The 72,089-nt window shown below is 26.8% G+C and overlaps 4 protein-coding genes across 5 annotated transcripts; 2 read left to right on the forward strand and 2 right to left on the reverse strand.

Annotated features, from left to right (window-relative positions):
- Positions 1 to 475: 475 nt before the first annotated feature.
- On the reverse strand, positions 476 to 31,539 carry LOC112598875. Its single transcript, XM_025345528.1, has 41 exons — positions 31,485 to 31,539; positions 31,124 to 31,306; positions 30,648 to 30,891; positions 29,826 to 30,120; positions 29,559 to 29,746; positions 29,338 to 29,451; positions 29,006 to 29,101; positions 28,140 to 28,269; positions 27,908 to 28,063; positions 27,626 to 27,816; positions 27,455 to 27,568; positions 26,101 to 26,242; positions 23,990 to 24,169; positions 23,708 to 23,898; positions 20,877 to 20,987; positions 20,667 to 20,814; positions 20,451 to 20,612; positions 20,183 to 20,373; positions 19,996 to 20,109; positions 19,733 to 19,877; positions 17,841 to 18,047; positions 17,575 to 17,771; positions 16,293 to 16,406; positions 15,848 to 15,992; positions 15,606 to 15,779; positions 15,340 to 15,533; positions 11,074 to 11,184; positions 10,885 to 10,996; positions 10,569 to 10,721; positions 9,747 to 9,934; positions 9,535 to 9,651; positions 9,322 to 9,457; positions 9,194 to 9,261; positions 8,946 to 9,115; positions 8,748 to 8,883; positions 3,033 to 3,110; positions 2,058 to 2,123; positions 1,856 to 1,951; positions 1,479 to 1,755; positions 1,173 to 1,358; positions 476 to 763 (listed from the first exon to the last, which is right to left on the reverse strand). Exons 1-41 carry the CDS (start codon positions 31,496 to 31,498, stop codon positions 603 to 605), a joined length of 6,195 nt encoding a protein of 2,064 aa, XP_025201313.1. The 5' UTR covers positions 31,499 to 31,539; the 3' UTR covers positions 476 to 602.
- A 4,069-nt stretch (positions 31,540 to 35,608) lies between these two features.
- On the reverse strand, positions 35,609 to 38,460 carry LOC112599023 (methionine adenosyltransferase 2 subunit beta-like). Its single transcript, XM_025345725.1, has 5 exons — positions 37,915 to 38,460; positions 37,653 to 37,840; positions 37,273 to 37,425; positions 35,957 to 36,162; positions 35,609 to 35,896 (listed from the first exon to the last, which is right to left on the reverse strand). The coding sequence occupies exons 1-5, from the start codon at positions 38,016 to 38,018 to the stop codon at positions 35,645 to 35,647; spliced, it is 903 nt and encodes a 300-aa protein (XP_025201510.1). The 5' UTR covers positions 38,019 to 38,460; the 3' UTR covers positions 35,609 to 35,644.
- A 3,378-nt stretch (positions 38,461 to 41,838) lies between these two features.
- Positions 41,839 to 45,903, forward strand: LOC112599021 (tRNA methyltransferase 10 homolog A). Of its 2 annotated transcripts, XM_025345724.1 has the most exons (7): positions 41,860 to 41,877; positions 41,951 to 42,300; positions 42,378 to 42,540; positions 43,449 to 43,592; positions 44,233 to 44,379; positions 44,440 to 44,545; positions 45,689 to 45,903. In XM_025345724.1, exons 2-7 carry the CDS (start codon positions 42,050 to 42,052, stop codon positions 45,901 to 45,903), a joined length of 1,026 nt encoding a protein of 341 aa, XP_025201509.1. In that variant the 5' UTR covers positions 41,860 to 41,877; positions 41,951 to 42,049. The 2 variants fall into 2 exon arrangements, with proteins under 2 accessions (XP_025201508.1, XP_025201509.1); XM_025345723.1 differs by having other exon boundaries at positions 41,839 to 42,300.
- A 7,987-nt stretch (positions 45,904 to 53,890) lies between these two features.
- LOC112599210 lies at positions 53,891 to 55,711 on the forward strand. Its single transcript, XM_025346025.1, has 4 exons — positions 53,891 to 54,147; positions 54,648 to 54,921; positions 55,302 to 55,406; positions 55,541 to 55,711. Exons 1-4 carry the CDS (start codon positions 53,891 to 53,893, stop codon positions 55,709 to 55,711), a joined length of 807 nt encoding a protein of 268 aa, XP_025201810.1.
- Positions 55,712 to 72,089: the final 16,378 nt, after the last annotated feature.

The following is a 72,089-nucleotide window of genomic DNA, read 5'->3' on the forward strand; positions in this document are numbered from 1 at the left end:
CCGATAAAACGCACAGTATGATCGATCGTCCCGATTGCGGTTAATCGGGATAGTATTTTTTGGTTGCCGACAAAACGCATAGTGTGATCCTAGCCTAATAGCGGTAGTATTTATTCGTAATCAATATCTTATCCATCATCATTGAGAGCGCAACCGTTAATGCCACAGTGAAAGTGTTTACATAGAAAGGTTACTACTAAAGGTGTTATAAATTACTTATCGATAAACAACAAAAATATGTTAAATTTCTTTTTTAACTTCTTCGTTTTTTTAATATACAAAGGATTTTATAGTAAATTTTATAAAATTAATAAAATGTTTCTTAATATGAAAAAGTATCAAAAACCTATGTAATAATTGACACAATGAAAAAAATTATTTATCACTCGATCGAAAAATATAAAACAAAACAAAAATTAAACAGTAAACATTTTAGAAGCACAACTGTTATTTTGTGTTTAAATATTGCAAAACAATTAATAAAACACTTTAAGTACTATTTTTAAGAATATAAAATAATTAAGTATCAAAATTTTTATTCACTATAATTAGGGACGAATCGAATGCAATTTTATGTGTAGATTACTTCACATTTCGGCTACTCACTGCGGATTCGTGTCGAATATGTCTTTGATGGAAGCACAGGATATTATGTAACTGTCATTTGATAGTTTATCGTCGATCGTACATAGCAACTGTTGTAGACCGAGCTCAGAGGATACCACGTGCATTGTGTTGGCACTCCACTTCGATAAAGGAGCATCTGAAATTCGCATAGAAACACAAGGTGTAGTTTCATTATTGTCGTTACAGAACGTATCAATATTATTAATATTGTATCAATCTTGTACACTACTCTTATTATTTTTTCACAATAAAAAATACAAATCAAAAGTTTAAAAGTTAACTTTTTTTATTATTATATTTATCTAAAAACCATTACTATCCAAAAAGAAAATAACAGACTAATACACAGTGTATAAATTATTATAACTGAATACTAAGCTGTTTACTAGAAAAATAGTACCCGTTAAAACGTACTATCATAATTGAGATACCTATACAATTTTCAGACTTTAATATCAGCAAAACACTTATTAGGAAAGAAACTTACACAACCACTAAATGTTATAAGAAGGTAGGTACTATATTTTTATAATATAATCACATACCTTTTACGTAACACTTGTGTGCTGCCGCTGGAAGATAGATAAAGTCCTTGGGTATTTTACAAATGTCTTTGACATTAGTTAAATACTCTAATCCCCAGTCCAAGAAATAGATCATGTAATTATTGTCATTTTTGTCCACATCGTTGGGAGTTTTCACACATATAGCTCTATACCACAACTCGTCGACTAAAACAAAAAAACATTATTTTTTCTTCAAAATATCAATACCACAATAATAACGCAATAATAAGATGGAAGGGGAGTGGGTAATTTTTAGACGTTGGTCCACGATTATCTACTACTCACCATACTTGGCCAGACAAAGTTCGTTTTCGGCCGGTGTGTAAAGCGGATCGATAGCAGTCACACAGTACTCTTGAATTTTAGATTCCAAATCCGTCAGTGTATCGTCAATCAGATGGTCCCTCATCATCAAACAGTCACCGTTAACACACAAGAACGTCAAAGTTTTCACAGCGCCCTTTAACCATTTTGCGTACTGTACGTCTTTGATTGTTAACATGTTAGAAAATCGCTCGCTGTGCTCGGTGGCATCAGTAGTTTCTCGACAAAGTGTCGTACACTGAAAACGGGAGTATCAACAAATTTTATACAAGATTTCGAATTAAAAAATGTGTATCAAAACATCAGTTTAATTTGGGTACGGTGCAATGACCACTTACTAGTAAGTTTGGTTCGTTGCGGCTGTTGTCGAACTGAAACTGCCCGGAATCTTCAGGAATGGGGGTTGAAGAAAATGACGGTAGCCCGACATTATCCTGAAACAACAAATTTAGAGACATATAAACATATATTTTAGATCGATCAAAAACATATTATTGTTATTAATAAGGCGTTATTTACTATGACGTGTACACTACGAACCAGATCGTCGTAAGATTGATCTACTGTAGATCCCAGCAATACTTCTACCTCTGTAACATTGTCCAACTGCGAAAATACAATTTATTTTGATTCGATTAGACGTAGATAAAAAAAGTAGATATTCTATCATAATCAGTATTTTTTAATTTAGAAAATATGAAAAAATGAATAGCAAGGTCGTTTCAGCGATAATTTAAGAACACAAATATAAATTTGTAATTATGCACTATGTTAACATGATATTTTTCCACGTGTATACTGTGAAAAGTGGAATTTTTTTACGAGTATACAATCGAAAATCTAAATTATTACAAGTCTCGATAAATATTTTAAAAATACTATTTCTCCACCTATTGTAAATACTTGTATTAAAATCCAAAACAAATATCAGATTTTCTAAAAACTGAAATTTTTATAGCAAAAATATTTACATTACATGCAAATACATCAGTACATTATATGTCTTGTTTCTACTGAATACAGTTAATATAAAAATTAAAAGTTATTTTTATCGTCAAGACAATTGTTATACAACGGGCTATACCTAATGATGTTACTACTACTTAATAGATCACACGCCTTAGCGATTCCGATAACGTTCGTATAATCGCTGATTTCTGGTAACCGATCACGAACGGTCGACGCACACACATTACAATAAAATATAATGATACAAACGTCATGGTAACATTCTGGATGTCGCTTAAATTAACAGAATGACCTCCAGCCATAAGACATATACATATCAAAAAATATAATCAGTTCAATATTTTATATTCCATTTATCATCATAGTTTAATAAAAAAATATTATATACTAGTATTTAAATAAATTACCATATAACATATAAAGCAAACATTTAGTACTTAGCTATTTAGATTTAAGATGAGATTTTATAAACATAAAAAAATAGATTGTATGACTTTTATCTAAAATAAACATATTATTGAATTTCAATTAATTAAAAAACCTTACGTGTCTTTTAGCAACGATTCTGAACGTCGTGATTGATAATTTTTCTTGCGGTTCTGGTTGTATCTCAATATTCACTAACTGAAACAATTTGTAATAAATATAGTTTGTTAACATATTTTACTTTAATTTCAGATATCAATGGTATATTTAATAAGCCAAATTGTTTTACCAGATTAATTAAATACTGAGCATTTGTGGAAAATTGATTTAAGATGATCTATCTGTTCAGAAAATATATAATTACAGAAATTATCTTTTCTTCTTTTAATTTGAATGAATTTGATTTTAAATAAGTATATAAATTAATTTAAATCAATATACATTAATAATTATTATCGCAAAAAAATACACATAAAGCCTGATGTTCATTGAACATGCCCTTTGTCCATCATTTGAAGTTTTGTTAAATTGATATACTTAACATAAAATAAAAATATGGACAAAAAAAATGTGGCAATATAAATAAAACGGCTTTTGCTAATAAAATATTTTGTAGATAAAATAAAATAAAATCGAAAAATATGCAATATCACTAACAAAATCTTACTCAAAATGTTAAAACCATAAAAAGTATACACATTAAAAACTATGTAATATTTAATAAACTAAGATGAAAATATTATTTTAAAAATATAATCATTAGGTACCTACCTATTAAATATTTAGCTGTGGGTACAACTTATACAAATTTATTTTCAAGCTAATATAATACAAATAAGTTTTTGACACTAACGGTCGAGCTATTCATTTTTACTTGATTCAATAATCTCATGATAACAGACCTTTGAATAATTAATGTTACAAACTTTTCTCGTTTATTCAAGTCATTTAAGGTATAAGATTTAAATTAAAATAACTATGGTTAGCATAAAATATATTTTAATGAACTAACCATTAACATTATATTAAGCAAGAAATTCAAGTCTCGTAATAATATTTAATAATTAATGAATAAAATTGGTTATTATGTATATAATATAATATAGATATACATAATTTACTATTAAAACTGAAAGTTACTACGTATCAAGAATGATTTAAATAACGAACTTGTATTTTTGATTTATTGAGAATATAAATAAATTAACATCTTAATTGAAAAAAAGTATGTAAAATATATTATACACGATCATTGAACAAAAATATGAGTAGAAATTCGAATAAATATGTAAATTATAAGAACTGAGATAGAATACTTTACTAACTATAAATGAAAAAACTAAATGAGGTATGCCCAAACAGTAATCTTCCGTTCACTATTTCACATAACAAAACCTATAAAAGATGTATATAAATGTAAATTTAAATTTACATGTTCTATATGTAGATCTAAACTGATCGTAAAATACTAAAATATGTATTTACAAATTAATTTTAAACAGTATAATAACGTGAAAACACATTATGATAATTGCATTCATTGGTTGAAGTATTCAAATATATAATATGTAAATATAATTTACTTAATATATAGCAGTTTGTGGCTTGGCGTGGTGCGTTGGCTGCTATCAGTCGCGGAATGCGACTGAGAGTAAGTAACGAACACAGCTACTAGCTCCCGGATGGGTGACCACTCGGGATCATAGTGGTTAAAAACCTTGCCACACATACACGTGTTTGTTATCAACCGTAACAATCGTAAAAATACAACCTACCGTACCAACCTTACCCCTTACCATAGTTCATAACCCTTACAAACAGCTAATGGCCCTAGTTGCCGGGCTTAAGTTCAATTAAAAAAAAAAAAAAAATATATATAGCAGTTTATACTATTTATAAAACAAAAAAACCAAACACCACAATCTCAGACATTAAATTATTTAGCAAAAATTGATTAAATTACCATTGAAACCATATAATATAATATTATAATACAGTAGAAGAAAACACTAAATTTGATGTTTATATAGTTATAAAATATAATAATACTACACCACACAATAGGAAAATATTCTAGCATAGAATAGAGCTGAAATTTATTAATTTTTTTTTTTTCAAAAACGCATTATACTTGGTAGATAGGTAATAACTAATAAAACATTTAATTAAATTGAATCACGAAAACGTAAACATCGCCGTTAAATCGATGAAACGCGCACAATGTACAATACATAGTACACAATACACACCGTATAGGTTATAAAAACAGCAAATTTTGAGTTAAAAAAAATATATAAAACACACCCGTCGTATGACAAAAAATCTGAACGGGAGATTTATTTCGTACACTGATAAAAAAGGCTAGTACTAAATCAACTACGGCCAGTACTATCACAATGGTCCAGTTTCCGAAAAATTTGGAGATGTATTTTTGAAACGAAATATGATTTGTCGACCGCAGTTTCACACGTATTTATTATCGCACGAATCACAACCACGACAATTAAAATAATACGTTTAATGTGGAGTATACCCCAATAAATAGGTTAAACCAAAACCCAACTTAACAGCGACTTTTATTATTCATCTCGCAAAGTTTTTATCGTTATTATTAGTAGAGCTAAAAACAGTGATGCGCAACACCTTATGCCAAACAAAATTATTCAATAATTATATTTATTTAATCTACAATATAATATTACTTATACATAAACGGTCAACTAATAACGGTAATTTGGTATTTATTATTATTATAACTTATAATTTATTTTATTTTGTTGATGAAACAACTATAAAAAAAACACTTAACAAATCAAGGACCTCTCCTTTAAAAATATTCTAAAACTGTTACTGATTTGAACTTTTGTAATATTGTTATATTTAAAGATTTTTTAAATTCATGGTACATATTTTATGATAATACCGTTTTCCTTATAGTTATAAAATTATAATTAAAAAAATCGAAGACATTGATTTTTTCATCATATGCCGTATTATGAATTAATTATAAGTTATAACTATCAGTATATTTTATAATACTACCACATCTATTATTAATTGGTTATATTTTAATATTTAATATAATAAAAACTAAAATAAACACTTTGGAGCTCTACATTTTTTTTTTCATTTTTTTCGTTTCTAAATTAACAACGATATTATGTATGTAAGTAATTGTGTAAGCATGCAAATCGCGATATGAACATTATGTAGTAATAGGTTATTATTATCTTTTCAAATATTTCACGAGGGATGACGAAAACATTACAAGTATACGACACAGTCATCTAAGATTCTCACACATAATGTATCATATTAATTACGAAATTAACAAACACTTTATAGCGCATAATAATACTAATATATAATGGTATAAGACCGTTTTTAATTCATAATTTAAGTAAACGGTAATCATTTACTTGAAAGTACAAAACGTTCGTAAACCCCATCGCCTTGTTAACAACGCACCCTTTCATGATAAAACCAAAAAGTCCCGAGAATAATACAGCCCTTAACATGATAGTATGATAAAGCGGCTTCAAAGATATAACGACATGGAAAAACCGTGAATTCTAGAGGATAATTTGTAATTACTTACTTCAATAATATCACATGATATCGATAATATTTTATAGGATTCATAATTAATTATCTATTATATTTGATTTAAAAAAATATATAAAGCAGTTGCAACACATATTATGATAATAAGTTAATGTTATCACTTATCATACAATATAAACACCACTCCGAATTTAACGCGAGCAAAATAATTTATAAATAGTGTTGTAAATTTGTAATACCGCATTACATAACTAAGCGTCATTGTTCTTTTCTTTAAGGTAACCCCAATTATTAAAAACATATTTTACAAAAGCATAAGTGTCCTGAACTCAAAAATAATCACCTTCCTACAGCCCTATCAAACCACTATATACAAGAAAATACATTATATAATATGTAATATTGCACTAGTAAGTAATTTATACTGCAGCTTTACTTTAAAATTTTAAAGAATTTCAACAAATGCAAACTACGATTTTTCATAGATATAATTTTAACAGCTGCAGTAAATCTACGTGCATCATTATATATAAGCTGTTATTAAAGTTAATAACAACTAGTATATTTAATGCAAGATAGCATATTTTGTGTCTTAAAATAATAAAACACACCTTTTAGATACATTTTTAAAATCAGCATCTTTATTTCAATATACAAATAATAACTTCCATTTTGTATGTAAAATAAAACCTAAATCTATAATCACGTAATTAATTACATACTGATACAGGTAAACACTTCCCATAAAATCAGAATAAAATTAGTTAGACCCTTCGTAGCATACTACTTTTAGGAATTATTAAGTTATGAAATTTGTCACAACCTAACCTAACCTATCTTGCATAGATCTATTTCTGTAACAATTAGTATACACAACTAGTCTAAAGCAGAATAGTTTAATTACTCCATCTTAAAATTTGTTATAAATTTTTATATTTATTAAAAATGTATTTAAAATAAATTTATTTAATTTAATTAAAAAATTGTGTCCATTCCATATTATCCATTATTGTCCTTTCGTCAAAGACAGACTAGGTCTTAAAATAACAGTACCTATATACCTTTAAATACGTTGTGTCCTGCAAACACAGTCACTACACTGCTTATACTTGGAACTAACATATAAGAATACTATATTATATTTACTTGAAACGTCAGATCTCCTAGGAACACATAGCAAGTATCAACATTATTTTTTATAAATAACATTATACACACAATATACATATAAATGCATGATCGCGTGTGTACAGCGTATCAATGTTTAAAAACTTAATGGATCGATTTTAAAAGAATAAAAAATTTCGTCAACTATAGTTCATTATTATGAATAATATGCCTTTGATTGTACACGTAAGTATACTATAAATAGTGATAATGATAATAATAATATATAAGCAACATTTAAGTCAGTTATAAACTTGGATCGAATTTTAAACATGTTTTTAGGTAAATTTTCGAGGTTGCGGGAGTATTATGCCACTGCACGGTTAAGTGCACGCTCTACGACTCTTAAAAAAAACGAATTTAAAAAAATTTTTAAATCTTCTTGAATAATTAATTACATATTCAAAATAACGTAATAAAAATAATAACAATCTTGGAAATAAATATTGAAGAATATCCAATAGAATTCAAGTTTAAAGGTAAAAAATTGAATCAAACATTAGATAATAATGACATTAGTTTTTTTTAAGCTACTAATAAATTTTATATGTTAATAATAATAAAATACAAAATAGTAATTAAACAACTGCAAGTTTTTTTAAAAGAAGAATCTATTTTTAATTTTTATTGTTGTTACATATTTGATTAATGGAGCCTATGAACGCCCATATTTTATATTATAATGCAATGCAGATGTTCTTGGTAAGAACCCCTACTGTTGGGATGATCACACCAACCTAACCTATAGATATACTGAATATTGAATTACTTACTAAGAACCGATTTTTGTAATAGTGTAATAAATTTAAGTCAATTTTAAATTAATAAGAATAAACAGCCAACATTAATAATAAAAAGTATCTATTTATAAACACACACATTATAATATATATGATAAAATCGTATAATATATTACATAAAAAGCATGATTCGTCAATTATGAGTTGAAAACTAATTTTAAATGACCCCTTTAACTCCAATATTTTGAAGAAATGGCCGCGTAACATGTATGTATTTAAAGTGTTTAAAGTGTTTAAACTATATTGGTTTGAGCGAAAATATTTTCAAAATAATAACTAACATATGCGGCATTCATTTACTTACCAGTGATTTTCCTTTGTATTTCGACGGCATGTGGAAAATTTCTTTGACGCTGCGAACCACACTGAAATTTCCAACGTCCACGAGACCAACTTTTGCTGTGGTTTTATCAATTACTTCTAGCACTTCTCCACGATACCTATGAATATGAATTTTTGTAGCACAAATGTTAAACAAGTCTCTCGATCTTATTTATTTTACCAACTAGGACTGAAATACACGATGCACGGCATATGAACACTGATGGATTTAACAGATTCGAATGATTTACTGTCTTCAAAGATTTGATTCTCTAATTGTATGAATTCAAGACGACTTTCATACGTGTGCACAGAATACCTCGAAGATGATATTTTTTCGGCGACCCAAACCTAGAAATTATTTATCAAAATAAATGAGTTTAATGATAGTAATAATTATAATGTATAAAATATGTGGAGATAGCAAACCTGAGTGGGAACATCCAAAGGCAGTTTGTGATACTTGATTACGCATTTTTCAGTATCTATATTAATATCTAAAAATAAAACACAGCATAAATTTATATCGATTATACTAAAATCTCAGAATAGCATACCAGATTTGGCATATACATCGTTTTGAATGTGTTGCTCAATATGTCTGTTGTCTAAAAGTTTCTTTACTTCTTTATTTATATTGCGTTGTGTGTTAACTGATATCAATACGACTTGGTTTTGTTCAGTGATAGAGTCCTAAAAAAAAATGTATAGTTAAAATTGTGTCTAAATTTTTACAATCAAATAAATAATGAGTAAAGCAAAACACCTACAATTATAAATGTATCTGTTTGACTGATATTTTTTAAATAGTGCAATATTGTGGTATTGGCATGTTCTGCGTCTAGTCCATGCAAACTGACCATAAACGTAGGCGGACAATTTTGAAGCTACGAAATTACAAGTTTAGATAAAACGACTCATACTTCCAACATTTTTATTCCTGTATGTATTTTACAAGAAAAAAAAATAGTATTGGTATTACCTGCGATTCGGATGGCTGTACTATATTACTCTTGTGTATAGTATCCCAGGATCCAAAATCAATAAAACAGACATAAAAATTGTTATTGTCTACTCTAGAAATAACTTCAGCCCTGTAAAATTTAGTTCCATTTTGTTCTCTTGCCGCAATTATTTCACCAACTTTAGGATCGTTTTCAATAGGATTTTCTATAAATGACAACGATTATGAATTACAGTAAATAAGTAAACGCAAATTTATGTAGAAACTACATATAAAAAGAAGATTTAATTTGGCGATAAATAAATGAGAAATATTTATTTTTATGATAACTGATAGGTACACTAAATGGACAGAGCATTTATACTTTTTGATTAAAAACGCAAAATAATATTATTAAGAATTATTAGTCCATATTTCTTTAATACGTTACTACTTATTATCTATTTTTCTTACATTTATTAGAATTAATAAAATTATAACTGATATATGGTCTCAGAATAAATACAGCACTAAATTGGATGTTATTAATTTTGTTACTAAGAAAATATAATATTTTTTTAAATACATTTTTAATTGCTTGAACTTTTTAAAGAGTAGTAAAAAGTTTAATATTTCAAAAAACTCTGTCAAAAACATTTTTATTCAATTCCACGGTGTTTTAGCTTCAGAATAATTTTTAACTTATTTGTACAGTTTCACACGAACAAATTTATTTGATTATTTAACATGTTAAAGCAGCAGTTATTATAGACAAAGATAATCAAATTATATTCCTAGAGTCCTCTTAAAGAATAAAATTTTATAAAAACTTGTTTAAAGGTAAGTACACTTTTTATTTACCTAACGCGCAGCTAGATGAAAAATTCTCCAAGAATGATTTAAATTTATCCGTGCCGTTATTAATACGTCTAACGTAAATAGCATGTAGATCCACAAACGTTGAAATATAGACTATATCTCCTTTACTTAACATCTGTACTGTTTCTGGCGAATCTAAATAACAAATGTTTTATTTTAAAAACTTAACAGCTATAATAGCAAATGTATAAGCATATAAACACAGAGGTCGCCTTATTTTACATGTTTCAACTGTTAAATGATATGTATTTATTATTTATATTTATTAGTTTTAATGATAATCTTTATGTGATTTAACCTCTTTCTTTTTGAGCCAAAAGCTTTATCAGATGATTGTTAACATTTTGTTGAGTTTTAATAGTAGTTAACGTCACAGCATTTAATCCATTTGGACTTTTCTCGTCAAATTCCTAAAATAATATATATAATATGAAACAATGTTCAATAAAAATAAACTACCGCATTCGTATAATAGAAGAACACATACAATAATTAAAGGCAGGTTTTCACAGAGCATATTCACATAAGACATTGCTTGAGCGTTGAGAATTCCAGAATCGATACCTTTGAGACGTATCGAATAAATAGTACGTGGAACCTAAAAGAAAACGACGTTTAATGATAATGATTACAACGAATTAGTAGGTATAAGGTAGGTAAGCAATAATATCATGATTATGACATTATTACATATTAATAGAGACAAGATTGAAACACAATAAGTAAATTTTCACACATACCTAACAAAGCGAAATAAACACCGTCAAATGTTATACATAGTTATTTCAAATTATAAAAATATTTTTATAGGCTTATATTCACACCTTAAACGCTCACGATAACAATAATTCTTATAAATATTCTATATTCGGATATTAAAAATTCAAAAAGTCAACATTACCACCATTATACCATGAATCATAATAATTTTTAATATTTTTTATAATGAATCGTATTTAATTTTACATAACAATACGAGATGTATAAAAATTAAATTAAATATTGCAGATCGTATTGAATTTGTAGTTATTTTTGGTATAACAGTGGGCAATGAGTTACATAAAAAATATAAAATTCATATACTATCACAACTCACGAGCATATAATATAATATACGCTAGAAGTACTTCTATTCAAAAAACGTTTAGGTTGTAGCAAAATTTTTACAGAAGAAAATAATCACTAAAATATATTATTTACAATCATTAAAACTATACACGCAAATTATTTCCTACGAAAGCAATTCACGGGCGGCTACCCTCCCCCTCACCATTCTAACAAAGCTGTAAAGTATTTTTTTTACTATTCAAAAACATAAAAAAAACCTACAGCAAATCCTGTATTTTTTTTTATATATATACGTTGTTAACGATTTAAAAAAAAAAACAGAGGTTCATTGTTTATATTTTCTTCGAATACACAAGGCGCCAACAAGAAGTTGTAGAAACTGCCGACGAATTTTCAATTTAAAACTAGCTATAGAATGAAAAAAAATTAAAGATTGTAATTAAAAATTAACAACAAAAAAAACTGTTAGATGATTTTATTTTAATCGTTCAAACCCTCAGCTTTTAGTACATTTTATTACTCGCGGTTATTTTAGTTTTTTTTAAACACAAATACATTTTCATAACGTTATACCTAAAATCTGAAGACTTCATAATCGAAATTAAATTTCTTTTTCGTTATATAAAACTAGATAACAGAACACCACACTACATATAAAACAAACGGTGCCTCAAGAAATATCATTATATTAAATATACAATCATTAACTGTGCCAACTATAAGCAAACATATATTTTAAAAATAAAAAAATTGTCTATTAACGAGAAAACTATTGTTGATGAAACCGGTGATAGATTTTGTTCCTCGTGTATAGATATTATAAGTAATGATATCAACAAAAAAAAAAAAAATTTAAGAAAAAAAAATAAAGAATAAAAAGTAGGCACCATTCTATACATTAGGTGTCAAGTTGGTCACTATTATAGATGTGTTGAATTTTATTTAATTCAGTGATAATTGCACAAAAAACGATTCTGAGCGGAGACGGTTTGTCAACATATTCGGCATTATCACTATAAGTGTATTTCATGATATGTTTTTTGATATAGTTATTTAATTTTACTAGTAGTATTTAATTATTATATAGGGTGTTTCTGAACTAAATATGGTCACTAATACTAGTTTACATGCGTATTCACTGTGATGGCCCGATAAAGATTTTTTTGAAATTTTTATTCTATTTTCAAAATCTGAGTTTTTTTATAATCATTTTAGAATATCACTTAAATGTAAAAATAAACACCCTAGCTATATTTCTTGCGAAATTCTCATACAAATCGAGACGTCACACTATTTTTAAACTTATCATACGTTTTCCGCATCGAATCGCCGACTAAAAAAAAGTGGAGTGATACATCAATTTGCATAAGAACACTACAAGATTAACACTGAAGATAGTTATTTGTTAACATTTGACATACTTAATTAATTAAACACATTAAATTACTTTATTTACAATTTTTATCTATGAAAGATGTTCAATGTGACCCCCATTAACTTCGATGCACTTTTGTATACAACGATGTAATTAATACCATGTTTTTTCCAACTAATTTGGTATTTGATAAATAATATCAGCTACATTATTAATTCTTATTAAAATTTCATCTCTAATTCACTTTTTTAGCATAAACTTGTTCTTTCATAAAATCCCTTTTTAAAAAGTCACATGGGTTAAAATCAGGGTTATGCTATGTCTGAGCAATATTATTGAGCATTGTTTCCAGCTTTTCTGCCAATCAGTTTGTTAGAGAAAAGATAATGCAATTATTTTTGGACTAAATTTGTATGATAAGCAAGTGCACCATCTAACATGAACCACATTATTTCTTTTACTTCCAATAGTACGTTCTCTAAAAGTACCAAAAGATTATACATAATAAAATGTAAAAATCCTTAACCATTTAATATAACCGATAATTCTTGTGGGCTTAATTAAGTATTTTCGACTAATTCACACAAAATATATATACCTACTAAACTTGTACCGGGAACCCCTTATACGAACAGCTTACGAATTTTCTTCAAACCACAAAATATGTGAGTAATGTTGGTTAAAAACCCCATCTTTTGTAAATACAGCCTCGTCAGTAAACGAAACATTTTTTAAAAATTTGGATTAATTGTAATTGTATCAAAAATTGTTTGTGAAAAAAATCAATGTTAAAGGTGTTAATTAATCATGTATGTTGAATGACAACAAATAATTATCACCAGTATAAATCTTGTAGTGTTCTCATACAAATCGATGTGTGACACCACTTTTTTTTAGTCGGTGATTTGAGCGTGAAAAACGCGCGACAAGCTCAAAAACAATGTGACGTTTAGATAAATATGAGAATTTTGCAAAAAATACAACTAGAATGTTTATTTTTACATTTCAAATAATATGAAAAAACCCAGATTTTGAAGATAGAAAAAAACTTCATCAGACCATTACAAGTGAGTACGAGTACACTAGTGACCTCATTTATTTCAGAAACACCTTGTATATTGATATAATGTAAAAATTAATATATATTTTTACATATTTAAAAACATATTACATATTATATAAATCTATACTATAGAACTTATTATTACGTTATGCGTTAAGACTTTAAGTGCATTGCACTTATACGTATAACGTGGAGTGTTGGCTAGTGAACAAGTAGCAATATAGTACTTAAAGTATAGTATATTGGTATAATTTACGTTTTCCAAGATTTTGAGACGGATACAATGCGTCCCAATTTATATCAAATAATACCATTTATAGACGTAAATGGAGCCAAATTAATATAGATTAGAGGAAAACAAGTTGTAGGCAGTGTTCAGGCACGTATACAGGGGGGGTCACCCCCCCCCAAATAATTTCTTTGAAAATTAAGTCAAATTATACACCTATTATTATAAAATATTTTTATTACTATCTATTGGTTAGTTTTTTTTTTGTTTATATTAGTCGGGTATGAAATACAAATTTATAATCTAATATTATAGTCCAAAGAAGTGATAACTGATTACTGAGAATTACGCATGTGTGAGAACTGAACATTGCGATATAAGTCACATACCTAGAAAACTCACATTTTGTCAATAATCTTATCTTATATCTCAATCATAAACAAAAATTCCTATTAAATTGCTAATTTATGTATTATTAAATCAATACTATAAGGTACATTTTGGCCACATTATCTGTTACAACTGTTACTGCGATCGCCATTCTCAACTCTACGAAGACTTAAAACGTACTTATGAAACAATATAAGAGAAATTAGACTTACTGGATTGGCACTACTAAACATATACCGAAATTTTAATTTTAATGTGGTAGAAATTATTGATAGATTTGCTAAGTTACCACGAAAATGAGATTTTATACTTTAATTTGTAATTTTTTAATGTATTATATATAAATTGTTTGATTTTTTTTCTTCTATCTAGGTAGTACTTAATAGTATAATATACTTAGGTAATTTTATATGCATAAGTACTAATAAAATAAACGTCTGTTCTGTTCATAATATTTAAAATTTTATTTATTATTATTATAATTGTTCTTATAAACTTACTTCTGAACAAATGACATACATAAAATTTAGATACTTAGCATAATAATTGTCATATTAAAAAATAATGAGTAACGAGGAAGAAATTGTTTTATTATGTTGTGGTACTATTTTTATAATAAATAATTTACCTGTTTTAAGTGTTCTGGAATTTCCACAAAACTATTTGCCGATACAATATCTTTAGTACCTAAATCAAAGAGGACCACTTTGTATTGATTTTCATTCAACTTTTCTTCAACAGCACCCCTGTTAAATGAATTATCAGTAGACGATCTAATTCCAAAAACTTCTCCTACAACTGGATTTTTGGTAATAGGTTGAGCTATAAAAAACAATAAATATTATTCATATATGCCACAGCAATTTATTTTATTTATTGATTTAAAATACATACAAGTCAAACAATAAACCGAAAAGTCTTTTAAAAATTTATCAACTTCAGTTTTATCAAAAGGCAAAGTGATATAAATATCCTTCAGACTAATAAATGCATGAATAGTAACTATGCTTTTATTAGTCAATGGTGGTATTAGCGGAACACTGATGTCATTAGATATATACTTCATACCTAAAGTCCAAATTATATAAACTATAAATATTTCAAAAAATATTTAATTTTTTTTAATTTTAACTAACCAGAATTGAGTTTCAAAGAATTATTAATAATAGTATTATCCATTGTGATGTAGTCTTCATCTTCATGTAATTGGTTTAAATGATCAATGACATTTAAGTTTTGGCTAATGACAGTTAACTCTACTTTACTTAAATCTTCAAACTCCTATATAAAACAATAATTCATAAAAAATTATATGACAAATAAATATATTAATCTAGACGGTAATTGTCTACAAAATAAAGCTGCAACTAGTGATTGTTAATAGACACAATATCAACAACAATTATTTAGATAGATGCAAAACTTTTAAATATCAAATTTTCTTTTTGTTAAAAATTTAATATCTCTTCAAATAGATAATAGAATAAATTATGTACCCGTAAATAAAATAGAGAAATCACAAGATTTGCTAAATCCTTTCTGAATCAATAAACAGTAAAAAATGAATAGCTTTTTACTTACAATTTTCATTAATTCACTCAGTAACATCAAACTTTCTAAATAATCATGACCTCTTGAATTAAGTTCTTCAAAACATGCACCTTTGAGCCCAACTTGAGTAAGAGTAGACGTTACCTTCAAAAATATAGTACAATAGCATTAATTATAATGAAACACAATGTATAATTAAATTCATAAGATGACTTAATTACTGAGCTTTCAATAAATAAAATACTTAAATACATCAAATAAGAGAGAAATTTCATAATTTGAACTAAAACAGGCTAATAATTTAAGTGTTTCTAACTACGCAATGATAACTCGATAAAAAAAAAAACATCAATTATTTCAAAAACTATTGTTATTAAAATTGTTTTTAATTTATTAATAGTGATAATGGACAACAATAAAATTTCAAACATTAATATAGTTCAAAATTTACCAATATAAAAATCTTTTTTTCATTTTCACTCAACCAAATTAATATCACATTAAAGAGTTTACCTCATTTACTTTATAAATGCTATATTTTAATACCTAAATATTATTGTAAACAACATCGTACATATTTGTATTACAACACAATTTAATTTATTATAGCTTAGATGCCTTAGAATCTGCAAATAAAATATGATTCCTAAAAAATAATATAATAATATAAATTTTCTATATCGTGATATATCAGGAAATTATTAATTGATATCGATATCGAATATTAGCCACAATATTGATATGGTATCATATTATTGATATTGTTGCCCATTACTATTTATTAATAAACAATATTTCTTAAGTATATGTTGTTGTGTAGAAAAACATATTTTTAATCTCATATTTTGAAGGTAAATATTACTAAGAATATCTTGATTTATAAAAGCATAGTTAAGTATTGAATCATGTAACTGTAATCCCTGTGCTACACCAACCAAACCATTGAATTAAAATTTAAAAATTTAAAATTCAATATTTATAAATTTTAAGTACAATAAAAAATATTATACTTTAAAATTTTGAAAGAAATATTTTTTTTTCAAAAATGTAGTTTTTTAACAACATAGATTTAATCTAAAAATTAATTATTTGAATACATCAATAATTTATAAAATAAACAACAATCTTTAACATAAAAAAATCACTCAGTTAAAAAAAATTGAATTTTAAAACCAAAACTGAATACCAAATTAATATTTCTAATCAGTAACAAGACAGTATGATTTTAACGATCAACATCACTTAACTTTTTTGAGATTAATATTAAATATTGTAAACAATACTATAAATTATATTTTTAGCTCAATTTAACCTGTTGTAGATGTATAGGTAGCGGAACAATATTAGCAACATTCACGCTTTCTTCAAAACCAAAATCAATAAAAATTACTCCATACATTTTTTCATTAATTGTATGAATAATCTTTGCACGATAAAAAGATCCATCGACTGAACTTTTTGCGCCTACAATTTCATTTAACTCTGGAGATTTATTTATGTAAGCCTTTCCTATAAACAAATTAGACATAAAATTATACAATTTACCAACAATTTTTTTCCTAGGATAAAAGTACTGACCTGAAGCACAACAAGTGTTGACGCTTTCAACAAGATTTTGCAATTCAGTATTATCCTCAAATTTACGCACATAAATGTTATGCACGTCTATATATGCCGTAATATAGACAATATCTTCATTTTTCAGAATATTAGTTACATCATTAAACTTAGAATCCTTAACAATAACATCAAATGCTGAAGGTAGATCTGGTAATTCTATTTCTTCTAATAAAAAATTATATTTTAATTTTTAAAAGTGATTAAATATAATTTATAAAGAAAGTATAGATATAAGAATTAAAACATTTGACAATACAAAACAATATGTTTAGTTAGAATATTTTTAACATTCATTCCATATATAACATACTAATTTATAAAATAAAAAGGTGAGGAAATTCTAATATTTCTAAATAGCCATAATGAAAACTTATATTATTAAAGATTCTAGTTAATTAAGTGCATTAGATTCAATGACACTAACAGGAAAACAATATACAGATTAAAAAAGAAAAATTGTAAGAGAAAATTCTACAATGAGAAAAAGGGACATCTTAGACCATATATTTCAAGAACCCTAAAAAAACTTTTTTTAAACTATCAATAATATAAATATTTAACCTGATCCTTAAATCTACTTGAAGTTATAATGGAAAAAATACTATGGAGCCAGAGCTAAAAGCCAGATTATGGAAAGAATTTACTTTAAAATATACTTAATTTTACTTATTAATTGGCCAAATAATAGAGAAAAAGTATGAATACAAACATATGACAGTTGTTTGTAGACTTCAATTAAGTTTATGACAATTATATTACACTAAAAAACCTCTATAATATCAAAGATGAATTTGAAATATGTTAATACTTAATATAATTTAATAGGGTTAACTAAAATGTACACAGAAAATAATACACAATATCAAACAAGAGTGGAGAACATGTCTGAAACTTTCAAAGATAAAACCTGTTTCAAACAAAAGGATACACTATATCCAATTCCATTTAACCCAATGAAAGAAAAATAAATTAAAGAAATGCAAAGGAAAATGAAAGAAACTTTATTAAATGCTATTAAAAGAAATCAGAGAACTATAATTTATTATGCAGCTTATTAATCAACACCAAAAGAGCAATACATGCCCAAAACCAAGTTACCGATAAAAAAATAAGACTAAAAATTCAGAGAAAAAACAAAGGTAATAGAACTGTGAACTGTGAAGAAAATAAAGATAGTATGGATAATGTGACAATAACGAAGATATAGGTTTAATAAAGTAAACAAGTTTCAGTACTTAGGAGTTATGTTGAATGTAAAGAATGATTGAAATAACAATAAAAAAGAATGTCAGTCACCTAAATAAATTTATTCACTGCAATGATAAGATCCACTCACATACCCAAGTCTGAAAAACTACTAGTAACATAGAAAGGAAGTTAAGATAATTTGAAAATAAAGTATAGTAAGCGACTTGTTAACAATAACAAAACGTAGATAGAGAAGAAAATATCAGGAATAACACAAAAAAATGGCGTTAGCATTAGTCACCAACAGATTAAAAAATTCAACGGTTTGATCATAACATACACAGAAATGAAAAGGAGACTCTAGAGCAATTCTGGAATGGAAACCTACAAAGAAAAATTGTGGGAAGCTTAAAAAAAAGATGGCTAGATAAAATAGAAGACAATCACAATAAATTAAAAATTTAATAATAGAAGATTGAGTTAAGCACGCACAAAGTAGAGGTTAATAGTGATGATTAAAATTTGAAATGTATAAGAGTTTAAAGAGATTGAAATCCATTCCTAATTTTGTTATAAATACTTTTTAGCCAAGTTTTAATCATATATAAATCTTAATATTTATTATGCTAAAAAGCAATAAAAAAAATGTATGATGTTTATACCTTTTATAAGTTCATCTTCAACAATACTAATAGGTTTAGCATTATCATCATCCTTGAGAAGTTTATTAAAGCTTTCAACAACATTTTCATTATTTTTAAGTATTACTAAAGTTACATCTTTAATAGGAATTGTATTGTCAAAATCCTAAAAATAAAATAAAATACTAAATAATATCTATAATAAAATTACCTATTTCTGTATTGCAGGATAAATTATTTCTATATTTATATTTGAAGTTACAAAATATTCATGTAAAACTTACTATTAACAATGGCTCATATGTTGATAATAAATTAGTAATATAGTTTGATGCTTCAATGCTTAATGAATGAGACTTAATACCTTTAAGATTAATTCTAACAATAGTTGAAGAAACCTAAAAAACAATAAATTGAGTAATATTATTAATATTAGCATTTAATTAACTTTAATAGTTAAAGTATTATTACCATAAAATCTGTAGGGATTTCAAATATTTTTGACATAGGTACATTATCCTTATCACCAAAGTCAATAAATTGTATTGAATAAGTGACATCATCCATTTTTTTTAGAACTTTACCTCTATAAAAACTATCATCTAAGGTTGACTGAGCTCCAACAATTTGACCAATTACTAGAGGCCTATCAATGGGTTTAGCTAGAACAAAAATTTTAAATCAAGTAAATTTTTGTTGTTAAAAAATTCTAATTTATTATTTAATATTTGTTATTTACCAGATAAACAGAATTCATTAACTTTTTCTAATAAATTATGAAATTCATCATCATAATCATCTAACTTTCTAATATACATTTCATCCATACTAATAAAAGCTGTCAAATAAACTATACTACCCGGTTGCAAAACAGGAACAACACGTTCTAATAAAGATTTATCTAAAATGTAAGCAATATAATAATAGCTAAAACAATAATTTATTTAATTTAAACCTGATTTGAACTCTTCTTCATTTTCAATCAAATCATTTATGTTTATTTCCTTATTATCTTCAAACATTAATTCCTTTAAACGACTATTGACATTTTCATTATTTTCAGTCTTTAGTATTACTTCATTTGTGTTGTTGTCTATCATGTCCTATTTTTAACTAACTTGTTGAAAAATTATGATACAATAATTATTAATTAAAATCAACTTACTATTATCAAAGCATCATTTTCAGAAATAAAAGATATATATTTATGAGCTGCTTCATTTAATTTAATGAATGGAACATCTTTTAGTTTAACCAAAATAGTGGTAGGAATTAACTAAAAACAATGAGACAACACAGACATAATATTACTTTATCAATGTAATCATTTTCTATATAAAATACATTAATAAAAAAAAACTTATGAAATATTCATATTTAAAGCAAATTTATAATAAGAAAAATTATAAAATAATGATTTCTTGATTTTAAAATTCTAACAAATAATTTAATTATTTTTATAACATATTTGTTTCATTTCACCCAATATGAACAAATCTAATAAAAATTTTAAAACTACAAAAAAATTAATTTCAATTTATTTTTTCTTTTAATAACAATCTCAAAGAAATTCAGAAAACAAATGAAACAGCCAAAAATTGTGGATTTCCTGGATTAAAAAGTTTAATAAATAAAATAGCCAATACGGCACCAGATTGATAAGTTATTAGTGTTATTACCCAAGTATAAAGGTTCCCAAACTTTATGGCACGACCCATTATAGATAATGATTTAAATTTTGGCAACCCACAATAACATGATGGGTGTAGCTAGTTTTTTTACCTAATGACTTTTATTTATTATTGCTTTTTTGATTTCAATAACAATATCACAATATTTACATCTAAAAAAAATGTATTATATAAAAATATGACGTGACCAACTAAAAATATGATTGCGATCTATAGTTTGGGAATCTCTACCCTAGAGTTTTAAGATTTCTAATGTTTGATTACACTTGCTACTTTACGATTTAATTAAATTATATTATATTTTCTACTAACATTTGTGCTAATTTATCATTATAAAAAAAAATGTATGACCATACATTCATTATCAACCCATATTTTGAGACTCACAGAGTTATACTTGATAACTCGCTAGGCCACCAATCCAGCATTGGTCATCTTTAAAAAATTTTTATATAGAGCTATAAACTAAAAATTATTAAGTTTAAAATTGCAATATTGTATAAATGTACACCAATTCAAAAACTAGGGATAGGATTTATAACAGTGTTCATTTTAGGGTTGGCCGGGGGGAAGTAACCCCCCCCCCCACCAACAGAAAAAATAAGACAAACTATGTCAACCAACAACAAAATAAAATAAATATTATAATAGAGGTTATAGGTTGTATTCACCACTCCATAAGGCTATTTCTTATACGAACAAAAACTACAAAAATAATTATGCCCTTATGCAATTCTGATTTATTTTTATTTCTCTCCATTATTTTCTATGATCTTATTGTAGCCTTTTAACGATACCCCCTCGGGATAGGTCTGAAGTAAACACTGATAAAACTATAACTATAACTATAACTGATACACTATAAAAAAGGCTAAGTATACATTTTATTAATAAAAACATTCAAAATATGTAATTTTTTTTTTATGATTAAATTATTAACTAATTTTTACAGAAACTCAAAAATTAATCATACGATACAAAATGGATAAACCTTAGTAGTTTATAAAAAACATATAATTTATAACAAATTGTCATATAAAACAAATATAGACATCCCTTAAATAAATACAAGTTTTCTCTATTAAGTTATTAAAAAAGCATCATCAAAAAATAAGAATTATTCAATTAAATTGAAAATGGACCAAACCGTGGGCATAAGATAACAATCAATTCGGACTAAGGAAAAAATATACAAATGCAGTTTTTTTTTTAGTTAAAAGGTTTAATTTCAAAAATTTATGTAATAAACATTTAAATTTATCATGTTACATATTTAGAAATAAAACGCAAAATAAAATAAAATTTATCTATATACATTAAATACATAATTTAATGTATGTTTGGAATGGGCTTATAAACTTGAAACTACTAAATCCACAAATCAATTTAGTTCATCAATTTTTATAAAGATAAAGACCATAATATGGGCTCAAATACAGCATGTATGAAAATTAAGATATGACATGATTAAATTTATAACATTTCTTTAGCTATAATTATGTATGAATACTAAACATAAATAAAATTTTTATATTTTAAAAAACTATACTTTGGTTCAAAAAAAAAAGAGCCTAACCAACCAATTTTCATTTGGTAGTGCACATTTCCAAAATACAACTTAGGTAAAGAGTTTAAGTGTGCAGAACTGATAAATTATCTTTTAAAAAAGAGTAAATTCAACAAAATTTCTGAATGCTAACTAATAATAGAATAAGTCCAATCTGAACTCATTTCACAGATTCACTAATTCTCTCAAAAAAAATAATTTTTATATGAAAAGAGAAATTTTCTGGAATTATACTCAGGCTTAAGTGTAAAGGAATATATTCTAAAAGTGGAAAATAAATTATTAAACCATTAAAGTAAGTAAAAAAGGAAATATCCACATTTTTTCTACAGGTTTATAAAAGAATTAAGATAGATACTGTTTTAAATATCGCTTAAATCAAGGGTTTTCATCCTACAGTCCCCCTAATGTCCGCCAAGCTAATTATTGTTTTTTATATAAAATATTAGATTTCAATGTTTTAATTTTTTTTTTTCAACAATTAGTTTACAAAACACCAATTTGCTTATAAACTAATGTATACTATAACTAAAATACATCAATAAAGCGCAATATTTATTTTATTGATTTTTTCATGAACAAAGTTGAGTTTAAGAGTAACTAATAATTAATAAAAATTAGATATAGTCCATAAAAATTTTCTAATATCACAAATCTTAGCACTTAAAAAGTGAATCTTGAGCACCTCTTTTTAATACATATTATTATTCTAATTTTAGATTGAAATGAATTATATACCTGTTTTAATTCAGTGGAAAGATTAACAATATCAGATAAACTAACATTCTCCTCAATTCCATAATCAATAAATTTTACATCATAACTATTATCATTAATTTTTTTGATAACTTTTGCTCGATAGAAAGATCCATCTATTGATTTTGCTCCAATTAAATCATTTAATTTTGGTAATTTTCCAATAGGGGTTTCTTTAAAATATAAAAAAAAAAAAAAACCATTATATTTTGAACATATATAATCATATTTTATGAATGATAAATTAAAGATAATAATAATTACCAGCTGAACAGTACAAATTTACAGTTTCTATAAAATTAGTAAATTCATCAGTATCGTCTTCAACTTTACGAACATAACAATTATATACATTAATGAACGTTGTAATGTATACTGAATCTCCTTTTTTTAATACAGGTACATTTATATTACTACTTGTATTTTCGTCTATGTGAACATTATCTAAAACATTAAACATTAAATAAATAATTTTATAATATACAAGTTCAATTAATCAGTTACTGCCAACCATGAAACATTGCATGCTACTATTAAACTTCATCTTTTTAGTTTAACAGCAAGAATAAATTTTACCATACTTTTTCAATAATTAAAAAACAGTTGGATCAAAAAGTATTTACTCTCAGTGAATCTAAACAACTTAAAATTCCATTTTCATCACCATCATTGCCATCATAAAAGTATTCAACCAATGTTTAGCATAATTATTATTTACCATTTCCTATATATAACAGACAACCTGAAAATTTGGTTAACGATATGGACACAAAGCATATCAAGTCTACTATCAATAAAAACAAAATCTACACCTCTAAAATTTTTAAAGATGTTGTTACTAATTGCGATTGTTCCACAATTCATATGCAAAAATTAAATAAATAATATGAAATCTGCATAAATACTTCAAATGCAAATTACTATCACTCAATTATTAAAATTTTTTAACATTAAACTTATGTTTAACCATCAAGTTACCCATTGCAGCTTTGCCCGCAAAATTTTAATAGGTATATAATAAAAAATAGTAATTTATGACCATTTTATTCAATTTTTTCTATAAACCACAAATTGATGTATTTCCATTTGATACCAAAATTGTGGAATTACTAAATCTGAAGTATACCACATAAAATTTTCCATGTGAAAGATAGCTTAAAAATATGATTTAAAGCAATGGTTCCCAACTAAGAATTAACTTAAAGGTGGCTCAGGGAGAGGGGAATATAATAATACAATAATTACAAAAATAATTGTTATTTTAAATTTACAATGTGTAAAATTGAAATCACTATATACATTTTCAGATTATCACGCATCGAAAACAATTATATTTTATAATGATAGTGGATAAACCTTTCACACTTAATCTAATATTAATAGGTACAAAGTTTACAAAATAAAAAATGTAATTTAACAACTTTGCAATGTTTGAAGAACTTTCTCATTATATCAACTTAAATATAAATAAATATATATTTTTATATTCTATAATTTTTTCAATAAATATACTTAATATTATTACTTCCCAAGTTGATTTATAATATATTTTTAAAATGATGAAAATAATAAAAATAATAACAAAAGCAAATAGTTGTATAATACAGTTTTTTTGTATAATTTACTTTTACAGCTCATAAAAAAAAAAAAAAAAACATAACCTTAACTCTAATTTAAAAGGAAATGAAATTTTAGAAAATTTTTAAGAGGGGGCAAGAATAAAAAAGGTAGGAAACCACTGAGCTAGAGGCTCATGGTTTAGAAGAACTTTCACATCAATTGATAGGTATACAATTTACAAGTAATATTTAATTTTTGCTGATTTCAACCCCTTAAAATTAATATTTTGAAAAATCTTTTCTTAGTGCATGGTGAACTTATATTAATATATCCTCAAAATTTCAAATTGATAATTCAAATAGATTCAGCTTTTCAGCTCTTCATTAACTATCAATCAATCATTCAAGAGTCTGATATACAAATTGTACTGAAATCTCTAATAAGTAGATTAATTTTTACAAGTTATTATATGAGAAAAAAATCAGAAATGGATTAAGATTTAAACAAGATATATTTTAGAGTTTTTGCTAACATTATTTTCTGTAAAAATATCAAACTTCTTTAACACAACAAATTCCAAATGTATTTTTAAATTGTCTAAGAAATAAGATGAAAAAATGGCTACTTTAAAAAAAGTATTTATATTTGTATATTTTTTTTTTTTTATTCATGCTAATAAATTAGTGTTTTCTTATCTATACCAAGAACTTAAGTGTTAAATAATATTAAATACATTTATTTTATATGATACTTTAGATAATATAAACATTTTAAATATAAGTTGTATTTATAACTTACAACTTTGAATAGCTTACCTAACTTAAGTTGATTTGTTACATCTGCCATTGATGTTCTGTCATTTTTACCCAGTAATTCATTTAATCTTTCATTCACATTCTCATTGCCATTCACTAATCTTAAAGAAACATCAGTAAGGGGTTGTGCTGAAGAAAATTCCTGAATGTAAACAATACAAAATAAATACTAAAGAAGGATAAAATAAATACTAAAGAAGGATAAAATAATTTTTAAATAACTTATTGTCTATGGATATAAAAAAATGTTTTAACATGAATTATGATAAGTAACAATACTAATGAGTAAATTTAAATAATGGTTAGAACTAAAATTATTAACATTTATTGTTTCTACCCGTCTCAGACGTCATATAGCAACTAAGGTATTGTATACTCCCACTTCCAAGCAGAGGCACCAATAAAAGGAAAGCGTAGGCACCCATAAAAATAATATAATATAATACATGTGTACTATTTAAAAAAAGTTAAATTCACTAATATATTTTAGAAAAAAACAGATATATATGATTACTTTGAAATATATCTGTTTATTTAAATAAATGGATAATGTTAAATTATGTTGCTACTTTGAGAACAAATTATTATAAGTTTTTTTTTTTTTTTAATGGAATGAATCTATTAATGTATTAAGAAAATATTTGGAAATTTATAATATTTATACTTATGTTAAAAATGTTTACTATATACAATAGGTATTTAGAAGTCCAGAATTGAAGGAATATAGATATCCTTAAAACTGTGTACCTACCATATGTATAGTTAGGATTTGAAAAATAGCCCTCCTTCCACAAATACAGATGAAGCCCTCCACGAATCTTTACTCGTCAACCCCTAAAAAACCTACAGCCCCAAAAAATTTTTATCATACCACGCCTATGATACTTACATATTATATTGAAAGTCTTGGGGCTTGAATCCCCCTAAACATTTTTCCTATTTGCGCTATATGCTTTCAGGAATAGATTGTTTTTTAATATTTTCATTTTTATCAAAATAAACATATTTTAATTAAACTTAATTATTCTGAATCAATAAAATGAATGCTTTTTTTCTTATAAAACCGAATTCATAATCATGAAAGCACAGAATACTTTGCTATATTATACTGACAAAAAAAAAAAAAAAATACAAGTATTGTAACTTAATACGAACTCCCAAGATTAATATCTATTTAAACTATTTAAAATAAAACCTCAACATAACATTTCTACTAAAAATAAGCAGGTAATTTATAATTAATTATAAATAATGATAAAAATTAAACATAAATAAAAACAATAAATTAATTTTAAATTCTAGTTCCTAATACAAATAATACAATGTATGAAGAGATTTTAATTAAACCACTTACGATTATCATTGGTTCATAAGTTGACAATAAATTGGAAATATAGTTTAAGGCATCTACATTCAATGGAACATCATTTACTCCTTTTAAAGTAATTTTAAACACATTTGAAGGAGTCTATAAATAGAAAAACATATGAGAAAAAATATTTAAGTTAGACTATCAATAGATTACCATAAAATGTTTGGGAATTTCAAATATTTTTGACAAAGGCACACTATCCTTATCACCAAAATCAATAAACTGCAATGAATAAGTAACATCGTCGATTTTTTTTAAAACTTTACCTCTATAAAAATTATCATCAATAATTGACTGAGCTCCAACAATTTCCCCAATTATCAAAGGCCTATTAATTGGTAGCGCTAAAACAAATAATTAACAATTAATTGAATTTATTTTAAGATCAATAAATTTTGTTTATATATAAATTATAAAACTTTAGCTTATATTTACCTGATGAACAAAATTCATTAACCATATCCAAGAATTTTTCATGATCGTCATCGTGATCTTCTAATTTCCTAACATATATTTCTTTAAGATCTACAACACCAGTCATGTAAACTGTACTGCCAGACGGCAAAAAATATTCCAATTGTTCTGGCATAGCTAGAGAATATAAATTTCAATTTATATTAACTTTACTTCAATTAAAAATTAATATACATAAAAAAACAAAATAAACCTGAATTCACCCTAGAGTTTACTTTCACAGGAATAACTTGATTGGATTTTAAATTTATAAAATTATTGGAATCATGTACACAGTTTAAACTGGCATGATCATTGTCACTTGATGGATTTTCCACAAATTTCTAATTAACAAACAAATAATATTTATTTACTAGACATAAGCTACAATTTCTTTAATATATTAAAGCTGCAATAACTAAGAACATTAATTTTCATGAATTTAAAATTATAAATTAATGGTAATATATACTTATGATAAATGTTAGTTAATAATCATTTACATTTACAAATAATTTAACTGAAACGACACCTTAGTGTTCAGTAATTTACTAATACTAATTCAAGCAATAAAATCAAAATGACTTTGAATAAAAACAAGTATGTGAAAGGTATACATCTCTATACAAACTAAAATATAATAATAAATTAACCATAGTAAAACAATAAAGTTTTAACCTTTTTCTAAAATATTATGTATTTTTGAAAAACAATTGTGCACCTTACTAGGACTTACAAATATAATAAAAAAAAATTCATATTTTATCAATTTGAATCTAATCAAATTAATCGTACTAATCAAAAGAACTTAATTAAAAAAAAAACCACATATCAATAACAAATTTAAAATTTTATAATTGATATTAAAGTATGTACACACATGTACCATACAGAAATTTCAAAACCATTTTGTTATTAACTAATAATGTTCACCAACTACATAAGAATAAAAGCTCAACATTTAAATTAATTTAAATATAGCTGGCATGATTACATAATGTAATCTTGATATTTAAATAAATTAGATACATAGTTTCAATATTAATGTACAAGGAATACAATACTTTGAATTTATCTTACTAGAAGTTCTTTAATATGTTCATTAACATCTTCATTATTATTAATAATAGTTAGGGTTACATAATCCAAACCAAAAGGATCATAGTCAGTGTATTCCTAAAATACCATAAGAAAAATAATGAATAAATAAAATTAAAAAAAAAAAAAGAAAAAGAAAAATGGTAATACAATTATATACTAATTCCTTACGAATTAATAATAATCTGATATAACTGACATGCAAGGATGCTACCCAAACAAGTAATGAGTAAATTACAAAAAAAATATTTAGTACAATATGAAAATTCTATTTAACTTAATTTATTTTAATTAAATTGACATGATTCCCTTACCAATACCATAACTGTAGAATTTTCAAATAACTGTTTAATATACAAAAATACTTCAGGTGTCCAAGGCTTTAAAGTTATATCTTTTAATCCAACTAAACATACAGTCGGTGGAATCTAAAATAGACAAAGAGCCATGTACTATACATATTTCAACAAGTATCAATAACATATAATTAATTCTACCTATTAAAATTATATATTAAATCAAAATTAGTCCATACCTTTTTTAAAGTGTCGGGTAAATCAACTATGCAATCAATAGAAGCAGATATCACATAACCACTATCAATTAAATATAAAGAAAAACAGGAATTTTCTAATATGTCGATGACTTTGCCTCTGTAAAATTTATCTGTGCATTTAACAGCAACAATATCTCCTGCTATGGGGTTTCTTAAAATATTTGAGGCTGAAAAATAAAAAGAACTTAAAATAATATCAATACTATGCACTACAATTACTAATTATTTAATTCGAACTAAAATTACCATTTTCACAATGTATTTGTAATTCTTTACAGACATTAACAAAATGATCAACACTCCTAACAAATATATGCCTCCAATCAAAAATTTCTACTTTAGCTACAACAACAGAACTACCATTTTTAAACATAAGTGAATTATAATTTGATTCTTCAGCATGTATATATTTCTCTAGATCCCAGTTTTTTATAATAAAATCAATAGATGTATTCTTAAAAAAAAGTTTCATGGTTTTATACATTTCTTTATTTAGTTTCATTATAAATGATTCAAATGTTGCACTATAATCTTTGAAATTCTGAAAATTAAATTACAATTAAATTAAAATATAATAGTAGTTTTGAGATTGGAATATTGTGTTTGAAATCAATTAAATTCAAAATTTAAAGAATTGATATCATGTATAATTTTATTAGGGTAATACATATTAGATACATCTCTATATTTAGAAAACACAAAATTATTAGATATTATCTTATTAATATTAATTATTTATATTTTAAAATTTACTTAAATGTATCTAATTAAAACATTTTTGTAAATAATTTTTGAATTAGTAAGAAAATACCCATGATGTTTGTTAATAAACTTGATCCATTTATTTGTAAATGTGTATTTACTTGAATGTTATTAAATTGGTATTGCCTACACATTTACATCATCTTTATCAATACAACTATTTGGATATTAGAATTTTTAATAGAAAAAATTGATTTATTTTACTAAAATATATTTAGCTCATTTAGTTAATTGAAAATTCTTAAAACAATTCAACATGTAATTAAATCTAGAAACAGAAACAAAATTATTCAATATTTAATTTACCTCCATTAAATGTTGTAACTTTCCATAAGGACAAATACATTTGACCTCAGCTTCAAATGTAATAACAGGTATATATTTATACTTTTCTGGAATATCTTTAAGTTTTTTTGTTTTTGTTATTTCACCAGTTTCACAAAATGCAACATTAGCCTGATTATGCAAAATAGATATAACATAACACCGCATCCAAATTTTATTTTGTGGATGAAGACAAGCCAGTAATGAGCCAGGTTGTACATTAGACCTAAATTTAAATTTAAAAATGAATACAAATATCTAAATATATGTACAAAATGTGAAAAATAATAAAAAAAAAAGTAAAAAATTAATTTAATTTATAAAATAAAAAGATAGATTTAAGTGTATAACTTGTTTCTAAAATTTTCTTTGATAGTAATTTAAGTCATATAATAGACAAAACACTGGTTTAAAAAATAAACAAATAAAATAATAATCAAATACAGTATAGAACTTACAAAGGTACAATTGGTTCATTTAATAAGGCTAAATTAATATCCTCATCATTAATATGTTCACATTCTTGCAACAACAAGTGAAAAATAAACAAATTGTATTTTTTTCTTACAATATGTTTAATTTTTCCAGTTATTCCAACATTCAAGTAGTTTAAAGTATCATTAAGTAATGGAAATTGTAATCTAAAAATAATCAAGTGATCATCTAGTGTTATTATTATTTAAAGTGTATATAGTGCCATTTGAAATTGTATAATATATAAATAAAAATAAAAATTACTAAGTACATATTTATAAGTAATTAATATTATTAATTTTAAATAAATAAATCATAATAATTTTAACAGTAATTTATATCTACCTTTCCAATTCCATGTTAACTTTTGAAATCAAACACTTAATTATTACTTAAATTAAATGTGCTGAAAACAAAAAAAAAAAATTACTTAATTATCACATTTTTTTTAACTACTTAATTACTATAAAATAGTAAATACAAAAACAGAAAAATACTAAATAAAATATTAAAATATAAACAAAATATTGTAACATAAATTAAATATTCATCACGAAATGTATAGATTATCAATAATATAACTTTGTAAACTCACCTTAAAATAATTTTAATTACCATTATTTTTGGGATATAATCCTTTCCAGTAAGGCACTCAGTATGATTATCTAATTTATATTTAGTTAAATGAAATGACAGGGGTGTGGAATTATGAAGAACGCCCCCAATCAATTCTTATTACTTATCTATTTTGTGATGAATGATGATATTAAGACCTTCAAAACTGTTCAATTCAACAACACATAAAAATAATTATTCTTAACTGAAAACTCCAACAAAAAAATGTATTATAATTTAAAAAATTTACCTACATACAAAATTAATCATTTTTAAGGGCATATTACAATAAACTAAAAAAAATAAAAAATTTTTGAAGTTGTTAAAGCTTTATATCAGTGGTTTTCAATCTTTTAACAACAAAGCGGCATACTTCACCTCCTGTGTGTCGTAACACACCAGTTAAAAATCACTGCTCTGACTAAAGAACATGCCGGTTTTACACATGTAGACTAATAGCAGAGCGCTTATTAAAGCCTCATTTTCCCCTTCAAACAACATAGTCACTGCAGCAGCTGATTCAGATTCAAATAAGGCATTAATCAAGGCAGTATTGGTGAAAACACCATGGCTAGGTGATATCTGGGAATTTGCTGAACAAACTAAATTTTGTTAAGCAGTGATATATTCTCTCACTAGATAGAGTATAGGTATATATTACAAATATCTTTGTAAATAATCTTCCTAAAAATGAATAAATATCCTAACATAGAAATACCAAGATTACATAAAAACCATAAATACCTAATAAATTATTTCTATTCAAAGTCATTTTAATTTATATCAATGGCTAACAATATAACCAAAAATCAATTGCTATGGATATACAAACTTAATTATTCAAAAACTATATTATAATTAGTAAAAAGCTGTATCTAAATTAATTATCATTATTTTAAATTACAAATTGATATAGTTAATAAAATGAACATACACACATAACACACATTTTATTACATAGCATTAAATTGTAATTTAAATAATGAAAAAGATGGGCGACTTCTAATAAAAAATTGATACTTACAACTTATGACAATAATTATTAATTTTACATTTTTACACTATACATTAATAGTAATCAAAATAGAATAAAATCAAAATTAAGTAAAAATTAAGTTGTAAAAACATTTATAAAACAATAATACAGTAGATATATGTAGGTAACTATTAACAATTGAATACTGATGTCGGCACATACACTAACGTTTTGTAAATACTATTTTATAGTACCTAGATATAAAAATTTTCTTAATTGTTGGACATCCCGATGCTATACACTGAACAGATATAGCAAACACTAACTAGTTTTGCTAGTAAAATATTAATATAAACACGCTATTAAATGAAAAAACTACAAGAAATCTTGTAATTAAACACAGAGTTGAGTAATAAACAAATACTTACTTGAAAGCAATAGCCAACAGGATCTATTCGAAATTCGAATAAACAAACATACAAGTAATACTTGATATTTATTCAAACATTAACGTACTTTTTATTAATCAAGTACCTGAGAAAATTTTTTTGATTTGTGAATTATGTTAGGCTATTAAGCTAGATAAATTTATAATTTTATTAGTAAATTAACAACACACGTCACACACAACACATTAGGATCTTCAACAAAGTTCTAAAATAGAAATGAACGAAATGATTTTGGGTTATGGTCGAATGGCGAATATTAATTTCAAGAAAAAAACTAACCTATAATTTATAAATTGTGAGAACAGATAAACGTCTATATTTATGCTATAATTAAATTTATGTAATTTTAAAAATATTTTATTTTTGACCATAGAAATAGAATTAAACAAAAATTTAAAACAATCACATCGTTGATTTTAAATTTACGGTTGGTAAAATCGTTGGTCAAAATTTGAAATAAAATTCATAATTATATAAATTTAAAAAAATGAATTTTTTATTGTTTTGGATACACTGTAATTTATTTTGTCAATTGTCATTTAGTAATACAAGTCAAGTATTGAGTTAAAATTCTATTTTTACCATTAAATAGAAGTATAGTACACAGTCCTTAAATGTGATACAATCGATACTCCATAGTCCATAATCGATAATTGATTAAGAACAATAACAAACATTTTCTATTAAATCTACATCTATTTTTACTTATTAAAGTACAAAATTCAAATAATAAAAACGAAATACGCATTTCCCCAAAACCTAATTTTATTATAATTACTAATTATTATTTAATGTATATTGTATTTTGTATTACTTATCATAACTAATGTTATTAAAATAAAAATAATAAAATTTGCATTTTATCATAGGCTTTGATCACATCGCAATTTAAGATATTAGTATATTACATAATATATTTCAAATCGTATTTAGATTTTAAAATGTTTGATTAATAGATTGCGAGACTGGTCCTTTAAAACAATCTTTAAGTCCCCTGTACAAAAAAAATAAATTATTCTGAAGTAATAAATTTAATATAACAATAACGAACAAATTTAGCAAATGGTTAACCATTCTGCTGTACAAAAAGTAATGAGTGTACTTCAACATCAAGTCATTAAATGGATGTGTTAAAATTTAAATCAATAATGAATCTTTGTAAGTTCACGATAAAAAATGATTCTAAAATGAAGACATTTTACTCGGATCACCAAGGAAATAAATAATAATATTAAAATTTTAATAAATTCTTAAAGTATTTTTTCCCAATTATTTTGAAAAGTATTGATCATTTTTAAACTACTAACTGGATCCAATTTGCTAGCGAAGTAAAAAAACTTCCCTATAATTTGAATTTGATGATAAAAACATCTTTTATGTAAGAAAAAGTGTCTTCATGCACAAAAAAAAAAAACGTTAGTATAAAACTATTAACCAATATATTAAATAACATTCGGAGTAGGTAGCTCAGAATCCATTTCCTATTTGTACCATATCAGAGCTAATAGATACCATGACGTATCTTTCCTACTATATAAACCAATTTCAATAAACAATATGGTACCTATCACTGGCGTAAATTCAAAATTTGGGCCTGGAAGTGAAATTTTCAACGCCCTCCCTTTATCTAAGCTTTATACAGAGATCTAAAAGACATTTATCTTACTAAAATTATTGAATGTTTTATTAGGTAACTCAAAATTGTATGATAATTTTGAATTATTAAAAAAAAATTAATAGTTTATTAAAAATTATTGTTACTTTAGACAAATGGGCCCCGATGCGTATGCACCCTCTGAATCCTTACTCCTTAGTTATACCACTGGTACCTATCAATCCTAGTTCTCATAATAATCAATCATTTCCTCAAATTATAAATAAATTCAGTATTATATTATTATGTATTTGTATCCTAAAACAATGATTTTATTTGCTATTTATATTACATTAATGATGTATATAAAAAAAAAAGTGTACATGATTAATCCATCCATAAATTTACTTTTTTTTCTTCTTCCAAATTACACTTACTCATGAATCAACCGCATTATACTACTTTTTCGTGACTGAATTAGTGTCTTTTTTTTTTTTTTTTATTCAAATTTAAGTCAATATTATTTAATTATCCTGTTGATTATTGATTAGATACTAACATAGTGGCGTCTTAAGTTTATTCATCAGCATGAAGATTAGACAATTCTAGAGAATGACTTCATATTATCAACTGATCAAACATCAAACAAATATATTGTAGGAATAAAATATAGACTATCAGGAGATAAACAGTACCATAATAAAGGTCTCTTTATTTGATATAAAATGAATGAATATTGTTTTCATATGTTTAACTTTAAAAGTACATTCTTTTTTTAAAAATCAATGATACAAAAATAAAAAAATATTTATGAAATTGTTAATAAATTTAGCAGTTTATTTTATTTCATATTTAATCATTTTAAAAACAACTATTTATCAATCCAACTGGTTAATACAATTTTTATTCCATCTTCAAAATTAGTATGTGTTCCAATTCCTAATTTATTTATACGTGAAACATCTAATAGAGTATTAAATGGGCGTTTCACTCCACCTTGTCCATTTACTGGAACCACTTGTTCCATACTCATGTTAAAAATTTTAGCCATTTTAGCCACCATATCATACTTTGTAAACATTTCTTTTCCACACCACTGATAAATTCCACTGATGTCATTACTCTGTAAAAATCATAATTTCACAATATGTTAGCAACTTTTGATTAAGAGACATTAACTTACAGATACAATTTTTTTTTCTACTAAATTAAACACAATCTGTGCTATATCATCAACACTTGATGGATTACGAAGTTCATAATTAGAGACTTTAAATAATTCATTATTATGTTGACACTTTTTTAATCCAGTGAACAAATATGTAACTGCACTTTCTTCTAAACTTTCGACAGGTCCATAAAGTACTGGAATGCGAAGAATGATATTATCTGTAAATTAGTTTTTTTAAATTACTAATTTAATTTACAACATAGGATTTATAAAAAAAAATATTACCACATATCATTGATTATAAATACTATAACATAATATTTATAGTATACTATATAAACAGTTCCAGCATTATTTAGATACCATATTTAATCTTTTCTAGATAATGCTTTATTGTAATGTCTATATTATATATCGAACCCATATTCCAAATGGGATAATGCATATTTAAATCACTTATGAATAATACATTTCAAATTAATTATAAATAGGTATTAAATTGATGACAAAGTTTGGATTATTCAACACAATGTGCATGTAGCATTCAAATACATTTGTATACTTCCATGCACATACTTCCATATATTTTCAAAATATCAAGTTGTAAAAGCTAAACTTACATTTTCAATATGCCAATAATATCTAGATCATTTAAATTGTTAGTTTGTTAAAGAAGATATTTCATCATTCAATTTATAAACAAATATGAAATTATTAATTTATATTAAATCTTCAGCAATAAATTAAAAAAACTATTATTTTATTAAACAAATATTTCTAAAATATGATACTACTCTGCCATTCTCAACCCCTGTGAAGAAATTGTTTAGTACAGCTCTCAAATTGTTTTGAAGAAATTGTCTATATCATAATGCATTTGAAAAATAATTATACATGCTTAAAAAAAAAAAAAATTCTGAAGATTATTGAATTATATTGCTGATATAATGGTAAATAGTATTTATTATTTATATTAAATATTTTGTTATTATTTAGTACATATTTATATGAATTTTTTTATTTAATATTTAATAAGTATATCGTGAATAATAAACTTAAATAATATTGTACAAATGATGTAACAAAATATAAAATATTAATTATACATCATTTTAACTTAAATGTGTTATCATTTTATGTATAATCAATTAAAACTACTTTTTTTAATGTTCCAAATATTATTTAAATAATATTATGAATTTATTTAAATTTACATATAATCTCATTTAGTTTATTATACTGAAAAATATTTACTACCTTATGTCCTTATTTATATAACTATTTAATTATCATTATTATACATGCCATACATTATATATAAATCATACTTTGATTAGCAGCAAAGACGGCTTTTTCACCTAGCAACTTCAACTTTCCATATTCATTTATAGGTGTAGGTTCGTCAATTTCTTTATAAGGACTTTTGTCTCCATCAAACACATAATCTGTACTGATATACAACAATGGTACATTAAGCTTATCTAAGAGGAAAAAAATTATAAAATATAAAGATATTGACATCAACAATATAATATAGGTAATATAATTATTTTTTGAATATTTGTCATATTGTAAAATGGTACCTACCCCCACCTTTAATATTTTTGAGAAATCAATGATTTATTTTATTTTATTCAGATACCTTTTAGAGGTCGTTCAATTTAATTTTACTTATGCTATATAACTAGGTATATTGTAAAACATTTACTTGCTACATCAGCTAAATGAGCCGATACTCCAACATTCAGATCATAAGCAGTTTGCGGGTCATTTTCTACCTTATCTGGAAACCGTTCTGCAGCACAGTGAACAATAATGTCAGGGCAAATGGTATTAAGAAGATTAGTGACTGCATCTTTATCTAATAGATCCAGTTTTGTCAACCCAGGACTTGTCCTATAAATATATTAAATTTTAATCATCCATTTGACTGTTATACCATAAGTGTAGCGAATTGTTATCGTACTTGCCTTTTGAACGAAATCCCGCACACAGTCCAATCCGGTTCGTTCAGAAAATGTTTGTAAATAGCCCTACCCAACAAGCCAGATGCGCCGGTTAAAAAGAGTTTCATTGTTGAAAAAGAGTTAGAACAGACTTGTGGAAGATCACTCAAATTAAAAATATTATCTTAATACTGATGTTCAACTTCGAGCTAGCGTTTAAGATTTGGAAATTGGACCACCTTGGAGTGTGCGGAAAGACGAGAAACCAATTAACACTAATGTTACATTAGTAATATTTAATATTTACGTTCAACATTGACCGGCGAATAGCGACCGTGAAGTGTGAACGTCATAAATAATAGATATGATTAAATTAATAATTTATTATCGTAAAACTCAATTTACTATTTTGCTCATGTAATCAATGTATCAAGGTCCACGATTCTGTTTTAGTTTAATACATTCTAGTGAAAGTATTTATATTTTATAATAATCACTTATATAGTAATTAGTAAAGACGTATAGAGGAAAACATGAATGTCTAAGACTCCAGGCAGTTCTATCTCCTAATAGTCCTAATCTATACTATTACTATATATGATTTTATGATATCATTATGATTACCTATATTATGTTGCTGTTAAAAAACAGCTGACATGTTATATTCGTATACTTATAGTAGTGTAAACGCTATTCTCCATTGCTGCCGCTATACTTACTACTTAGCACTTTAGTAGTGACACATCTATATGATGATTGATGACTATAGTCTGCAAGTTTCCAATTTTTCTTACCAAAAACATGCTTTCGTACTTGTACTACTTGTAGTGATCACTGTGTAGGACACTGCGATCTTAAGACGTATTGAGGAAGGTTGGTATAATTAAAATAAAAGAACATTTTACTTTACAAGTTACAAATAAAATGTATATTTTATTTGTACAATTTTAAAACAATTAAAATAAAATCTAAAACTCACTGTCGTAAGCACGTTGTGCACAGTGCCATATTTATACAAGGACAAATGGGGCAATTGTACTGGGCCCACCGATTTCAAACAAATACAATTAATTGTATTCCTTTTTATCATACTTTAGGAAAACAAAATAGACATGAATTTTACTTAAGTATTTTGGTAGGATATTAAGTATAATGACTTTTTCCCGAAAACGATGGCCTTAAAGCTAAAATTAAATTTGACTTAAACATTAAAAATTTAGTTTGATATATACGTGTAAAAAATAATAATCAAAATACTAATTTTTATTTTTTTTAAATAAAACGTTGATTTTTAAATTTGTTTTGTTTGTTTTTAACTTGAATAAATGTTAAACATTAATTAGACACATTTAAGGTGTAATGTTCTTGCATATTAAATAATCATATTTTTGACAATTAAATGTTATTCTATGATCCAACTACTCATTTATAAACAGCTAATTACATATAACATTAATTAATTTATTTTTTTTATACCTATTAGATAAAAGTGATTAACAAGTCATAATTTTTAATAGGATTCGCAACAACACAATGATCTGATTGTTGAGAAATGCTTGGTGCACTAACAGTTTTATGTTAAGCTAAAAATAATTTTTTTCGTGCATTTTCATAAAATAGAGAACGATTATCTATATGACATCAACCATATTGTTATGTGTAGATGTTGATAGACTTATAAAAGGCAATAATAATATAATAAACAATTTAGAATTTTTAAAAGAGTTAGGAATTAATATTTTTATTAGTTATTATTTATTGCCATTTTTATTGAAATTAAATGGTACTGCTTCTTTTATTAATTGTTTAGTATAATTTAAGCTGGTACATGATACTTACATCGTAATCTTCATTTCTAAAATGAAGCTCTCAAATAGTTATGATGACTGTTATTTTGCTTTTTAAGTTATAGTGAGACGGTGGATTTGGTGTATTGTTGAATGACTGGTTCTAAAACCAAATTGTGAGTGAGGTATTATATTCTGTGATTTTATTATCGGTCTTATTCTTTTCAAGATAATTTTTTCAAATATTTTTCCCAAAGTAGGAAGAAGACTGATTGGCCTGTAAGAAGATGTTAAATGTTTTGGTTTATGAGGTTTGTGTATGAGAATAACAATGAAAAACTTCCATGTTAAAGGGAAGTAGGAGAGCCTCAACATGGAGTTGTAAATGAATGTGAGTAAGATTATTGTTTTATTTGGTATATGTTTGAGCATTTTGTTTGTAATTAAATCATATCCGGGTGATTTTCCTATTTTTAGTTTGTTAATTATTTGTTTAACTTCATTCGGAGAGGTGTGCTTTGCTGGAAGATTCATAGGTAGTGGACTATTTAAAAAGTTTTTTATTATGTTTAATTGTTCAGGATCTGGATTTATGTTTGGGTTAGGAGTGAAAATTTTTGAGAGGTGGTTCCCAAAAAGATTGGCCTTATCAATATCTGAAACCGCTAGTACACCGTTCGGATAAAATTGTATCCAAGATACTGCCCAATCTTGATTATTGCTGTATTTTCTCCATTGTTGATCCAATATTATCAAAAATAATTAAATAACTCTCTATATAATAACCAGTTTTTGTTTTAAAAAGGTAATTAAATATTAACTAAATGTATTTATAAACAGTAAATTTTTATAGTATAACAATGGAGTAAGGCTGTATTTAGTCTCCATAGGATATGGGGACCACTTTCGGGTATGGATATCTAATATGGGTACAGACCACGGACACACGGTAAAGACGTAAAGTCTCGTTCAACGTATATGTGTGGTGTGTCACAGTCCACAGATATAACTAAATATGGTTAATGGGTTGAAAAATAATTTCATACAAGTTGTAGGCTACGGCTACAGCCTACAGGAAATCACCTATAATTACTCAATTGTAATTGTATTCGCAAAATAAATATTAAATATGAAATTAAAAATCAAAATTTCAATTTATTTGAAATTAATTAATACTGCAATTAAATTATGGTATTTATAAATTTAAATGTGCTGTGCCTTTTACACATATTATAGTATTATACATTTATACTAAAACATAGTTGAACAGTCGCGGTTAGTAGGTTAAAAAATAATCGTAAAATTTAATTTTTCAAAGTATCGCATTAATGTATCGCGATACAAGATACTCGATACTTCATATAATTGTGTCGAGATACAAGATACAATTGTATCGAAGATACTGCTCAACCCTGACTGTAACAGTAGTGAAGAGAAAGACGGCCTTTAACGGTACTTTTTTTTATACATTATTATTATTATTATTATTTTAATAATAGACGATTTTATTGTGTACAGTAAATTGTATTCATTTTTTTTTTTTTTATAGATACCATTAAATACATAAAATACATAATTTTTTAACTTTAAATTACGAATTCTTATAGCGGATTTTAATTCTGGCGCGAAACAGTTTACCACCACCAATAAGAAATAGTTACTGCGTGCTACAGTCATTCGCTCTGTACATGATTTGTATATATATAAAAATGAATTTTGTATTAAATGATGTAATGATTATATTTTTATCAAAGTTTTTTTTATAAAATTTAAATAGGTTTAAAATACGCGCGCTTTTTTTTCATTATTTTTGGAAGCTATTATAGAAATTCACCATCGGGAGCATTCCGCCGTTCATTCTTCCAATTATATAAGTTATATCTACAAATATATAAAAATATAAATTAATTATAATATCATAGAACAATATTATTCGGTGATTATAATATAATAAATAAATTTTTATAAATCTGTGATCTGAACAAAGTATGATAAGTAATAATAGTTATTATGATAGTAACACAGTCAAGGTTTATAGATAATAGATAATAACGTTGATAACGCGCAACGTGTGTAGTACAACACACTACATACTACATAGTACATTTTTTAAGTATAGATTGATATTATAATTATAGCAATGTATAAAAAAATGTCATAGAACACTATTAATAATCATTGCTGTATAAGTTAAATATAAGTATAGTATCATAATTTAAATTTTTAGTTCTAACTACTCATTATTAACTTCTTGTTTTATTCTACTACTACAGAACATTAGGACAACTACTGTAGTACTATTGTATGATGTATTAATAACGATATTTCAACTTTCTGATTTCAATACATTTTGTGATTAATGTTATGACAAAATGAAAGAGTCACCAGAAACCGTAGTTATAAACCAGATTCATGAAAATGACGGTGGCGCTGCGGAAGAATCTGTTCTAAATGACATTGGAAAACGATCATTAGATAAATCAGAGGATATCTGTGAAAGAAATCTTAAAATATGTAAGGTTGAAAACGAAAATGATGCTGACCAGTCTACCCGTCTATCTAAAAGGCAGCTTAAAAAGATCCAAAAGCAACAGTTATGGATGGAAAAAAAGGCACAACGAAAGTAATATTCAATTTTAAATTACTGCAGATCTTGTAAAATTAATGTAATCTGTAATCTAAACTTTTACTTATTCTTAGGGAATTAAATAAAGAAAAAAAAGCAGAAAAGAAAAAATTGAAAGCCCAAATGCGAGAGTCTGGAGTAGAAGTGTCAAAAGTAAAGACCAACAAAATGGCAGATAGTACATGTAAACAACGTATTGTATTAGACATGTCTTACGATGACTTGATGTCTGATAAGGTAATAAGTAATAACTATTGACCTTATGTTTGTATTAAGTATTTTTTATTACTTTTTATTTTTTTAAATTGTGATTTTCTATGTCAAAAATCAAATATTTTACCTTGCCATTGTCAGTTTTATTCACAATTTAAAAAATATAATCTTTTACATGGAGGATTTTTTATTATTTGATTTTAATTAAAATATAAGACAAGTTTTACTTAATATCATAAATAATATTATTCAACTTATTTTAACAAATGAGAACAAATGTAAAATGTACATTGGTATGTTTTATTTTGAAACATCTTTAAAAATGAATAAGTTATATCTTAAAATCTCCTAATATTAATATAAATCAGGGGTTTTTAACCTGTGGTCCACGGTCCCCTAAGGGTCCGTGATACTCAAGTCGGGTTTGTCAATATATAACGTATTGTAAAAGAAAGGGAATCTAAAAAAAAAGTAGTAAAAGGGTCATGATTTCTAAAAATCTTGATCAAGTGTCCATAATCTACTAAAGGTTAAAAACCGCTGTTATAAATGATCTATTTATTTTTATTTTTTATAATATTGAATATTTTGTGACATATTTTCAAAATTAGTATAAAAGCATTGATGCTACATCATTTTATTCTTTTAGATTTAATTTCATAAAAGTTTAATAATATATTAGGTGAGACTAAATTAAAAGATTAAGCTTATATTATACCATAAATTAATTTTGTTCAATTTATTTCAAAATTATGAAATGCTTCTCTTTAACTTAATAATATTATGAAAATTATTGGTAAATTAATTTTATATCTCCATATTTTAGCTTATTTTCGCATAATAAAATTCTTATTTTACTTTTTTATACTGCTTATAAAACCAAATCTTACAAATAAAATTGGTATTAATATTTAAATATTTTATGTTCTTAGGATTTATGCAAGTGTTCAAATCAAATATTGAGGTGTTATGGTCTGAACCGTAGAATGGATAATCCTATGCAATTATATATATGCAGTTATGAAGGAAAAATTAAAGAAATCATGGCTAAACACAATGGCTCTGAATTTTGGGATGTATGTTCATTTATTTATAGTTACATTAAAAAAAAAAAAAATCATCAAAAACTTATCATTAAAAATCAATTTAAATGCCTAAAAATTGGCACTTGTATTATGTAAAAATATTAAATTTCTCGTGATTATCTTTTTCTTTTTAATAATATATCATTTTTAATAAATATTCTATAATTTATCTGGCTTTTATAGAATATTTTAAACTCCACAATTTTAGTGGCTGTTATTATTATCTAAATATAACTTAACTCATGATAGTAAACAACCATATTATATATACATTATTTAAATTAAGTATTTCATGAACTTTTATTATTGGTTGGATTCAAAGTTTAAGACTACAGTCTATAGCCATTACCATCCCTTTATATTGCTTATACTTATTGTAAAAAAACACATTAATAGATTGTATAATACATATTTGAAGAACAAAAAAAATAAAAATATTTTAGTATTTAACTTAAATGTGTACATTTGAATAATACAATTTGATTTCATTTAAAATACCGAAAATTATAATTATTAAAATACCTATTGAACTTAATTATTTTTTCATTTAAATTAGTTTATTTATTTTTTTATTTTTGTTCAAAAATCAAAAATTTAAATATTTTATATTATTTATTTATTCTATTTTCAGATAAAATACTTAGAGGATTCATTTGATAAAGTATTCCAGAAAGAAGAAATTGTGTATTTGACCAGTGACAGTATGAATGTCTTAGAAAGTATAGATGAAAACAAAGTGTTTATAATTGGTGGTCTAGTTGATCATAATTCTTGCAAAGTATAATTGCTTAAAATTCTGTTATCTTTGTATCAATATTAAAATATTTATTTTTATTAGGGAGCAAGTTTAAAAATAGCAAATGATCTTGGTATAGCTCATGCTCGATTGCCTATTGACGAACATATCAACATGCAAACTAGAAAAATCTTAACTATTAATCATGGTAATTTTATAAGATATTTTAATTGAAAAGTCTATTTTACAAATCACATTTTACTTTATTAGCACCAATTATTGTCTTCCTTTTAAGAATATATACATTTTTATATTTAAATATGCTCTAAGAATATATCAAAACTAAAATCAATATAAATTATAGTAAAAAATTCCTGGAAAATCGCTCTGCTTTTTATAAAATTTTAAGTGCAACTCACTATTGTAATGGATATTTTAAATTTAAGTGCAATAATAAATCATTACTTAAAAAAAAAAAAAAATTCCGAGCAGAAATTCTATGTCTTTAATCTTTATATTACTATTGTATGTTAGTACTTTATTTTTCTATTGGTAATACAGTATATTAAATTTGTTTTTATCAAAAACGTTGCATATATCATAAAAAAATTATCATAATATATACTATTGTTAGTATCAATAGTCTGTATATCTTATCATTGTACTAAAGAATGGTATAAATAGGAAGATAGTAATTGTTGCTTAGTATTAATTTAAATTTTTTTATTTTTTTATTTCTTTGTAGTTAAATAATATATATATATGTATGTATGTATAAGTACTCAAATCTTAGGTATTCAAATAAATAATTGGATACATTTTTTACTATAACATAATTTACAAATTTTTGTTATTTTATTTTAATTAATTTTAAACTGAAAACATTTATAAAGAATATGACTTTAATTTCTATATTTTAAAAATTTGCTAAGATTTTATTAGAAATTTCAAGAAGATGTGGTTGCTAAGTTCAATTCTTTATCATAAACCCCCTTAAATAATCTATTATTATTAAAAAAAATTATTGTATTGCATTGCATTGTAGCATGCTACTTGAAATTTTTCTACTTTGCGAGAAAATGAAGAAATTATAGATATTGTTAAAACTGAGAAAATACAAATAAAAAATTATCATAATAATAGTAGGAACAATGATTAAGGTTATTATAAGGAGTTATAAATAGCATCAATTGAAAATAGTTACTTAATATCGATCAGAAAAAAAGTTGTATTCAGTCCAAAAACATATCATTATTAAAAATAATACACATTTTTGTATAACTAATAAATTCATCTCTTAGAATTTAAATTAGAGTCTACAAATTGTCTAATAAAAGTTAATCTTTTTCAGTTTTTGAAATAATATCAAAAGTGGTGTCCGGTAAATCTTGGAAAGAAGCATTAATTAGTACATTGCCAAAAAGAAAAATGTTCTCAGTCATAGATGAAGAAGATCTTCTGGAATTTAATAATTGTTTAGATTATAAATCAAAAATAGAAATTGAATGTCTAGAGGCAGTAAAAAATGAAAATTTAGCGGAAGAAAATGTTTCACTTGAAAATTAAATAAATATTTAATTTTAAATGAAGTTATTACCTAATAATTAAAAAAAAAAAAAACAATTGTAATCATTTATAACTTTATAAGTTGTAGGTACCTGGTCATTAAGCAATTCACTATAATGAATATGTTGGGTTTTATTGCAATGATAAATTGTTGTATAATATGAAAAACATTTTTGAGAGAAGGCAGTCAGCCTTTGTTTCTAATAATATTTTATAGTTTACTGGTTGACCCGTCACAGCTTTGCTATGTGATTGGTTGTTTATTTTGCCTTTGGACGATGATATGTAAAATCTTTTGTTTGAATTTGATCATTTAAAGAGATCGGCAAAACGGTTAATAAAAACATATTAAATTGTTTTTACTGATATTAATGATAAATATATTTTTATTAAAAATGAATACAGATACAAATGAAATGCTAATTATTCTGTTGTTGATGAAGAATTTAATAAAAATTCTGAATATATAACATTTTTTTGTTTTATTTCCTATTGAAATCAAAATAATTTGTTTAAACTATCATATTAATTTGTAGCTTATAATTTTGGCAAGTGTTTATAAATGACAAGAGTGTGTAAACACTAAACGATTGTAACTGTCATGACAAATACAATTAAATTGTGAATAATATAATATAGATCATCATAGGAATATTTGGTATAACCTTGAGAAAAAAAATTGGAAAAATGTTAAATAGTGTCGTCACAAAATGGGAACATAAAAAAGATTTGTTTTTGTGGACCTCGCAGAGGTCTCAAAAATTAATATTTAAAGCTGTAAGCAATTTTTTTGTGTTAAGTAATTTTAATCGGATTTTTTTTTAATTTGTTCCTGATCATGCAAGTATCATAGACATACATTTAATCTGATGAAATTAGTAAATAATTAATTATTTTAACGTGTAAATTGTATACCTATATGCGGTGTAAAAATAAAAAAAATAATTAAAATACATACTGTTGACATAGAAACCAATACACATACTTATTTTAAAACGCTATTATTATTAATTTTTCAAGAACTTTATACTTATTTTTATTAACAAAAATGTATTGAGACCTTCAGTAGACTGTCAGGTATAACAGTAAAAAATGTCAGTCAAATCAGTCCAGTAGTTATCTTGGTTAACGCCGTCATATTAGCATTGATTATACAATATACTAGCATTTCTCAAGCTGTGAGTCGCGACCCACCGGTAGATCGTCAATCAATTTTTGGTGGGTTGCGATCAATTTTTTAAATTATACAGATTCCAAGAAATGTATGTTGAATTAATATTATTATGTTAAAATAATATTAAATATACTAATATTAGTACCAAAAATTACGTGGTTATTAAATAATAATTCGTTGTATATTTATTTATTTCAACGGATACTAATACGTAGAATTTCGCGATAAAATACGATTAAGTCGTAGCTCAACCACGACAATAAAATTATCAGTCGTTGGTTCAATATTATTTATTAGTCATTAAGTTGTATCATCGCTGGTTAGTTGTCATTTTATTTACCATTTTGTTAAAAAATTTAAATTATATTATATTATTTTCATTATATATTTTTAATTATTAAATTTTTATTTTTTTATAAATTTACAATTTTTTTTTTTATTTAACTACTTTTTGAAAAATGAAACCATGTGGGTCGCGGTACTAAAAAAATTGAAGACCACTGCAATATACATATTGAAAGATAATGCTTAATTGTACCTGCAACTAAAAACAAATTTGATAGAATGATTGGTACATACTATATTATATATAGGTTATTACTAGGGCTCGGATATAGATACCCTTAAAAATATAGAAAAATGCTCTTTCAAAAATATATTATTTATTGTATAAATTCAAATAATTATATAAAAAAAAGTATAAAATTAAAAATTAAAAATGAGTAAAATATTAAGTTCAAAATGAAAATAATTTATTTTGCTCAGTATAGGTACTATGTATAGTACTTATGTTTCAATAAAGTCAATTTTTTAGCCTTAATACGAGAAATAGATCTAAAATATCCCAAAAAATGCATTAAAAACTCCAAAAAATGTTGTGGTAAGAACGCGGTATATTTGAAATACATTTGTAGCTTGGAAAGCATCGTGTAGGACGTTCGAAAAAAAAGACGCAAATGCATTGAAATCTGATCCCTAGCTAGTTAATATATTAGAATAATATATTAGATAATATTTTAGAATCTGTTAATCATCACCCGACACTTTTTAAATGCCGTAAAAAATCGAAATCTTTGATAATATGATACGCGGTCTTTTATTAAAACGAAAACTATTCGTCTTGAAAATCGTAACGATAAAAAAAAAAACAAATCAAATCAAAATAATTTCAGTGAAGGCATTATGCAGGTACCTAGAAGACGGAGGAAACGGTAGTCGCGGTGAATTCACCGCGGTCCGCGATATGGTAGACAGGAGAAAAAACGTCGAAAAATTAAAACGAAAAAAAAAAACGTTGACGGCGTATAATCCGTAAAGGTCGTTTACACCGTGGGAACTACTGCGGTGGTGAGAAAAAAGCGCGCCGCATCTCTCCACACCGACGATGTGCGGCGACGAAGACGACGACGACAACAACAACCGCAACAACGATAATAGTAATAATATTATAAAGCGTACGAGACGGAGACGACGACAGAGCGTAATCGACATTATAATAATGACGATGTATAGGTATACGTGAGACGTTATAAATAGACGTGCGCGCGCGAGCGGAGAGAAGAGCACGCGCGTGAGCCGCCGCCGCGCGCCTAGATATATTGCGCGCGCGCGTTTATTGAATCCGTCGCAGCGGAGGCCGTCGTCGCCAACGAAAAGAATAATATAAAATAATATAATATAATAATAATAATAATAATAATAATAATAACGATAATACGATATCCGTTCCGTGTGTGCGTGTGCCGCGCACGTACCGCATAATTTTTTTTTTTTCACTCTTAAGCGGCGGGCCTCCGCGTAACTTCTCGCGCGCGGGTGTCGGCCGGAGGGGCGCGCGTGACCGGCACGTCTGCGGCGCGGCGGCCGTCGGGTCCGCGCGCGCTTGTTCCCACGCCGATCCGTCACGTAACGCGCCCGTCGCCGACGATCCGCGGAGACGCGCTCACTGATCGTGCTCGTTCTCTCCTCGCTCTCTCGCTCGCTCGCTCCCCGTCGATCTCTCGATTTTATTACGCGTCTACGTGCCGTATACATCTATAATAATATTATATTGTACACGCGGGGGTACATCTAAGTACCGCGCCGGCACTAGTGGCCGTTACCGATACACTCGAGCGCGCGTTCAGCTCGGTCCGGACCGGTTTCACGAGCGGCGTATTAATCGTAAACACGACGCACCGGTCGGCACTACACTGGGTCACTGTCGGCGATCGTTATTTTTTATTGTATTATGTATGAGTATAATATATATTATTCGCCATCGTCGTCGTTTTGGCGTTTACCGGAGCAATCCGTTTTCGATGGTTACACGCACTCTTATATCATAATATATTGAAGACAATGTCTGTGGTTTTAAAAGACAAAAAAAATAAAATAAAATTACGATAATAACACATGTTTCGAAAATTGTTTTACAGCTTTACTATAGGAAAACTATAAACACGAGTTTCCATAGTTACTTGCGTTTAATTAAATTATCGTCGTCGTAGCGCAATTCGCATCATACGACAGATCCTGATACGGGATATAGGTACGTTCCGTTTTATGTCTACGGTGCACTTTTGACTTGTATTACAGACGTTATTCAAAAATAACAACCAAAAGTGGATAGACACCGGTGAGGGGTATAGGGGACACCTGAGAGCTTCCTCCATAAATTTAAATAGTCTCCTCCCCCTCATGAAATTGTAAATAGGTGCTATGTGCTAAACACATCCGAGGGGCGAGAACTGTATTATGTAAATAGTAATAATTATTGGTGTGTGGTCCACTTTACTTTAGATAATAAACGACGCCGCGTATCGTTGTATCTATATCGACAAAATGTTTGTATGTGTGTGTGTATGTGTAAACGATCCACAGTCCTCTTGTAGTTCTGAAATTTGATACATAGATAATCTTATACCTGAAGCCACCTCGAAGATAATTTGTTAAATTTTGGATTTTAAAGAAGGGTTCACGCAGGACACAGCTACACAGGAATTTGTTAGCTTACAAAAAACGAACATTTTATAGGTTGAGTTGTCATTTCAGGTTACAGAAAGCAAAGTAATTATTAAAATAGGAAATAATTTTAGACCTGTTTATTATATTTGGTCAAAACCACCATAAATTAATGTATTAAAAATATGTATAGCTTGAATTTAACGGAGTTTAACACAAGATAATTTTAATTGAATTATTTATTTTTTCATGAATAACGGCGATACCTATTATACAAAAATAAAATATAATAAATATTAAATAAGATTATTTTAATCATATTATTATAAAGTATCTAATTAAAAAAAAATAAAAGTAGGTATGTTGGCCATTTCATGAATCGTTATAGAAACACTCGGCTAAATAAAAATGACATGATCTAACTATGGTTTTATAACTTACAACACTTATATCACCCATATCCTTCTTCCACCTACAGGCTACAAATAAATACGGTTGTAAACGAATTTTGCAAGCTATATATTGTAAAATTTGCGATGACGATTATAATCCATTGGCGCCGTGGCGTTGAAATTGAGTCAACAGAATAATAAATCGGTTTCTTTGATGAACGCCAAGCTTTATGAAAACAATAGTAATTCAATAACACAGAAAATATTGTTAAGCACGCTGCACGTGTCAAATAATATAATAAAGCGTTAGAAAATTTCAATCGTGTCATAGTTCTATCAATCAATATACGGTTGTAATTGATACAACAATAATTCATGATATACATTTGTTTCGTTTCCGATTAACGGGTCGTAAAGAGCTAAGAGGTCACAGTCTAACACTACATTTATTGCCCCGTACTTTACTAAAATATTATCACAGATATTTTACGATTGGTAGTAAAATACCAATAGTCGCAGGAAGTAAACAGCACTTTTAAATTTTTAAGTACTGCGTAGAATTGTTTTGATTTCCTGTTTCTAATATTTCACTAATTAAATGCATATGCTCCAAAAGTTAAAAATCATAATCATCATAATAAATATAATTCAAAATCTTTAAGTCATGATTTTAAATAGGTGTCTGCAATATTGCATTGTGTAGGGCTCTATAACAAAACTGCAAGAGCATCACTTTCAACGAGATTCCACACGTCAACATAATGATAAAAATATGTCAATATATATATATATATATATATATATATATGTGTTATAATATTAAACATAAACAAATAAAGTAAACCATTCAAAATAAAAGTCTCAACATTAACCTACAAGTGTGTATATTACAACGTTCGATTTTAAATGTCTAGATTTTAAGAGTAACAGGTATTGTAGGTACTTATCTATTAGTAAAGTATTATAGCTTACTATTGTAACATTACAATTGATATCCTTTATACGTCATATCCACATCGTATGTACTCGAGTGATGACCAAAGTAATATTTAATATTGTATTATTATTTATTAGTGCTCAAAATGTAAGAAACGTATGTTGAAATAAAAAAGGTCAGCTAGTAGAAATAGCTTTATAATTAAAAATAAAGATCATTGTTTTAAACTTTTAATCCTTAACTTGATCTATAAAATGTTCTTAGATAATATTATCAATATTATCAACAAGTCAACTCTGAATTCGAATAAACAGAATTTTATCAGAATCAATATCATATATTTATAAATTATAACAAACAAAACTTAAACTTATAAGTAACTTAAATATAAAATGAGTTAAACGAAAATAGTATTTCTTATAATTATGATTGCTACGAAGATCGTAAAAAAATATATATATTAAAACGCAAGAATTCAAAACCTTAATATAATTCTCAAACAGAGTATTTAAATGTAAAGTTGTCGATAAGAGTTTAAACTATAAAATTATAAAAAATGGTAAAAATGTCAATATAACGTTCAGAATTGTTTTAAGTTCTAACAAATAAATTAGTAATTACAAAGCTAACTTGACTGCTGATATTTAAATATTATCTACTATCACTTTTTTGTTATCTATAGTTCTAAAAATACTCAAAGAAGTTTGCATGTGCCAAAACATGCCTATTATTAATTATGTATGAATTCAAAAAGCTGAGTTCCCACGTGTAATGTCGAATAATTGTTACTATTGTATATTTATTATTTGCCTTGTAGGAACAGTTAACTTCGGCTATTATTATTTATAAATTATCACTGATACATACTTTGTGATTGTCAAAAAATCTTAAATGTATCACGAGTTCAAAAAAGCCTATATACTTGACAAATATATTTCAGTCATTGGAACACTTTAGTTCCTAAATTACTTTCCCATTTAATTATTGCTATACTCGTCAGTTGCTATTTGGAAAACCTAATACAAATTATAATTTGTTGAGTAATAAATTCACGAAAATACAAAATGAACAGATGAATAAGAAACAGTAAGAAATTATCAATATAATTATAATATTTCCGTTCACACAATAATGATTTAGACATTTTGTAATGTATAATAATTAATAATATTTAATATTATAATATACTATTACTAGGTATGTTAACTCTCATGAATTTTTTCATTTGGCAACGAGTTCCAAAATAATTAAATGGTATGCTAGGTATTTTTATTGTTTTACGTGATCGTATGGTACATTAATTATACCATGACTACCATGAATTAGTGACATAAATTATGTAATTATTTATTTATTTATTAAATATAGTATATATTATAATTTTATAACTATTATACTTTATTACATCAAAATTTAACTTGAATATTTTTTATTTTATTATGTATACGAATCAAATTTCTTAAAAAGTTATATAATTTGTTGAGAGTTTACAATTTGTATTACAATTTTATAATTTGAAATGAATCGCTAACAAAATACAAAACAATATATTTACATTTGGTACGACTGTTCATCTGAAACTATAATCAAACTCCTCCATGGCTCTATAGAAGAAAAATTGAATTACATTTTTGTAGTTGTTGTCGAATTTAATCATAGTATTTCTTTTGCTACTTATATAGATGACTGTAGTAAATAAAATTCAAATTAATTATTATTTATTCATTATCTTCTGACCTCTAGTTACTATTTGTAAGTTACGCATTACCTATAGTTGTATATATGCATTGAATTACCTATATTATTGATCTTCAAACAATTTAAATTCACTCCAACTACAAATAACTCGATTAAGGAGGTAAGTAATGAAATAAGAACATTTTAAAATAATCAATATATAATTGATATGTGATAAATTCTATCTATAAAATATTATTTTATATAGTTAAGTACCTACCAATTTTATTTGCATAATTTTTTAACACATCGAAGTATTTTTGGTTAGTGTATATTTACACTATACATCTAGTTATTTTTGTTCACTCAGCTATCTGAGCGAGTAAGATTTAAATCCTTATAAATTATAAAAACAGTTATAAGTTATAATTTATAAATAATACAAATTCCTGATTTGAAATATTGAAGCTTTTATGAATATTATACTTATTTTGTTTAAAAACAAAAAATACTAATAACTCAATGCATATAATATATATTATGTAGATTTAAAACGCATATTGGTGATTTATTTTATTTTCGGGAGGTTAAAGAAGGCATTTTAAACAGTTTAAGTAAACATATATGTTCCTCGCTAAAAAAATATATATATATTCACACCTCGGTATAGTATGATATAATTTATAAAATATAACATGTTTCAAACATTTATCTAGTAATATATTTTCAATATTTTCATTGTGATAAAAAGAATTGCATAGTTTATAAATGTATTTTTGTTAAATATTTTTCTTTATATAGTAGTAATATAGTTTATCATTATTTTGTACTTTTGAAGAATTCAATTTTACATATTGTAAAACCATGGACTCATTTGAAGCTCTCTGCGATACAGATTCTAGTAAAACAGTTATTTTGTGGGCAAATAAAGTGCCTCTGGTTAAGTGCACAACTTTACCATTGCTTGAAAATCTCCATCATCGTCGTGCTAATTCATACAGAGTACCAACTGGAATAAGTGAACACTTTTCTAATTCGGTTATAAAAGCGAGCGAAGATTTTGTAAAAGAAGTGATTTCAGATTCCGAACAGGCGGTACAGTGCTATTTAAAAATGAATAAGTAAATTAGGAAACTGATAACTATATTCTTCTATATTTATTTAAATAGTATTATAGAAAATGTTATTAGATTTTTAGTTATCACTAAGTTATTATTGAAATTAGTTTAAAAATTAAAATTAAAATTCTTAAGATTGTCAAGATTAACATTAGAGTTTAGAGTATAATATAATTTATGTTTCATTTGACAAATTTTAGTATAAATATCAATAATTTCGATAATGCTATTATCAATTCAAATCCGTATTTAGTATGGGTACGAATTAAATAGACTAAAAAAAAAAAAAATAAATAAATAAATATTAAAGCTATAAATTGACAAGATGTGTAAAGTGTAATTAGTTTTCCACTGTATAGCTGTTTAAAACCCCTCTTAGTGATACCTTTTAACTTTATAAACAATAAGAATCAAAATTATAATAATTTAATTTATTTAGAATATTTAAAATAATACAAATTACGATAAATTAACCTTTAAGTCACATTTTGTAATATTTTTAGATTAGGACTTTCAAACTCTAGCTATGACAGTAAAAGTTTAATGATAAATAAGTATGTTATACAAGCATGCAAAGATAGGGAATTTTCAGAATCCAATCGTTCATTATTTTTTAACCCAAGTTGGCTCAACGAAAATGGGATTTTCGACGATCAGGTAGCTATAGAAAACATTTCTGTCTATATAAAACAGCATTGGAACTTGGACACAAAATATTTATATAGTGTTGAGAAGTCATTAATGAAAATGATTGATGCTTCTTGTCACAGTTACAAGGTAAATTTAACATATTATTTCAAACCATTAGAGATATTATACATTATACAAAGCATAAGTTTAAAACTGCTAAAATTCTAATTTATCTCAAAATGTTAATGAAAATAATTTGTATTGCCTAAACTTATTTAATTTTAAAAAGAAGCTATAAAGATTAAAAACATTTATTTTCCAATTAACTTTAATTTTTATACCCCCCAAAAAATTTGTTTAAATTCATCCCCAATACTATAAATTGTAATAATGTTAATAACGGTAGTACAACTATTTTTTAAATTTAATTTTATTAAAAATTATTACATGTATATAAAAAACATATAAAATTATATATCATTGCTTTTGAGTTTGTAAGGGTTACTGACATCTTTATAACGTTACAGGCAGAATTTTCGGTGTCTACCAATGAGTATCCGATTCCTCAAGTAACAGTAAGCGCGTATTTTACAGTGAATGTATCGCATTTACTGTCACTTCCGGCGGTGTACGTAAGTTGATAACATATTTATTAAATTAAATGCATGCTTTTATAATTTTGTTGTTTAATAAAATATTATGATGCGAAAAAGTTATTTATTGACCAACTGTATGATGCAATATGATTTGAGTATGTGTATTTTAGATAAAATATCAGTTGGAGACGGACAGACATGAGTACGTAGTAGGCAGACACTCATTCAACAAGAAACATTTCGAGCGCTTGTTTAAAACCAAACGCGACATGTACATGAAAATTAACAAATATGTCGGATGGTCGTCCGGACCAAGTCATAGTGCTGGTTTTAACTCTTAAAATAAAATACTATTTGGTTGTTTACCTGATAGACATGTCTGTTAGGACTTCTGAACGTCATAGTTTTTTAATTATTTTGTTTTTGTTTGGTACCTGAAATTTAAATTCTCACATGCATACTTTATGGATTTATATAATATAATATAAATTTATATATTGTACCTTTATTGGTTGCACATTGTATGTTTATATTATAATTAGCATAATTGTCAGTATCATTAATATATGAATAAACTTCACAAGTCTTGTCTTCTAACACCACGCCAATAAAATAAATAGATAAATTATACATTATTAAATGATTATTATGTATCTATTTATTTACTTATTATTTCGGATCAAGAGTCGTCAGTAAAGAGTAGACGTTTTACACAGCTATCTATTCACCTAAATAATAATTCATTTATATAAATATGTAATTTATTTTTATGAAATAGTAAATTGTTTTATGTATGTAAACCATAAATGGTACTTTCAATTTTAGTTTATGAATTGTTTTCAGAAAATAACAAATGTTTTCGGATTTCAAGACAAGAAACTTTTCCAATCTTAATATTGTTTTAAGTTAAAAAATCATCATTTTTATTTTCCAGTAGTATGAATCTAAAAAAAATTGTTTTTAAATTAAATTACTCTTTCTTTTGTATATTATAATATGTATATATTTTAGAAGGAAAGTAAACATTACCTATAAATTATGACGTGCATCCTTTCTCTATTTAACATGCAGGGTTGCATCTTGTAGAGTTGTATAATGAATTCTTGTGCAATAATTAATTATCACTTATTAATTAAAAAAAACCTATATTTTTAATTGCACAGGAATGTAATGACTTAATTGAATAACGTATGCGTATAGGTAATTATTAAAAATGAATGATATAATATTATATATAATTACACTAGTAACTAAGTTGACATTTCAGTAAACCTATAGGCATAGGTTATTCAAACTAAATGATAGGTATAAAGTATTTATACAAAAATGACCAATACTTGCGGCAATTTATAAAGCTTCTTAATGTTTTGGTTATATCCTTATTTTCTAACTAAAATAACTAATGACTTTGTTTGTTCAATGTCGCTTGTCCAATATTAAGATATCCGTGCATAATATAATTTATTTTCATTAATTTCACATTACCAACAACTTGGGATGACGTGTTAGATATTATTTTCTTAAACTCTTTAATATTATATTAGAAGATAGTTCGTAATAGATTTATTAGAATGAAATCAAATATAGTGATTAAAACAATATTAATTCGTAGTACGTGTAAATGTATTACTGAATATCGTTTGTGTGCACATTATTAAAAAAAAAAAAAATAAACAACAGAAAAAAAGGAAATCCCTCTTTAAATCTTAAGAAAGACAACGATAGAATTTAATTGTAGTGGTATATGTGTGTTTGGCAGAAGGAGGGGAGTTCAGTCCTAGGTGGCCAGAAATAAAAATTTCGGGAGTGTCTACCTAATAAAAGTTTAACTACACTATATAAGACCTGTGCCGTCGCCGCCACAATCCCCGTGTACAACACATGGTGAAAGGCGGCTATAAAGGCGGTTTTTTACGACCTACGGAGAAATATGTTGAGTATAGGTGGGGAAAGAATAAGAGTAAAAGAGAAGAAAAACTTATATATATATATAGGGGCAAAACAAAAAAATTACCAATTATTCCATCGTGTCGCCGGGTGTCGTTTTGGTGTCCGTGATTTTTTAATAAGTCATAAAATATGATTATATTATTAAAAAAAAAAACTACACGGCGCAGAATAATATAAATGGTGGCTCCGCGTTTTTTTCGTTCGTTGCCGCCGGTCGTTAAACAATATTTTAAGACCGATACTTTTTATTTTGGCTTTTTATATTTTTATTTTTTGACAGCAGTCTCACCAAAAATAAACGTAAACGTATTATTTTTTTTTCAATTTTTTATTCTTATTTATTTATTATTCTTATTTTTTTTTTTTTTTTTTTTTTATAGGCTCCACGAAGCAATAACATCAGTCCATCCGATAACCGGTTGCGTTGACGAGAGGGGGGTGGCCACATGCACAAAAAGTGCACACTCCCCCGACCCAAATATGGTTTCGTGCAGATTTTTCTCGATTTATTTTTAGTGTATTTTTTTGCACACATCTGCGTTCTTTTTAATTAGTCACAGTGTTTTCATAATATACAGACTTCTCTCGATTGGCGACAGCAATGAGAATATTACAGAAATAAGTAAACAGCATAATGGAGAAGTAAAAAAAAAAAAAATAATAGTCTACGTATTCGTATACGCTTTTACAACATTAAATTAAAATTTTTTTAATTAGTTTTGCCTATGAATGGTTTTTGATAAAAAAAAATCAATTGGACCGAATTAGTATTTTACAATCGGTATAGGTTCAAATACCGGTATGCTAGAAATTCTTTTTTTAAATTGTGTGCATATAATTTAACAGTATTTATACGATTTTGTATACAGTAATATAAACTGCCAATTAAATATTTGGTATAGGTAGTTAAAAAAGTAAGTTTCGTGTTCGATAATGGAGTATTTTAGATATTTTAATTATTAAATTCATGTCCAACTCCAAACAATAGTATAAAAGCTAATGTATCAAAATATTTTAACTAATAGTTATAACTTCTTAGTATTTTTATTTTTTTATTTTACAATCAAAACTGTGGTTTACATGAAAAAACCACACACAATTTTACAATCAAGAAATGTATTTAAAATAACAATATGTGTACCTACCTATTTCGAAATCAGCCTAGAAATTGTATGTATATAATTTTTTACCTATACCTATACTTTTAAATAGTAATTTTCATTCATTCCATAATATATATATATATAATATAAATAAAGGTACATTTCTACGTTGAAATATTATTGATCTCTAACTAGATAAAAGTAAACAATAAATTACAGGAACTTAAAATACATTTACATTTACAAGAATACTTTAAACAGTTAAAGAAAAAATTTAGTTTTGAGCTTATAAAAATGTATCCTAAAAAATATCCTAAAATGTGTGCATTACTCGTATTATAACAAATCAAGCTTTGCTTTACAAGTAAAAATATTTAAATTTATATCTAAACTAATATGAAAACTATGAATTAATATTTTCTTTTTCATAAAGTATATCAATTGTATTTCAGATATTTTAAATAACTTAATCCTAACCTAACAATACCAAATATTTATTTTCAAATTTTTATGTTTTTTAACTATTTAAAAATGTCATTTTTCATCTCTAAATCTACCTTAGATATAAACTATCTATAGAACATACTAGTATGTTATAGTACCTATTAAAATAAAGCAATAATTCAAAATGTAAAAAAAAACAAAACTGACGGTATAAAAAAATATAGGTTTTATTTTCGGTGCATATTGTAAAAATTAACAAAAAACGCATACGATCGTCTTTATAAATAAACAGCTTCTGAAATGACATTTTATAATAATGCAGTCAGTAAAATATCCATTTCTTTAAAACGTCTACAATTGAACATAAAAAATGAAGAATAAAATAAGCCAAACTTAACGAGTTTTAAAAAAAATAAAATTGAGAATAAATTGTTTTTAAAAATAATAATAGGTATAAATAGCAATCATAGCGTCACGGGCTCGCAAACACTTGAATCGTAAATTATTAGGAATATTATTCTGCTAGTTCGTACATAATAAATAAATGATAATTATTGAATGGCGTATTATTTTTTTTTTTTTTAGAAAAACACGAAATAGTTTATTATTTATGATACCGACGTTGTACGGTCGGTTAGAATATACGTCATGCAACGTGCAAAGATTATAGGAATAGCGTAAATTACCTCGGAAACCCCAATCTAATGTGAGTATAGATTTTGCGTGAGTAAATCGAAAACAAGATTCACGTTTCGGTACGCTCAAAGTCGTTATTCGTATAAGTAACATTATTAAATATTTATTATTATTTATATCCTACCTATTATTACTACGCCCACACGTGTTGTTTCCGTCTTATTATAAAAAAGAAAAAACTATAGGTATATATTATGATAAAACATTTATGACCAACAGAAAGCAGGACCTATTTTGTGTTATAGCGCTTTAATATTATAGAGTTAATTGACTTATTATCAAACTCATCAGATAGCTAAGAATATTATCTGTGTTTGAACGTTGAGTTTTATGTGATATTTTTATTTTTAAACGAGTTATAACTTATAAACATTATTATAGTTAACAACACGAAATAGGGTCTTCGCTGAACGTAAGTTTATTTTAAATTATTGTTGTAGGTACGTCTGTAAGACGGACGCAACACATTTACACATCCTCCTCTAGTCCTCTTAATATTGGCGCCCCCGAGGGCTCTCGTTATTAATCGTCGTTTGGCTGTCCCGTTCGCGTTCTCTCTCTCCACTAACCGTCTTGCTAAAAAGCGGTGGCTGTGAACTTTTTTCCCCTTATTATGTACACGTACATTATATTATTATTATTAAAAACCGGTATCGGCGGGCCAGAGGCCGTCGCGCGTTGTATACACATGTATATTATTGTACACACACATGGACGAAAATCTACGTTTGTACACTCATTTATACATATTATATTATTTCACACACACATAATAGATCGTCGCGCGCAGGAAGACTGTGGCGTCATACGCACATAATATATCGTTATTATCGCGCGGCACTATCAACCGCGCGTGTGGTGCCGCCGTGAGCGCGCGCGGATGAGGCCGGTCGTGAATTACATTATAATAGTATTAAATTTTTTCCTCTCCATTTGTTTTTTAACGACCGGTCGCTTTATATACAGGGTGGTTATAATATTTGTACCCATGATGGGCAAATCCACAACGATTGTTTGAATTGTCTTGATACTATATCATTTACTGCTACATATTTCGTCTCGATGATTTTTCTAATAAAAATAACGATAAAAATAACTCACAATTTCTGCGAGACGTTACCGTTTAACGGTTTGGTGTGGGAGAATCGTGGTCACGCAGAGCTGAATCCAAATTTCAAGAGTCCGGGACGCAACTACTAATAATGGAGGCTTCCAAAACCATATAAAAAACAATTACTATTTATGAATATACATAATAATATGATGCAGATGAATGATATATTTTTCGTTGTTTGATATACCTATCTACAAAAGCGAGGATAGATTTAACAGGAGAAAATATTTCAACTATAAGCACTTCTACTGTGGCTTATCGTGCGATCCTTTAAATCGACGACTCGCGATTACGGATGAAACAGAGTACACGGCGGTCTTGGAAAGGGTGCAGCGGGTAATTTCTTTTCAAATTTCTTTTTTGTTTTTGTTCTTATACACCATCATTATCAACAATATTGTGTTCCTCACTAAGCAAAACACGCGTTTATTGGACATCGACCTGCACAGGCCTTTAAAACCATCACAGTCTCGATGGCCCCGGTGCGCATTGAATCCCATGACGCACTCCTCCCGCTACACCCGACACGGGTCCCGTACCACCGCGGCATATTATTGTGCTGCTGCAGTTTGTGTACCGTCTGCAGCGCGTATCAAATGCATACAATAATATCATAACATCGAGCCCCGAGATTCCGTTTTTCATGCGCGCCGCCGCTACGAGGGCGTGCGACCGGTTTACAATAATAATAATAATATTATCATCGTCGTCGTTATTATTTCGTCGTGGCCCCGCGCCGCGTCGGTCGCGGGCGCGCGCGAGACCGAACGCGCGCGCCGTGTGGTACGCGTCCTCCGCACGCACGCGCGCGGACCGTGTGACTACCACGACGGCGGCGACGGTCGTGACTCGGTTATCGGGAGTCTGCGTGCGGCGGCGGTGGCCGTACACTGTGAGAGGGTAGGCGCGGAGGAAAATAAAACTCCCAATATTATACGCCGCCCGCGGCGTCCGCCGCTCACTTGTTACACGCGCGCTTAATGATACAGGACGCGTATTACAATGCGAGCGAGTGTGTGCGTATGTTATACGTATTATATTAAATGTACGGACGAACGAGTGAGTGCTCGTCGTATAGTATTATAATAATATGCGCGTCATGTCGATATCGTTCGACGAGATGATTTTTATTATTTTTCGATTTTCTTACACGACGATCGAACGCCGCCTCTTTTCACCCCCACAATATCATCCGACTATCCGAGCCTTGTCGGTTATCGCATCGCGGGGGTTTTTTATGGTAGGTATACGTTAAGTTCGTGATACACCGCATTTACGAGTTTTTCAACACGCGCGTATTGTTGCGTATAGGTGTCCCACACGGTTACACGGCTACACGGCAACCGGGCAACGCAATAACTGTTGTGCAATTCGTCGGCACAAATGTTAAAAATATTGACAATAACTTTTGTATTTTAACGCATAAATATTACACACAGATAAGGAATATATTTACTCCTTTAAGTCTATAAGCTTGTAATGGAGTACAGAGAGTTAACATTCGTATTGTGTAATGAACAGAAATAAAAATAAAAATGAACTTACCAAATATTATTACACATTTACATTACAATAAGTTGATTGACAGTACAGAGAACAATACCTAAGTGTATTCGATAGGTACATAAGTAATAATATCGACTGATTATGTTATTCATCTATTTTAATTATTTTAATTAGTAGTATACAGAACTATTAATGAACAAAATAAAATGAAATAAAAACTAACAATATCAAGAATTATATTAGAAAAATTAAAAAACCTCACTCGTAGTGATCGTAATTTCCGGTTTCTAAACGTATTTTTATACAACGCAATAAAGTATAAAATTTAAATTATTATATTGATAAATGTGTAATATATATTATCAATTATCATATAAGAATTGTTAAGTAGGTAATATATGATGCTAAAATCATACATAGGACACGAAAATGCGACGATAACGATTTCTGGAGGTTCATATCATATTATATTATTAATTATTATGTCCGTTTCGCACCTACAAAATAATTTCCAACGTTGGCGGCTTGAAAGTTTTATATATTCTATCATTTGCAGTGTTAAAAATTAAAATACACAAACTGCTCTCTCGAAGGTGTCTCTCTTAATCACAGTTGGACAATTTGATTGCGTCCTAACTCTTAAATGAGTTATTATGTGAAATATGATTATTATCGACAGGATTTTAATAACTGACTCCTATCGATTTGGTTTAGTTCGAGATTATTGTGCAATCGGAAAATGCGTCATACCATACAGTTTGGACACTAGGTTTTAATTTAATGAACATAATTATATTTCTTTTCCGACGACTACGATTAATGATTATTAAATATACTTCTGGTTAAAGTATACCTATTACGTAATCAGTCAATCCGATGCTGTACAATATATGATTTCTTTAAACATTTCTGACGAAATCATTTTTTAATTTTTCAATATTTTATATTCATTAGTAAGAACAAAATATTGTACTCGATAAATAAAATAATATTAATATTTGACTTCTAAAACTGTTTCCAAACTAGCCCAACACCATGAAAAGTGATATAATATTTGCACAGAAAAAAGCTTATGGAAATAAAATTATAAGACTATATTGATTTTTAAAAAATATCCAAAATATTTATAACAACGCATTATACTATATTAAATGATAAGCATATAATATTTATTTTGTGAAAACTTTAGAAATATTTTATACAAATATACGACTTACTATAATAAAAACCCGTAGTTTGTGGAAGGATTATATCATAATATTATGCATATTACATTATATCATTCTATATAAACTATTCTAAACATCAACAACATTAAACACGCTGACCCGGTGCAAACGATTTATATCTACGTGTTAATCAATATATTGCTCATCTAATTATTATCATTATTGCTATCGGTGACTGGTGAGGACGTGATCATGGTGTCCGGGAAAGAGGGTAAAAGTTTATGGTCCAATCGATTTATATGAGCTCACTAGATCCACGTGCGTAAACATTTTAAAGATACGTTTTGATGAATACGATTATATATGAGAATAATAAATATATAAGATTACTGCTAAATAGTCAGTATAACATAGGCGAGTTGATAAACAGTTCACATCATAAATGTTGGTACATAATTATAATATGCCAATTATCGGATGATTTATACTACGCACCTATGATGGTAAACATTTTGACGAAAAACAAATTATCATAATGATTTGTATAATTATGCACACCGCTTAATCATGGTATTGACAGTTATCTGCCAGTGACTATACGCTGAAGTATTTATCTGTAAATTTATATGTAACTACAGTTATCAATAAAAATAATTCCAAATACATGAATATTAAATATACTAACATCCGCACTTGTTATATATTTGTATTTTGTAAACATAGTTATTTTAAACTGAAAAAACTGAAATTAAATTGTAATTTATAAAAAATGTAATAATAATTTTAAATAGGTAATATAAAAAATAGTGATATATTTTAACCATCTGCAGTATGAATAGAAGGATATTAATATTTTGAACCTATAAAACGTGCAGAATTTTCGTATTCTAATTAAAATTTTACATGTATTGTAATATTTTTAAGAATTTTAATCCCACGTAATTACTATTTACATGCAATGAGAACTTATAGTTATAATTAAAAAAAAAAAATTCGATATAGGTACCGCCTAGGATTTTGATCATGGTTATCTTTCTGTAGGTCGTACGACCTTAGAAATCATCAAAATCAAACTATTAACATACCCCACGCAGGTAACAGTACAGACAGTACAGCACTAAAGCTTGAATAGAATAGGTACTTATACGAGAATAAAAGAAGTTTCTAAATCAGTTAACTTAAACAGTTAAATATATATTACAATCAATCTCCCTTTGTTTTTATATAAATATTATACACACCTATAGATTAAAGTTAATTATAATCTTTTTTAACTTAAAAATGTAAAACTAAATTGAAATAATATGTGAAATTTTTAAATATACCTATTATATTTATAATAATAGTACATATATATTATATCATATAAATCGCGGATAAAGACTATGTATAAACACATATTATATATAGTAGTCGAGAGGTTAAAGAACTATATATTATACTGTCTATTATATAACTATTTCAATTTTTTTACAAAAATGTTCAGCCATAAAAATGACTTACAACAGGATCTACTATTATTGTTCTTATAAGGAAAAAAATTTAAAAATAAGCCTTGAAAACTGTCAACATTTATAATAAAATATATAAAATGATTTATTATACTTATTATATGTATATAATCTAAGTATGGGTATCTATACGCATGTAATTAGTTGAATAGTATTTCTGCAGTAGTTACAGTTTTCGGACGTGTTCTATTCATAAATATACATAAAAAGATGTCACGTCTTGGCTATATATTTTTCTTTGCTCTCAATTAGGGTGAAAAACATAACCAATTAAAAAAGAAATCCTCGGTAACCTTTGAGATGCTAATATAATATAACCAAAGAAAAATATACATTTGCGCACATATGGTGTATAAGGTCATATCACCATAGGTAATGTGTAAGTATAAAACTACTTTAGACCCTCAACAGTCTAACATGTCAAATGAAAAATGCAAATAACTCAAATAAGTGTGATTTTACGAAATTTATTTTTTAAAAGACGAACAGAAAACCCGAATACGGTACATTAAAAAATGTAGGTATTTCGAATATTTGCCATAATCCAAAAACATTATTATGATATAATATATGATATCGTTTAAATTTATTGATTGTTTAATACCTATTAGTTTCAAATGTATATAAATCTGAATTTAAATTTAAAAACAAAAAAAAGTACAGAATTTATTTACTCAAATTATAAAAAAACATAAGGCTTTGTCGTGTTAACTTGTGTAATTATTAAATAAATTTAAAAATAATGATAATTTAGCATATTTAAAAAAAACGATTCTGTGTAAAGTTTAAGACACAGACTCTAAGTCGTATTTTTGTCATTTAAATAAACATCGATACTTTAATAACAAATATATTGTGTACAAAAGTTTTACTTCAATGAATATGTGTATAGTTTTATGTAATAAAAATTAATACTGCAGTCTGTAATATTAGTTATAAGTTTATATCATAACAATTTTATAATAAATATCCGATTAAAATTTCAGATATTTTTAAATTATATTAGTTATCTTATAAATGTAAATTTGTAAGCAATAGTTTTAATTTATTAGTTCTATTTACTCTATTTTTATGATTTTATATAATAAATTATTATTTTTTAATTTTAATAAATGACAGTTGAAATTGCAATCAAGTTAGTCCGTCGATACATCAAAAAATATACCCTATATGTATTAAGTATACAATTAAAAACTAGCGTATCCTATTATTAGGCCAATCAAGGCTTTATAAAGTATTCAAGCGTTTCAAAACTTAAGCCGCCAGACAGACACCGGTGTATCAATTTATTGGCACGACCGTCACTATTTATAATTAATCGGTTTAGGCAATCTTTCAACTAGGTGCCGACAATATACAGACAATTCACCTTCGAGCGTAATGTCAAGTTCTCACGTCAATAAACACGTCATTCAATATTTTGCCAATATATTCCATTATAGGTCCCTATATGAACCCGGTAAAATATAAGTAAATATATTTAGATAAATAGTGTTTATAGCTATCTTAACGTTTTTCCAATATTGAAATTTAAAAAAAATGGGTAAATTTAAATTAGTTTGGATAAATTAAAAAAAAAATTAAAAATGTACAACCAGTCATTATATAATTCAATTGGTTCAAATTTAAAAGTTTAACTGCTATAGAAAGATACGAACATTTATGGAAAAGAGTAGCGCAGTGGATTCGCTTGTTATTCGGAATTTTTATCATATGGTAAATACAGGTAATTATTGTTATAGTTTTGTTATGATAGGCTTATTTTTATGAATAAATGTATAAAATTAAAATCATTACTAATATCAAACATTAAATTAATCTATAGGACCTCCAAAAAATATATTTTGCAAGTTTGTATGTCAAATTAACACTAATAAAAAAAAAATACCTTAATACCTAGCAAAGTGTTAGCAAATTAGCAACGGCGTAAATAATAATATGTTATACAAAAGCGAGGAAAACAGAAACTATAATCGAATTTTTCTACAAACAAAAAATAATAATAATTCAATTCATGAATTTTATCTATAGTAGTGAATAATAACGTATAGGTTGAAAATATGAAAATCGATTTATTGACGAAGCTAATAACTCCTTTGTCAGAACTGACAGGTATAAATAGTGTTAGGTATATTGTCGTATCGATATACACCAGTGATTACTGATAGCTAGACACTCAAATAAAGATTTCAACTTCATATTTTTTTATTTACAAAAATAGATTAGATAAGTTTGAAATAAATTACGCCTGACCCATACCCTCCACAACACATGAAAATCAATTTCCTAACAAAGCTAATAAAGGGGAGTCTAAGGCACAATTCCTTTAAGCTGAGAGCTAATCTTCATGTATAGTTTTTGAGCAGATAAGTCATTTTTTTTTCACACGTCCTAAACAATACAATCAAAATAATATATCAGAAATTTAAAACTAATTCCATGAAAAAAATACAATTTATTTTAAGTTAAAAATTAAATAATTAGTAAAAGTGTATAAAAAATTACTAATACGCGTAATTGCATAAGAAAATCCATTACAAAAAATTGTTCATATTTCTTAAACTAAAATCAGCCACAGAGATAAATAATAATTAATAAGTAATAAAATAAATCACAAGTATTTGGGTTCTATGCTTTAAAAAAAATTATCATCGTAATGCTAAATAATAATTTTCTTACATTTTGCTTACTATATACTGCTGAAACAAATAATTTTAAATATTTTTAATTACTTGGTACTCTCGAACGTTATAGAGTTAAAAAAAAATGTACACAAATCTGCACGTGTATTTATTATATCATATCATTACGCTTGGTAAAACGAATGAGAATTTACACAAATCACCTCATTAAAATACAAAACAAGATAACACTATTCTAATCGAAGTCACGTGTGAGACTTTTGAAGCGCCTATTCTATACACCGCCTACTCGGGTAAAATGATAACGACTAACAAACTAAAAAAAAAAAAAAAAAAACCGCTTGTGATGTACGTTATTCCTCGCGGCTCATACTGCAGCTGAAAAGAAAACTGTATCGGTCGATCGGACATGCGCTGAATATTACAATTATTCAAATAACTTTATAATTTTTTATAGACACATTGTTATTACACTATACACTTACACACACACACACACACACACACACACACATAGATATATATTATTTTTAACCCAAAAAATGGCGAAATCGTGTTCGAGAACCCATGTTATGCTGGGCCGTTTTACACGTAATATATTATAATGTGGGTACATCAAAAACCGGTACTGTGCCGGGTTAATCGGGACGTGCAGTATATACACGGCAACCCTAATAATTAATAAAATATTGTGCCTACACGCACATAAGTAGAGGTATATGGTATATGGTATACATATATATATATATATAGTATTTACGGTATATTATACAAAACACAGCGTGCACGCTTATACGAAAGGGGCGGGCGTCGGGCGCGCGTAGGAATTTATATACGTCGGTCGGCGGCGCGTCTTCGTCGCCAGTGGCTGTGTTCGTGTACCTATACATTATTATTAAATACGATTATTATTATTATTATTATCATTATTATTATTATTATTATTACTGATGTTGCTATCTTCGTCGGTGTATACGTTTTTTTTTTTTTTTTTTTTTTTTAAAAAAGTATCGCGTGATGCGGCGTTTGTGAGTGCGCGCGCGCGAACTGCTTGTTCAGCCGGTGGCGCGCGCGCCGCGTGAGCAATACGCGCGCGTGAGCGTGCACGCGGAACAGAGATATTACAATAATAATATTATTGCGTTTCGAGCGCTCGCGCGCGCGTGTATGCAGATAATATGCGCGGCGTTGAGAGCGAGACCGAGCGAGAGTGAGAAGAACGGCGGCGGCGGTGAGTACACGACAGTCGAGTGGAACGTTGCGGCGGCCGCGGCATGCTCAGTGGGCGCGTGACCAAGCGTCGGGCCCGCCGCCGCCGCCGCTCATCGGCGAGGCCGTGGGAACCCGAACCGGAGCTTCTCGTCGACACACGAGTACGCGCGTTGCAATCACCGCCGCCGCCGCTGCCGACCCGTTGTGCCCACGTTACGTTCGCCATAAATATGTATAGATAAAATGCAGATAATAATATATACGACGGCGCGTAATACGTTTACATCGTTATAATATGACCATATATATATATACCTATTACCTAAGGTTTTTTACGACACGAACGCCGCGACGATACTGTTTGATTTGCGTAATAGTATGACATCGCCTCGGGAGTTTTTTTTTCGCCACCGGACTTTCCGTTTCCGTTTAATGAGGTTGATGATAAACGAAAAAAGCACGGAAAAAAAATATTATATGTGCATGAAATTTTGCGATGTTTTGGTAGCACTCGTTAGTCCTATCAATTTGTGGGAAGGGTCTAGCATATTTTATTCAAAATAAAATGGTCCGCGCCGGTCGCACCCTCATTTCCTATATTTACACGATCGTTCACGTATTAACTTGGATGCAATTTGGCGGTAGGGGAGAAGCCACTGAAAGTTTCCGCCAATGACTGTCCGTACACCATATATCCATCCCCTACATAAATCTACTCATCATATTATAGGAAATAGGATATATAGAGGATGTTTTTATGCACCTACAATGAATACGATATTGTATTATTTGGTGTAGCCGAAGTGCGTCTTACCTTGACGGAAAATATCGTTCGATATACCAATTACCAGTTTGCTATAATATATTATATAGTATTATAGTAATATGTTCAATAATTGAAAGTCGAATCGCCTTCGACATTACAAGCTGATAAGATTTTACCTATATCGGTGCGAACGATCAGCTTTAAACCATGGCCGCTACGATGGTTATGCGTTATATTTATATGAATACAACGATCACGATCGGCGGTATTTACTCGTATAATACGCTCGACAGAAAACGACACGTCGTCATCGTTGCGACACGCGTCATCATCGTCGCGAGTTTGCGACACGCGTTGAACTATCGAGATTTTTTATTTCAAACAAACGCTAGTTTTTTTCTACGAAAAAGCCATCAATGTTAATCGCTTCTTTCGGTCTAGCTTAAATATTTTTTATTTGTGTACCTAATTATTAATTTCACAGTTATTGAATAAAGTTCCAAGAGTTAAACGAATTCTGCTTCTGTATAATATTTATGCTGTGGGTTGTTTTTAATATTGCGAACGTGTCTAGATAAAAATAAAAAATAATAGGTACCTATTATAGTTATCCTTAAAAACACAGACAAAAGTGTATTGTATATACTCATGTTATAATGTAAGGTAACATTACTTTTAATTATACAATTTATATGGATAATAAGTTATATCAGAGGGAAAACACCCTTGACAGGCAATAAAATCGAAACAGCCAGAGACTGTAATTATGACTATACCTACGTTTACGGTGCAAATGCAACCCTGACATTTCTATGAATTATATACCAAACCCTTAACATTTAAGTGTCTGCACACAGCTACACGTTTTGTTTAATAGTCATTTATGTTTTACCTATCTATGTAGCTTTAAATTCATCTTTTATAATATATTCAATAAGCTCATTAAAAAGTAAAACTGTAATTTTCATAATATTATTTAAATTAAAATTGAAGTTCATAACTTTAATATTGTCCGCAAATAGTTTTATATGTATATTAAAAATGTAGCTCGAATTATAATTTTTTTAATAATTTATCATCCAATTTTATACAATATTATACATATATAGTTTTTTTTGCATATACTTTGTGCCTACTTAAGAAAAGAAAAAATGAACCAAAATTTATATTTTTTTTAAAGTGTAATAGATACAAATATGATATTATATTCATACTCTGTTTTTCTTCTCCATATCCCAATTGACTATGTAGACGAAAAAAAACTAAATATAATTAATGAACAACGGATGCGATTAATGATTCATCCGTTTATTCATTTAAAGAGTTCATGGTTCTATACTGTTTCTATTTATAAAATCATAAAAGAATATCAATTGTATGCATGAGTTTAAATGGTTTTAATGATACCGAATTCACCATTTCATATTATAATGATATAAAATACTTTTTTTTATATAAATATAACACTTTGAAACGTTCTCATAATCTATATAACTAATATATAATTATATTAATATATTATGATTTACGAACTTTGAAATGAAATGCATATGTCATTTTTAATTAGGAAAAAAATAGTATGTTTACTTTACGTATCCAATTTTAAAAATTCATTACAATAATTATTTACAAATTAATAGACTTATATTTTCCCAAGCAATGATTAAGAGTCTACACGCTGAATAAGCTTAACTATGGGGGTGAGTTGCTTGTAAATGTATTGATTGGAAATAAATAATACATTCAACCAAAGTATGGGGTTTTCAAAAAAAAAATAAAAATTAAAAATGGCAAACCGTATGTAATATACGAGTATTAACCATAAATCAATCAAAGCTATTGTGGATAAAAAATTGTAAAAGTTAACAATCACGATTACTGTGTAATACTACAAATATTTGTAACATTAATAATGTTTTGTGACGTGAAGTCGTCCGTGTGAGGGCCGGTGACTTAGTGATGTTTTCCAACGGTTTTCGAAAAATACGCGACAAAAAAAAAATAATAAAAAACCATATAATGTTATACGAAGTGCCGCCGTCGCACCCGTCCTTATCTACAGTGGTGGCGGTGAAATCATGCGTTTCCTGTGTTTACACAACCATTAAAAAAATAAATAAAGTAAAATAAAAAAAAACCGGCGGCGGTCACACCAATGATGTATGTGTGTGTGAGTGTGTGTGATAATGAAACTGGATACACACCGCGCGCGCGCTCGTCGATTCGACTACGAAGATGGTCGGCGGTGGTCGGTCGGTCGGTCGGTCGGTCGGTCGGTCATGAGCGACAGAAAAGGCGGCGGCGACCGTTGTTGACGGCGCGCGCGCGGAGGAGGGTCTCGTCGTCTGGGGAGGGCGGCGAGGAGGAGATCCGAAAGTCGAAACGGCAGGTGTACGCACGCCGTCATATTATAATGCCCCGCCACCCGTCCGCCAGCCAGTCAGTGGTCGCCGCCGACGACCGGTCTTCCACGCGATCACGAACCAAACGGACCGGCTCAGCACGCATAATATAATGATATACGCATACGTAAGCGCATAATACACGACGTTGTGTGTGTGTGTGTGTGTGTGAGTATACGAATCCAATCTTCTTTTCGTTGTTTT

Source organism: Melanaphis sacchari, unplaced genomic scaffold (genome assembly GCF_002803265.2).
Source record: "Melanaphis sacchari strain LSU unplaced genomic scaffold, SCAv2.0 Contig4_pilon_pilon, whole genome shotgun sequence".
NCBI classification, from domain to species: Eukaryota; Metazoa; Arthropoda; class Insecta; order Hemiptera; family Aphididae; genus Melanaphis; species Melanaphis sacchari.

What these genes read in the sequence shown, in the direction of transcription:
- LOC112598875 (XM_025345528.1), bottom strand. An exon ending in ATCAATCTTACGACGATCTG is followed by an intron (nt 1,952 to 2,057) that starts GTTCGTAGTGTA and finishes TTGTTGTTTCAG; the next exon opens with GATAATGTCGGGCTACCGTC. An exon ending in ACTTTGTCTGGCCAAGTATG is followed by an intron (nt 1,359 to 1,478) that starts GTGAGTAGTAGA and finishes TTTTTGTTTTAG; the next exon opens with TCGACGAGTTGTGGTATAGA.
- LOC112599023 (XM_025345725.1), bottom strand. Translation starts at nt 38,018, where the DNA reads ATGAAACTCTTTTTAACCGGCGCATCTGGCTTGTTGGGTAGGGCTATT. An exon ending in CGTCTTTGCTGCTAATCAAA is followed by an intron (nt 36,163 to 37,272) that starts GTATGATTTATA and finishes ACTAATTTACAG; the next exon opens with ATAATATCATTCTTCGCATT. An exon ending in TAGAAAAAAAAATTGTATCT is followed by an intron (nt 35,897 to 35,956) that starts GTAAGTTAATGT and finishes TGATTTTTACAG; the next exon opens with AGTAATGACATCAGTGGAAT.
- LOC112599021 (XM_025345723.1), top strand. Translation starts at nt 42,050, where the DNA reads ATGAAAGAGTCACCAGAAACCGTAGTTATAAACCAGATTCATGAAAAT. An exon ending in GAAAAAAAGGCACAACGAAA is followed by an intron (nt 42,301 to 42,377) that starts GTAATATTCAAT and finishes ACTTATTCTTAG; the next exon opens with GGAATTAAATAAAGAAAAAA. An exon ending in TTGATCATAATTCTTGCAAA is followed by an intron (nt 44,380 to 44,439) that starts GTATAATTGCTT and finishes TATTTTTATTAG; the next exon opens with GGAGCAAGTTTAAAAATAGC.
- LOC112599210 (XM_025346025.1), top strand. Translation starts at nt 53,891, where the DNA reads ATGGACTCATTTGAAGCTCTCTGCGATACAGATTCTAGTAAAACAGTT. An exon ending in CTTCTTGTCACAGTTACAAG is followed by an intron (nt 54,922 to 55,301) that starts GTAAATTTAACA and finishes ATAACGTTACAG; the next exon opens with GCAGAATTTTCGGTGTCTAC. An exon ending in TGTCACTTCCGGCGGTGTAC is followed by an intron (nt 55,407 to 55,540) that starts GTAAGTTGATAA and finishes TGTGTATTTTAG; the next exon opens with ATAAAATATCAGTTGGAGAC.